We start from the raw sequence: 70,765 nt of genomic DNA on the forward strand, positions 1-70,765 counted from the left end.
GTTTATCCGGCTTCCCTTTAAATCCATCGATTCTATTCCCCTCGACCACTCCATGTGGGAGCGAGTTCCACATTCTCACCACTCTCTGGGTAAAGAAGTTTCTCCTGAATTCCCGATTGGATTTATTAGTGACTCTCTTACATTGATGGCCCCCTCGTTCTGGTCTCCCCCCACAAGTAGGAACATCTTCTCTACATCTACCCTATCGAACCCGTTCCCAATCTTAAAGACCTCTATCAGGTCACCTCTCAGCCTTCTCTCTCTTCTAGAGAAAAGAGCCCCAGGCTGTTCAGTCTTTCCTGATAGTTATAACCTCTCAGTTCAGTGCCTTCATGAGAGGAAGGAGAAAGGCAAATAAACAAGTCCCCTGGGGCCACCACTCTGTCACCGGACTTAAAGCCTGCATTGTTATTACACAAATTGCTACCACTTACACCAACGGGAAATAGTGGATTAATAGTGCAGGGGGAGGGGGAGAAGGTTGGGATATGGTTACCTCGTTATGGTATTACTCACACCAAGTCCCATTCACCCCCCACCCCACCTGTGCTCGCTGATCTACATTGGCTCCCGGTCCGGCAACGCCTCGATTTTAAAATTTTCATCCTCATGTTCAAATCCCTCCGTGGCCCTCGCCCTCCCTCCCTATCTCTGTAACCTCCTCCAGCCCTACAACCCCCTCCCAGATCTCTGCCTTCCTCCAACTCTGGCCTCTTGTGCATCCCTCACTGCCTTCGCCCCACCACTGGCAGCCGTTCCTTCAGCCGCCTGGGCCCTAAGCTCTGGAATTCCCTCCCTAAACCTCTCCACCTCTCTCTCTCTCTCTCTCTCTCTCTCTGTCTCTCTCTCTCTCTCTCTCTCCTCCTTTTTAAGACTCCTTAAAACCTACCTCTTTGACCAAGCGTTTGGTCATCTGTCCTAATATCTCCTCCTCAGGCTTGGTGTCTGATTATGCTGCCGTGAAGCGCCTTGGGACGTTTTCCTACGTCAAAGGTGCGGTATAAATGCAAGCAGTTGTTGTTGGACTAGCAGCTCAGAGGTGGTGAGTTCAAATCCCACCACAGCAAGTAGTGAAATTGAATTCAATAAATCTGGTAACTTGTGGGCTGGCACCAAGGGGGAGAAAAATGAACCGTGCAAAGCTGCTTGTTGTAAGAGCTCGACTGGTTGATTGATGTCGTTCAGGGGAAGGGAATCAGCTGGGCCTACACGTACGTGACTCAAATCCCACACTTAGATTGTTTACTCTCAAGCCCTCTGAAGTGGCCTTATCAAGCCGCTCGCTTCAAAGAAAGAAAGCAGTTGCATTTCTTCCACGACCTCGGCACGACCCAAAGCGTTTCACAGACACTGAAGTACCTTTTTGAAGCATAGTCACTGTTTGTAATGTCGGAAACTTGGTAGTAAGCGGGGCAGCAAGGTCCCACAAACAGCAATGTGTTAATGACCAGATCATCTGTTTTTCAGTGATGGTTGATGGATAAACATTGGCCCCAGGACACTGGGGAGAACTCCCCCCCCCTTCTTCCATTAGTGGCCGTGGGATCTTTTACGTCCCATCTGAGAGGGCAGATGGGCGCCTCGGTTTGACATCTCCGAAAGACGGCCCCTCCGACAGTGCGTCGCTCCCTCAGTACCGGCACCGGGGGGGGGGAGTGTCGGGGCCTGGATTAGGGGGCTCGAGTCTCTGGAGTGGGGGGGCTCGAACCCACAACCTTCTGACCCAGAGGGGAGAGTGAGACCCACTGAGCCAGGGCTGACACCCAGAGGCCCACCGCATCCTCTTTGGGGGGGGGGGGTGCGGGGTGGTGGGATGGGAGAAGAGACGGGCAACAAACGCGGCCTCGGCCGGCGTCCCGAGAGTGCATTTAAAACCAGAAGAAAAGTGTCACGCTGGCTTTTTTTTTTTGCCTCGAACCCGCAGATCCGCAAAGCGGTGAAAAGGCTCAGCACCTCGTCCTGCGAGGAGGTGCAGGAGAAGGAGGAGGACCAGTGTCAGACTCCGAAGAAGAAGGCCAAGGTGACACGAACCCCGACCCCAGCCGAGGTCAAAGAGGAGAAGGTCAGCGAGGGGGAGGGGTTGGCCTCCGCGCCCTTGGACACGCTGATCGCGTGAGTAAACGCGGGAGAGCCGGCCGGCCGGGTTCACCGTGATGCTGAGAGCTTGTTCCTGTCAACGCAGCGAAGAGAGCGAGTCTGTGGGGTCGAAGGTTAAGGGTTGGATCATCAATGTCAAGGATCTAACGTTTAAGTTTATGACGAATTGTAATTGGGGATTAGATTTTTTTTTGTCTAAATTGTTAGCCGTGGGTATTGATGACAGTGTCAGAGGAGTTGGGGGGAGGGGTTATTGAGCTACTGAGCTTGATTAGCCATTAACTGCTGAGGTGCTTTGGTGACCTCGTCATTTCAACTATTATGTTGTGCTGATCTCTCTCTGCTCTGTGTACGTGTCTGTGCTTCCCCCTCCCTCACTCTAGCTGTGTATGTTTTCTGCTCTGTCTCTCGGGGGGTGTGTGTGCGTGTGTGTCCCTCTCTCTCGTTCTTTCTCGCTCGCTCTCTCTCTCTCCGCCCTCGGTTTTTATCTCTGTCCGTCTCTTGTCTTCTCTCTCTGTTTTGTTCTCAAGCCCCTCCCCCCCCCCCCCCCCCTTCTCTCCCCGAGTCTCGGTCAGAAACTGTTCACAGCTGGTTCCCCTTCAATGACGCCAGTAGCGTTCACTGTTTAAACAAAAATAGTCAAAAGCTTTCATCCCACTCGAAAAACAACGGGAGCTTTGACTTGGAGCTTTTCCGCCTGGTGACCTTGTTTTTAACGCTCTGTACAGATACATTAGGCGCTCTGATTGCTTGCAGCGGTCTTTCTGAACACATTGATTTTTTTTTCCCCAAATCTGATGCTGGCGTTCAGATCCCAACATAAATAGTGCGACCGGCTTCGAAAACAACCGATCTTTTCTTTCCCCAATTGCCCTTCAAGGAGGGCCCGCTCATCTTGCCCCCCTGCCTCCCCTCCATAGTTTTCTCCATTACAGTGCTGAATCACCCACCCCTCCCGTCGCCGGCAGCCAGCAATATGCCTCCTAACCGGCTGCCAGGAAGCAGGCAAGAGCAACCTGCCTCCTAGACCACCTCCGACCTGCATCCAACCTACCCTGGCCTCTGGGAACAGAGATCCTAAAGCCGCCTTCCGCCCCACCACCCCCCCTGCCCCAACTCTTTGTTCCTGCACCAAAGTGGCTGCACAGCAACCCTGTTGCCTGTACCAAGATGGCGCCCCGTCCGTCCACCCGTAAGCTCGGCATGCTGCTCCTCCTGGGTACTAAAGCAATCCCTTCCACCTCACCAAAGCTCTTGACCCAAGATCTATCTGACCGACGATGTCAGAAAGGCTGACGGTCAGCTCGGTGAGTTTATCCAGCGCCCGGCCGATCCACAGAGACCGGGAGAGGCTCAGGCTTCACACCCCGGGCCAATCTCTGCCAAGCTACCTGACGTCGGCTAGGGGCGCGGCGGCACGGCTGAATTGACCCCGGATTAGGGAGGAGCAAAAGTGACCTGATGTTCCGGCTCCCCTCGGTGGTCCAGCAGACGCCAGCGGTCAGTGGGCATGCACGCATGTCGGGTGAAAAGAGTTATTGAATCCTTTTTTTCATTTTGAACACCTCAATAACACACAGACACACGTAGAGACACAGGGCGGGCGGAGATGGGGAGAGAGAGAGAGACACGCATGGACGGGGGAGGGGGGCGCGCGCGGACGGGGGAGGGAGAGGCGCGCAGACGGGGGAGGGAGAGGCGCGCGGATGGGGGAGGGGGAGGAGCGCGCGCGGACGGGGAGGAGGAGCGGAGGGGAGGATGGGGGAGGGACGAGCGCGCGGACGGGGGGGTCGCGTGCATGGACGGGGGAGGGAGAGAGAGAGGCGCGCAGATACAGACTGCCTATAGGGGAAGCTGAAACTTCATCACAATACAATAGCCCAAACTTGTGATTCAGTCTCAATGTGTGAGACACAGAAAAGGAAATGAGTTGTCACTCCCTCCAGACCGAGCTTTAACGCAGCACACTCTGTGTCGCACCTCCGTAGTCATAACTGAGCCATTCGGAAGCAAGTCATTTTGTTTTTGCCTTTTTCTGACCTTATAACCCTGACCTCTTCCTTTCCACCCCTTCCAGGCTAACCATTCACTTGCCACTGCTAATCTACAGAGTTCCCTCAGCAACTGCAATTAGCCTCTGAGTGACCTGTGAAGGCGCCTGTCTCATCGAGCACTTCCCCGCAGGGAGTGTCCGTGAACGCAGGAGATTCATGGGGTCGATTAAACTGGAGGTCAGACCCCCATCTGGAGATACTGCGTTCAGTCTGGGCACCGCACCTCAGGAAGGATATATTGGCCTTGGAGGGGGTGCAGCGCAGATTCACCAGAATGAGACTGGGGCTAAAAGGGTTAAATTACGAGGACAGGTCGCAGAGACTAGGCTTGTATTCCCTCGAGTGTAGAAGATTAAGGGGTGATCTAATCGAGGGGTTTAAGATGATTAAAGGATTTGATAGGGTCGAGAGAGAAAAATTACTTCCTCTGGTGGGGGGAGTCCAGAACAAGGGGGGCAGAACCTTAAAATCAGAGCTTGGCCGTTCAGGGGTGAAATAGGAAGCATTTCTTCGCACAAAGGGGAGTGGGGCAGAGGGATTCACGGGAGCAAGGAAGAGGAGCTGAGTCCATTCTTCAGCAGTGGGCTGAGCTCAGTCGTGATATGGAACCTCTTGCCTCTTTTTAAATTATTTCTCTTTTGCACATTCTCCTAATGGACGAGTTACATAGAATTCATAGTATTTACAGCACAGGAACAGGCCATTCAGCCCATCTGGTCCGTGCCGGTGTTTATGCGCCACATGAGTCTCCTCCCACCCTACTTCATCTCACCCTATCACCATATCCTTCTATTCCTTTCTCCCTCATGTGTTTATCCAGCTTCCCCTTAAATCCATTGATTCTATTCACCTCAACCACTCCATGTGGGAGCGAGTTCCACATTCTCACCACTCTCTGGGTAAAGAGGTTTCTCCTGAATTCCCTATTGGATTTACTAGCGACTGTCTTATATTGACGACCTCTAGTTTTGGACTCCCCACAAGTGGAAACGTTTTCTCTACGTCCACCCCGATCAAACCCTTTCATAATCTTAAAAACCTCTATCAGGCCACCCCACAGCCTTCTCTTTTGTAGAGAAAAGAAGAATCCAACAAGAGAGAGTCTAACCACCTCCCCGTGACATTCAACGGCATTACCATCACCGAATCCCCCACCATCAACATCATGGGGGTCACCATTGACCAGAAACTTAACTGGACTCGCCACATAAATACTGTGGCTACAAGAGCAGGTCAGAGGCTGGGTATTCTGCGGTGAGTGACTCACCTCCTGACTCCCCAAAGCCTTTCCACCATCTACAAGGCACAAGTCAGGAGTGTGATGGAATACTCTCCACTTGCCTGGATGAGTGCAGCTCCAACAACACTCAAGGAGCTCGACATCATCCAGGACCAAGCAGCCCGCTTGATTGGCACCCCATCCACCACCCTAAACATTCACTCCCTTCTCCACTGGCTGCAGTGTGTACCATCCACAGGATGCACTGCAGCAACTCGCCAAGGCTTCTTCGACAACACCTCCAAAACCCGCGAACTCCACCACTTAGAAGGACAAGAGCAGCAGGCACATGGGAACAACACCACCTGCACGTTCCCCTCCAAGTCACGCGCCATCCCAACTTGGAAATATATCTCTGTTCCTTCAACGTCGCTGGGTCAAAATCCTGGAACTCCCTCCCTAACAGCACTGTGGGAGAACCTTCGCCACACAGACTGCAGTGGTTCAAGAAGGTGGCTCACCACCACCTTCTCGAGGGCAGTTTGAGATGGGTAATAAATGCCGGCCTTGCCAGCGAAGCCCACATCCCACGAATGAATAATAAAAAAAGAGCAGAGCTCCAGCCTGTTCACTCGTTCCAGGCTATTTTAGATCTTGTCTTGTGTAATGAGACAGGGTTAATTAGTAATCTAATAGTAAGGGATCCTCTGGGGAAGAGTGATCATAATATGGTAGAATTTCACATTGAGTTCTTAAGTCTGAAACTTGAGTCTTAAAGTTAAACAAAGCCAATTATTAGGTATGAGGGGCGAGTTGGCTAAGGTTGATTGAGAAATTAGATTAAAAGATATGATGGTAGATAAGCAGTGGCAAACATTTAAAGAAATATTTCATAATTCTCAACAAATATACATTCCATTGAGAAATAAAAACTTTATGTGAAAAGTGATCCATCCATGCCTAACTAAAGAAGTTAAGGATGGTATTAGATTAAAAGAAGAGGCCTATAATGTTGCCAAGAAGAGTAATAAGCCTGAGGATTGGGAGAGTTTTGGAAACCAGCAAAGGATGACCAAAAAATTGATAGAGGGAGAAAATAGAATATGAGAATAAACTAGTAAGAAATATAAAAACAGATTGTAAGAGCTTCTACAAGTGTGTAAAAAGGAAGAGAGTAGCGAAAGTAAATATAACCCCGCTATTCAAGAAAGGAGGGAGAGAGAAAACAGGGAACTACAGGCCAGTTAGCCTGACATCAATAGTCGGGAAAATGCTGGAATCCATTATTAAGGAAGTGGTAATGGCACTTTTTAACCTATTTAGTTTTTTGAGGACGTAACTAGCAGGGTAGATAAAGGGGAACTAGTGGATGTCATATATTTTGGATTTTCAAAAGGCATTCGATAAGGTGCCACACGAAAGGTTGTTACATAAGATATGGGGTTGAGGGTAATATATTAGCATGGATAGAGGATTGGTTAGCGGACAGAGAAGTGGGGATAAACAGGTCATTATCAGGTTGGCAGGCTGTAACTAGTGGGGTGCCGCAAGGATCGGCTGCTTGGGCCTCAGCTATTTACAATCTATATTAATGACTTGGATGAAGGGACCGAGTGTAATGTATCCAAGTTTGCTGACGATACAAAGCTAGGTGGGAAAGTAAGCTGTGAGGAGGACACAGAGTCTGCAAAGGGATATAGACAGGTTAAGTGAGTGGGCAAGAAGGTGGCAGATGGAGTATAATGTGGGGAAATGTGAGGTTATTCACTTTGTTAGCAAGAATAAAAAAACAGAATATTTTTTAAATGGTGAGAAACTATTAAATGTTGGTGTTCAGAGAGATTTGGGTGTCCTTGTACACAAAACACAGAAAGTTAACATGCAGGTACAGCAAGCAATTAGGAAGGTAAATGGTATGTTGGCCTTTATTGCAAGGAGGTTGGAGTACAAGAGTAAGGAAGTCTTGCTGCAATTGTACAGGGTTTTGGTGAGACCTCACCTGGAGCACTGTGTACAGTTTTGGTCTCATTATCTAAGGAAGGATATACTTGCCTTAGAGGGGGTGCAACGAAGGTTCTCTAGATTGATTCTTGGGATGAGAGGGTTGTCTTACGAGGAAAGATTGAGTAGAATGGGCCTATACTCTCTGGAGTTTAGAAGAATGAGAGGTGATCTCATTGAATCATACAAAATTCTGAGGGAGCCTTGACAGGGTAGATGCTGAGAGGTTGTTTCCGCTGGCTGGAGAGTCTAGAACTAGGGGGCATAGTCTCAGGATAAGGGGTCGGCCATTTAGGACTGAGATGGGGAGGAATTTCTTCACTGAGGAATCTTGGAATTCTCTACCCCAGAGGGCTGTGGATGCTCAGTCGTTGAGTATATTCAAGGCTGAGATCAATAGATTTTTGGACTCTCGGGGAATCAAGGGATATGGGGATCGGGTGGGAAAGTGGAGTTGAGGTCAAAGATCAGCCATGATCTGATTGAATGGTGGAGCGGGCTCGAGGGGCTGAACGGCCTACTCCTGCTCCTATTTCTTATGTTCTGATAGTAATAACCTCTCAGTTCTGGTATCATCCTTGCGATTTTGTTTTTTTGCGCCTTCTCCGGTGCCTCGAGATCCTTTGTAACTGCAGTTACTGCACGGGACTGTGGCCCAGTAATGTTCTGCTTGGGGGTGGAGGAGGAGGAGTGACATTGGGAGGGAGGAGGGAACCTGTCACTGCGGCCGTTGCTACCTGCAGCTCACGCCGTGCTGTCCCGTGTGTCCCGCAGGTGCTGTGAAGGCTGCCAGCAGTGGGTGCCGGGGGTGCTGTTCGGGGCTCGCAAGAGGAGGTTGAAGTTCTACTGTGCTGAGTGCAGAGGCAAGTATTGCAAACCCACCGCCCCTTCCCCCTTGTAAGACGGGCTTCGTCACGCTCCATTTATCGCCCTTCAGTTCCTCCTCCACCCTGCTTGGTCACATCTGGCCTCCCCCACGCCTCCTCCCAGGCAGCCCGCACCGGCCCCTTCCCCTCCCGGGTGGGCAATGTGCGAGGAGTCCTCTTTCTCCACACGCACACACCCCTACCCCAAGTAATATCATGATGTGGAGATGCCGGTGATGGACTGGGGTGGACAAATGTAAGGAATCTTACAACACCAGATTATAGTCCAACAATTTTATTTTAAATAAAAATTGTAAGATTCCTTACATTTGTCCAAGTAATATCAGGGGAACAGTCTCCACCCTTCCCCCAACTGCTCTGCCTTCAGTTTTGCTCCACGTAACTGACCACTTGTAATATTTCTTTTGCCACCTTAGTCTCCCCTCCCTCTTGATCCTCTCCTCTCCCTCATCCCTCCCCCTCCACCTCCCCCTCCCCCTTGTTCCCTTCCCTCCCATTGATCTCACTAAGGGTGATTGGGGTGGGCAGATGCTTCACCACGGAGGTCCAAGCGGTTACCTGGGGGCCTCATTTTCCCCCTCCTCCCCCCTCACTAAACACTCAAATCTGCATCAGACCGAGGCCTGGAGATGGACGGGGTGAGGGGGCCGGGGGGAGAAACGGATGTTTTGAAACAAATAGTCGTTTTCATTAACCCCACCTCGGCTATACGGAGCAGGGTTCATCCCCAGCCTGTGCCGAGTGATGGTGCTGCAATTGGCCCCCACACCCCTGGGTTGTGGACAGCAAAAGCTCCAGGGGGATCCTGCACCTGATCCCTGTGCAGCAGTGGCCAAACCCCCCCCCGCCTCACCGTCACCGCTCGAACCCGCTTATGTGGGGACGTTGGGATCGAGCTGAGCTGTGATTCCCTGTCCCTCGAAAAGACGGAAAGAAACTTGCATTTCTGCAGCGCCCCTCACCACCTCGGGACGTCCCAAAGCGCTTTAGACACTCAAGTACTTTTTTGAAGTATGGTCATTGTTGTAATGTGGGAAACGCGGCCGCCAACTTGCACACAGCAAGATCCCACAAATAGTAATGTGATAAATGACCAGATCATTTTTTTAGTGATGTTGGTTGAGGGATAAATATTGGCCCCAGGACACCAGGGAGAACTCCCTCCCCCCGCTCTTCTTCCAGTAGTAGCCATGGGATTTTTTAACCTCCACCCGAGAGGGCAGACGGGGGCCTCGGTTTAACGTCTCATCCCGAAAGACGGCCCCTCCGACAGTGCGGCGCTCCCTCAGTACTGGCACCGGGGGGGGGGAATGTCGGGGTCTGGATTACGGGGCTCGAGCCTCTGGAGTGGCGACTCGAAGCCACGACCTTCTGACTCAGATGGGGAGAGTGAGACCCACTGAGCCAGGGCTGGGCCATCACGGTCGACTAGCTTCCTGCGTGAAGTTTGGCCACTTGGTCAAGGTGGGGGGGGGGGGGGGGCACCAGGACCCTGTACGTCGAGGAGTTAACAGCGGATGATTAGCAATTAAAAAAAAACAAGAGTGGGGCCTTTTACCGCGGGAATCGTGGCGATGGCCTGAGTCCTGCTGAGGCCTGGCACGGCTGGGAGCCTTTGATCTCGTGTCTTGACATCTCCGGGGAGCCGGAGGACCAGCTGCCTGGTGCCTGTGTAATTGGATTCGTGAGCTCTCGAGTCAGAAGGTGTGTTTGGCATTAGAACTGAATCAATAATCTGGGGCCTTGCAGTGCTGACGTGCTCTGTGTTTGTGTCTTTTTTATTGTATTTCTCTTCCTCTTCTCCCTCACCCCTAGCAAATCGTCGGGAGCTCGGGAGGAAGCTGAACTATTACAAGGTAAGAATGCGGTCAGTGCTGTTTTGGTGTGTGTTCACCTCAGGCTCTTAAAGGGGGAAGGGTCTGCTGTCTGGACACTTTTACGGAACGTGTGTCTTCCCCCCCGCCCCCACAGCAGTGTACTTACTCGTGGCTGACCTGGATCTGGAGGGGCTGTGGGATCGCCTCAGTGCAGCGGATCCAGGAAAAGCAGGCGGGGAAGGACGCCCGCCTGATTTCCCACGGACAGGCTCCTTTAAGGGCGGGCGCTCCTCCCTGCCCTAATTTCCCGCCGTGCTCGGGCGACCCGATAGCCCCCGTGGGGGAACAGGAAGACTCCACCTTGAAGTGTCAGTCGGCTATTCGAACGCAGGGGGCATCGCGGCCGAGCCCGATCTTCTCCTCGCTGGATAGCGGTGGGAGCGGGAGACTTGAAGCCAATGTACGATGGCTGGGCTGAGATAGAGAACTCTCGGCGTCCCTTGCTGCGCTGTCTCGCTGCTAACGTGAGCCAGAGCCCACCCTCCACCCTTGCAGGGGTCGGAGAGAGTTACTGGCAGTCGAACGGTCTAGCGAGACCCACCATGGGACGTGACGTGAACCGGAGAGCGTTATGCCGGGAGGAAGTGGAGGTGGGAGAATATGAAACCAGCCCCTCTCGCGTGGTGCGGAGACGGAAGGGATTGGCCACCCGCCACTCTCCTTCCATCAACTAAGGGGGGGGTCAGACGCAGCCTCGAGTATTCACAGGACGGAATCTTAACTTCGCTCTTATTGCTGTTCTTTGTTTTTGTCCCCCCCCCCCCCCACCTCAGCGTTTCGGCTGCGGAGAGTGTGTCGGATGCACGGTCGTCGAGGACTGTGGGGTGTGCCGGGGCTGCGTGGTCAGAAACTCCGAGCCAAAGAAGAACTGGAAATGTGTCAAGAGGCGATGTCAGAAGCTGGTAAGAAAAACGCTTTGGTGCCGAGCCATGAAATCGTGACGCGATCGCTCGATCTGAACTCTGCCTCCTACCCCTCTCCCCAAAACACCCTTACTCCCCTCAACGTCCACATGAACTTCTCCAAACCCCTTACCTCCCTCGCCTTTGGCGTTGTCCCTCGAACCCGAGCTTCTCCCTCTTCCCCCCGCCCCCCCGAACTCCTTACTCCCTCACCTCATGAACCCTTTCCTCCTTTCCCCCCGAACCGCTTAACCCCCTCACCTTCCACATGAACTCCTCCAAGCCTTCGGCATCATCCTTCGAACCCCTTAAACCCCTCACTTCATGACTCCCCCGAGCCCCTTCTCCCCATCCCACCGCCCGCGCCCCTTCTCCCCATCCCACCGCCAGCGCCCCTTCTCCCCATCCCCCCCCCCCCGAACCCCCATCATTGCGATGAGGTCTCTAATGCCAACTGGGCGCGCTCGGATCTCTTGCTCACTGTCCACTCCCCCGATTCTTGCGGTCTTCCCGTGGGGTGGGGGCGAGAGGGCAAACCACCCCTAACTCTTTCCCAGGCTCGCTCCTGAACTCCGACCTCCCTCGCCCTCCACTGTCTCTCAATCCACTCCTTGGTTAGCTACTTCAGTCTCGCGCAGTGCCCTAAGGAGCTTGGTGGGTGCGGTGGTGGGGGGCGGTGCAGGGGCAGGGGGGGAGAGAAAGGGGAACTGAGAGAAATGCCAGACTTGCCGCCCATGCCCACGTCCCGAGAATGAATCATATCTTTTAAAGCAGACTTACGTGGGCAGGGTGGCTGTGTTGTAGCCCGGCCAGATCCTGCCCGCTCTTCACTTCCACTCCCATCGACCTTCCAACAAGATTCGCTGGGCAGGATGCAGGAGCACCAGTCGATTTTGTCCCCCTCCATCCCATTGCCCCAGCTGGTTCAGGAAACCCCCCGTAGCACCCTAACCATTAACTCGACAGGGGCCAGATATTGAAGCCAGCCCCACCCCTGTCTGTCAGCTGTGCCTCCGTGGGTCTTGCTATCCCCTCTGGGCCAGAAGGTCGTGGGTTCAAGCCCCTATAATCCAGACCCGACACTCCCCCGGCGCCAGTACTGAGGGAGCGCTGCGCTGTCGGAGGGGCCGTCTTTCAGATGAGACATTAAACCGAGGCCCCGGTCAAGATGTAAAAGATCCTACAGCCACCATTGGAAGAAGAGCTGGGTGGGGGTTGGGGATAGTTCTCCCTGGCGTCCTGGGGCCAATATTTATCCCTTAACCAACATCACTAATAAACAGATGGTCTGGTCATTTATCACATTGCTGTTTGTGGGATCTTGCTGTGCGCAAATTGGCTGCCGCGTTTCCTACATTACAACAGTGACTGCACTTCAAAAATAAAAGTACTCCATTGGCTGTGACGTGCTTTGGGACGTCCTGAGGTGGTGAAAGGGGCCGTAGAAACACAAGTTCGTGCTTTTCACACGGTTCGGTTCATAAAACCAATTCTCCGTGGGTTTCCACGGTTTGCTGAATGATTGATTGTTCGTTTCCTGCTGTCCTCTCTGCAGAAGGAGATAAAGGCAGAGGCACTGTGCAGGAACACGGCAGGGAAAGCAAAGGTAAGCGTGTGTTGCCTTCGAAGAGCTGTGTGTTTGGCTGTGGGGGAGGGGAGAGCAGGGGACCAGAGGCCCTTCTCCTTAGTAGTTACTCCCCCCTCCCAGCTGGCAAACCCGCCCAAACCCTGCGTGATGTGCGTTCGAGGGATGCAGGTGGGACCCCCCCCCCCCACCCCGCCTTTGGTGTGACTGCTCTATTCAGACGTACCCAGCCCCAAAACCCAGTTGGGGTGACACTCTCCGGTGTTTACAGTTTTCCCCGTGCAATGCGTTGTGCTTTTGAATCCAACCAGCTGGGAGCCCCCACCCCGCCCGTACGTTTCCGCATTTTCTCGTATATTTCCCTCGTGGTCTCAGCCGTGCCTCAGTGGGCCTCACTCTCCCCTCGGAGTCAGAAGGCCGTGGGTTCGAGCCCCGTAATCCAGGCCCGACACTCCCCCGGTGCTGGTGCTGAGGGAGCGCCGCACTATCGGAGGGGCCGTCTTTCGGATGAGACGTTAAACCCAGGCCCCCGATCGGTACTGAGGGAGCGCTGCACTGTCAGAGGTGCCGTCTTTCGGATGAGACTTTAAGCCGAGGCCCCCGTCTGCCCTCTCGGGTGGACGTAAAAGATCCCACGGTCACTAATGGAAGAAGAGCGGGGTGGGGGAGATCCCCCCGGTGTCCAGGGGCCAATATTTATCCCTCAACCAGCACCACTAAATAAACAGATGATCTGATCATTTATCACATCGCTGTTTGTGGGATCTTACTGTGCGCAAATTGGCTGCCGCGTTTCCTACATTACAACAGTGACTGCACTTCAAAAATAAAATTACTCCATTGGCTGTGATGTGCTTTGGGACGTCCTGAGGTGGTGAAAGGGGCCGTAGAAACACAAGTTTGTACTTTTCACACGGTTCGGTTCATAAAACCAATTCTCCGTGGGTTTCCATGGTTTGCTGAATGATTGATTGTTCGTTTCCTGCTGTCCTCTCTGCAGAAGGAGATAAAGGCAGAGGCACTGTGCAGGAACACGGCAGGGAAAGCAAAGGTAAGCGTGTGTTGCCTTCGAAGAGCTGTGTGTTTGGCTGTGGGGGAGGGGAGAGCAGGGGACCAGAGGCCCTTCTCCTTAGTAGTTACTCCCCCCTCCCAGCTGGCAAACCCGCCCAAACCCCGCGTGACGTGTACGGTCGGTGCCAGTACTGAGGGAACGCTGCATTGTCGGAGGTGCCGTCTTTCGGAAGAGACGTTAAACCAAGTCTGCCCCCTCAGGTGGATGTCAAGATCCCACGGCCACTATTGGAAGATCAATTTCCCTACATTACAACCATGACCTCACTTCAAAAGTACTTCATTGGCTGCGAAGCACTTTAGGACGTCCTGAGGTTGTGAAAGGCCCTGTAGAAATACAGTTCTCTTCTGTGCGGTCTCTCTCTCTCTCTACTCTCTCTCTCTCTCTCTCTCTCTCTGTGCCAAAGACTGCTCCAGTAACCGAGTCCTGGCTTTCCACAGACTAGAGCCTTACTTTTAATATTTCTTAATACCTAGTAATGTAGTGAGCCCAGGGGTCAACCAGAAACCTTTGCATTCTATTTAGTTCACTGGATATGTCACAACCCTTCCCGTGATCTCTTGAGTTCGATGACTAGTAGTTGTGATTTAGGTTATAAAACAGGTTGATTAAACGTAGTAGATAAGCAGTAACAATAGACAATATTGCAGAAGTTTACCCAGCTTTATCTACATCTCCTTCATAAAAAAAAATAACAAGGTGCGATACTTGGCTGATTTTCTCAGTAATGCTAGTTGTAGGAACATTCAGCCCCTTGCGCCTGTTCCACCATTCAATTAGATCATGGCTGATCTGTATCTTAACTCCATTTACCCGCCTTGGTTCCGTAACCCTTAGTACCCTTACCCAATAAAAGTCTATCAACCTCAGTCTTGAAAGCTCCAATTGACCCCCAGCCCCAACAGCTTTTTGTGGGGAGAGAGTTCCAGATTTCCACACCCCTTTGTGTGAGGAAGTGCTTCCTGACATCACCCCTGAACAGCATAGCTCTAATTTTAAGGTTAAGCCCCCTTGTTCTGGACTCCCCCCACCAGAGGAAATAGTTTCTCTCTATCTACCCCATCAAATCCCTTTCTCCTGAGCCCCTCTCTGCCCCCGCTGCCCTGCACTGCGAGGCTGGCATGACACGAGGGTGACACACCGCCCTCTGACATCTCACGTGCTACCTCCCCACCTGTTTGCAACTTCCAGTGGCTCAGTCAGTCTCACTCTCGCCTCTGAGTCAGGAGGTTGTGGGTTCAAGTCCCATTCTGGAAACTCGAGCCCCGTAATCCAGGCCTGACACTCCCCCCGGTGTCGGTACTGAGGGAGCGCTGCACTGTCAGAGGTGCCGTCTTTCGGATGAGACTTTAAGCCGAGCCCCCGTCTGCCCTCTCAGGTGGACGTAAAAGATCCCACGACCACCACTGGAAGAAGAGGAGGCGGGTGGGGAGTTCTCCCCGGTGTCCTGAGGCCAATATTTATCCCTCAACCAACATCACTTTTAAAAAAAAACAGATGATCTGGTCATTATCACATTGCAGTTTGTGGAATCTTACTGTGAGTGAATTGGCTGCCCCGTTTCCCACATTACAACAGTGACCACACTTCAAAAGTACTCCATTGGCTGTGAAGCGCTTTGGGAGACCCTGAGGTGGTGAAAGGAGCTGCAGAAACACGAGTCGATTCCTTCTTTCTACCATGGGGACAGTGGTACCTCCCCACTTGCATGCTACCTTCTCTTTTATCGTAGCAAGTCGCACGTTAAAGATGATCTCAGGCTGCAAAAGTTAAGTTTTTAATTTTTCTTTCCGTGTAGAAAAAGGCGAAGACGCAGTTTCCAGGGATGAAGAAAGCAATGGTGAGCAGAGGGGAGCAGGCGGGTGTCAAACCTCTATACCACGGTGCTAGACAAGTGTGGTGTCCAGTGCAAACATAGGAACAGGAGTAGGCCATTCAGCCCCTCGTGCCTGCTCCGCCATTTGATAAGATCATGGCTGATCTGTGATCTAACTCCATATACCTGCCTTTGGTCCATATCCCTTAATACCTTTGGTTGCCAAAAAGCTATCTATCTCAGATTTAAATTTAACAATTGAGCTAGTATCAATTGCCGTTTGCGGAAGAGAGTTCCAAACTTCTACCACCCTTTGTGTGTAGAAATGTTTTCTAATCTTGCTCCTGAAAGGTCTGGCTTTAATTTTTAGACTGTGTCCCCTACTCCTAGAATCCCCAACCAGCGGAAATAGTTTCTCTCTATCCACCCTATCCATTCCCCTTAATATCTTATAAACTTCGATCAGATCACCCCTTAACCTTCGACACTCCAGAGAATACAACCCCAATTTGTGTGATCTCTCCTCGTAACTTAACCCTTGAAGTCCGGGTATCATTCTAGTAAACCTACGCTGCACTCCCTCCAAGGCCAATATGTCCTTCCGAAGGTGCGGTGCCCAGAACTGCTCACAGCAAAGCTTCAATACCTAATGCCAGCCTTGCCGCAATTCGGTCTTCACTCTCCCCTTCAGGATTGTTCTCCTTAAGTGTCAGCCGTGGCTCAGTGGGTCTCACTCTTGCCTGAGTCAGCAGGTCATGGGTTCGAGCCCCCACTCCAGAGACTCGAGCCCCATAATCCAGGCCCGACACTCCCCGGGTGCTGCACTGTCGGAGGTGCTGTCTTTCGGGTGAGACGTTAAGCCTGCCTGCTTGGGTGGGATGTTTAAGATTCCACGGCCACTATTGGAAGAGGAGTGGGGTGGGGTGGGGGCGGGGAGAGTCTTCCCCGGTGCCCTGGGGCCAATATTCATCCCTCAACCAATCAGAAATGATCGTTCATCTCACTGTGCTGTTTGACGTTGGGATCTTGCCATGCGCAAATTCGCTGCCGTGTTACGTAACAGCAGCTGCACTTCAGGAATCGTTTGTTGGCTGTGAGACGGCACCAGATAAACTTTGAACTCTTCTTTTCTGTAAGAAAACACCATTCAGGCCCCAGTAAAGCCCCGTTAAGGGCGGCTCCTGGGCGTAGTTCATCGGCAAACCGACGAGCTTCACCGCGGCGTGCTGAGGCTCATTCTGGCGGACGCTGCTTCCCCCGAGTGGCTATGCACCTCCTCCCGCGCCCCCCCCGCCCCCCGCCGACGCTATTGACATCGAACAGAAGCTTCCTAGAGGTAGAGTCGTACAGCACAGAAGGAGGCCATTCAGCCCATCGTGCCTGTGCAGGCTCTTTGAAAGAGCTATCCAATTAGTCCCACTCCCCCTGCTCTTTCCCCGTAGCCCTGTACATTTTCCCCTTCAAATATTTATCCGATTCCCTTTTGAAAGTTTTTATTGAATCTGCTTCCACCGCCCTTTCAGGCAGTGAATTCCAGATCAGAACAACTCACTGCGTTAAAAAAAAAATTCTCCTCATCTCCTCCTCTGGCTCTTTTATCTTAAATCTGTGTCCTCTGGTTACCGACCCTCCTGCCACTGGAAACAGTTTCTCCTTCTTTACTCTATCAAAACCATTCGTCGTCTAAGGAGAACAATCCCAGCTTCTCCAATCTCTTTGCACAACTGAAGTTCCTCATCCCTTATCAGAAAGAGAAAACGGGAGGGTGAATGGTGGAGGAAGAGCTGTCAGAGCAATCTGGCTGCATGGTATGAGGCAGGAAGGGACACGGGATCATGGTGGGGAGGAGTACGTTTGAACTGGTGAAGGACCCTTTTGTCTTGATCCACGTGAATTGAGACGATCGAGCAAGCTGAGTCCATTTCTATTGGGTCAAGTCCGCAACACAACCCATAATTAGTATTATATTGCTGGTCTCCCTTGGAGAGTCCATGGGAAATGTCGGCTTTGTGCTGCACTGAGTTCGAGGGTAAGATGCATTGTTGGGACAAAGTAAATGGGACATTGTAGAGGGAGCTTTACTCTGTATCTAACCCATGCTGTACCTGCCCTGGGAGTGTTTGATGGGACATTGTAGAGGGAGCTTTACTCTGTATCTAACCCATGCTGTACCTGCCCTGGGAGTGTTTGATGGGACATTGTAGAGGGAGCTTTACTCTGTATCTAACCCTGTACCTGCCCTGGGAGTGTTTGATGGGACAGTGTAGAGGGAGCTTTACTCTGTATCTAACCCTGTACCTGCCCTGGGAGTGTTTGATGGGACAGTGTAGAGGGAACTTTACTCTGTATCTAACCCTGTACCTGCCCTGGGAGTGTTTGATGGGACAGTGTAGAGGGAGCTTTACTCTGTATCTAACCCTGTACCTGCCCTGGGAGTGTTTGATGGGACAGTGTGGAGGGAGCTTTACTCTGTATCTAACCCTGTACCTGCCCTGGGAGTGTTTGATGGGACAGTGTAGAGGGAGCTTTACTCTGTATCTAACCCTGTACCTGCCCTGGGAGTGTTTGATGGGATAGTGTAGAGGGAGCTTTACTCTGTATCTAACCCTGTACCTGCCCTGGGAGTGTTTGATGGGATAGTGTGGGGGGAACTTTACTCTGTATCTAACCCTGTACCTGCCCTGGGAGTGTTTGATGGGATAGTGTAGAGGGAGCTTTACTCTGTATCTAACCCTGTACCTGCCCTGGGAGTGTTTGATGGGATAGTGTGGGGGGAACTTTACTCTGTATCTAACCGTGAGTGCATGAGGCACTCCCTGCGATGTAAAGTCCCTTCCCCATCTCGATACATGTGGGTCTTAGAAGTCGAAGGGGCCATGTTTGGCCTGACTACTTTATCCAGTCAATCGGTTTGGACATTGTTGTTATAAAGTCAGATAGCCCGGTGGTGAAGGATAGAATACTGGAGCCTGGTCTTCAGTTGCTTCCAAGCCTTTATTCACAGAGATCCACATTATACCCACCCAACGATAAATGGATGCAAGAGAGTCCCCAATTGATACCCGCCACCTGAATAAAATTAACACTAATTGATATAAATCACAGATACAATTAGCAATTGCGACATATTGGCCGGAGAAGCTGAATTCTGTTCTCTCTCCCTTTAATTCCCCAGAAGAAGATGAAGGCTGAGAGTCAAGTTGTGGAGAAGAAGCTTCCGGTGAGGAAAGCCGTTCACGGCGAATTTCAAACGTCGTCTCATCTTGGTCCTTCTCGCGGACCCGGCCTGAGGTTCATCCTCTTGCTGCCTGGGCTGCCGACCAGCTCTCTTCCTGCTGCCCTGCGGCTCGCTGGCAGTGGGCCCAGGGCAGCAACCCAAAGCCTTGGCCTTGGCACCTCAGCTTCGCCGCCCCCTCCCACCCCACACTCTGGTTGGGGCCGGTGGTCCATGCAGATCAGGGAGGTCCCCCCGGTTCAACGCATAAGTCAAGCTAGATGCCTTCAGCCTGGAGTCGGCAGTAGGTCCTCTGCGAGTGGACACTGCACCCAACCTCGGCCAGGTTTTTGGGAGGGGGATGTCAGCCAAGGTTCCTATCCATCGACTCCCCCCCCCCCCCCCCCCCTCCGGAAAGCGGACGTGTGGATATTGGGCAACGGATGGGAGCTGGCCTCAGATGTGATGCCTTTCACGGTTGAATTGCCTGTCACTCCCAGTTTAAGGAGCCTCGGGGTGGGGTGGGGGGCGGGACATACCTGGTGCGGGGGAGGGCGTATCTCGGCGAGGGAGCCCATGGAACCACTCCCCAATTGGGAGTCTACAAAATCCCAATTCCTAATGGGGGAGCTCATAATACCATACCCTGGTGACGGGGCCTGTGCAGCCGTTACCCCAACGAGGACCCGGAGGTTGTTTATCTCATTGTCGTTTGTGGGATCTTGCTGCCTGCAAAATGGTTGCCACGTATCCCTACATAACAACACTGACTGCCATTCATTCTTTGGCAGTGAGACATTGATGTAAGCCGTGATCAGGTGCTGTATCGATGCAGGGCTGTAGGTGCCTGCGGTACAGGTCTGCGTGTGTGCGTGTATCTGAATGTTTCTTCTAAAAGTTTCTTTTTGTGTTCAACTTCCAGAAGAAAATAAAAACAGAGCTGACCATTAAGACAGAAGAAGTTGAAGAGGAGATGGCTGTGGTAAATATGTCATGACATTCCTCATAATCTACCCTGTACCCCCAGAACAGGCAGTGTACCCCAGTCAGTGTAGACCCTGTACCCCCGGAACAGGCCGTGTACCCCAGTCAGTGTAGACCCTGTACCCCCAGAACAGGCCACGTACCCCAGTCAGTGTAGACCCTGTACCCCCAGAACAGGCTGTGTACCCCAGTCAGTGTAGACCCTGTACCCCCAGAACAGGCCGTGTACCCCAGTCAGTGTAGACCCTGTACCCCCAGAACAGGCCGTGTACCCCAGTCAGTGTAGACCCTGTACCCCCAGAACAGGCCACGTACCCCAGTCAGTGTAGACCCTGTACCCCCGGAACAGGTCATGTACCCCAGTCAGTGTAGACACTGTACCCCCAGAACAGGCCACGTACCCCAGTCAGTGTAGACCCTGTACCCCCAGAACAGGCCGTGTACCCCAGTCAGTGTAGACCCTGTACCCCCGGAACAGGTCATGTACCCCAGTCAGTGTAGACCCTGTACCCCCAGAACAGGCCACGTACCCCAGTCAGTGTAGACCCTGTACCCCCAGAACAGGCCACGTACCCCAGTCAGTGTAGACCCTGTACCCCCAGAACAGGCCGTGTACCCCAGTCAGTGTAGACCCTGTACCCCCAGAACAGGCCACGTACCCCAGTCAGTGTAGACCCTGTACCCCCAGAACAGGCCACGTACCCCAGTCAGTGTAGACCCTGTACCCCCAGAACAGGCTGTGTACCCCAGTCAGTGTAGACCCTGTACCCCCAGAACAGGCCGTGTACCCCAGTCAGTGTAGACCCTGTACCCCCAGAACAGGCCACGTACCCCAGTCAGTGTAGACCCTGTACCCCCAGAACAGGCTGTGTACCCCAGTCAGTGTAGACCCTGTACCCCCAGAACAGGCTGTGTACCCCAGTCAGTGTAGACCCTGTACCCCCAGAACAGGCCGTGTACCCCAGTCAGTGTAGACCCTGTACCCCCAGAACAGGCCGTGTACCCCAGTCAGTGTAGACCCTGTACCCCCGGAACAGGCCACGTACCCCAGTCAGTGTAGACCCTGTACCCCCGGAACAGGTCATGTACCCCAGTCAGTGTAGACACTGTACCCCCAGAACAGGCCGTGTACCCCAGTCAGTGTAGACCCTGTACCCCCAGAACAGGCCACGTACCCCAGTCAGTGTAGACCCTGTACCCCCAGAACAGGCAGTGTACCCCAGTCAGTGTAGACCCTGTACCCCCAGAACAGGCCGTGTACCCCAGTCAGTGTAGACACTGTACCCCCAGAACAGGCTGTGTACCCCAGTCAGTGTGGACCCTGTACCCCCGGAACAGGTCATGTACCCCAGTCAGTGTAGAACCTGTACCCCCAGAACAGGCCACGTACCCCAGTCAGTGTAGACCCAGTATCCCCAGAACAGGCTGTGTACCCCAGTCAGTGTAGACCCTGTACCCCCAGAACAGGCTGTCGACCCTGTACCCCCAGAACAGGCTGTGTACCCCAGTCAGTGTAGACCCTGTACCCCCAGAACAGGCTGTCGACCCTGTACCCCCAGAACAGGCTGTGTACCCCAGTCAGTGTAGACCCTGTACCCCCAGAACAAGATATGCACCAACACCATAAAACACAGATTATCTGGTCATGTACCTGTCTCTGCCTCTGTCCCTGTCTGCCCTCCCTCCCTTTCTAAAAAGCACAGTACAAAATACCTTTATACATCGCAACAGTATGTGTGCGCGTTCCTAAACTATTTTTTAAACTATTTCTACAACGTATGTATTTTTGGCGGAAATAAATGATGTTTTTTTTTGTCCACCCGCAGCAGAAGCCTTGCCCTCCGATTAAGGAAGAGAAAGTTCAGCAGCCTCCAATTCAGCTGGTACGTGGAGCCAGTGAAGGCTTCTCCCCGTTCCCCTCCCTCTTTCACGCTTCGCTGGGGCCGCTCATCAAAATGGCGGGCCGCCGTGGCCTGGGAAACGTAGCTACCTCGCCCCCACCCCGAAATGCGTACGTGGGAGTGCAGCAGCCGAGCGTGGGAATGCTGCCGGTCGCACAGTCTGGGGGGGGTGGGGGGTGCGTTTGAGAGCAGGAGCCATTGGCTGTGTTTACCTCTCCCTACCCTGCCGACAAATGTGGTCAAACGATGCCCCCCGACAATCACCCCACCTGCCTTTTGAGGGGTGCTTGATGTGGGAGCTTTGCCATTTCCCTCTTCCGAATAGCTATTCCTGTGCCACTTGAAAATAACACATGCAGTGGGGGCAGCAAGCAGGCGAGAGGGGGGATTTGTTTCCTGCATGTTGGGGTTGCTCTGTGCCAATTAGCTTGCGTCTGTCGCTGCCTACGTCAAGTCTAGCACGGGTAGGCCACAGTGCAGCAATCCCTCTGCATTCACTCCGTGGTGCACCTCAGCCTCTGCAAAGATCACCCTTCCCCTGACCCCCCCCCCCCCCCCTAATGCAGTTGCCTAGAGGTAACCTATCCTTCAATCAGCACTAATCACCCGCTCAGACTCGTGTAGCATAAGGATAAAGCCATCCTTTTCTGGTGGGCCAACCCCACCTTCTCATCATACCCTTCAATTCTCCCACGATCTCTCCGGGTCTCTCTCAAAATCACACAATTGTCACTCATACCTTCAATATTACAACCCCACCTCATCATACCCTTCAAACCTTTCTTTCTCTTTCCCTCTTTTTATTGATATCTATTTCTCTCTCTCTCTCTCTCTCTTCCCAGAATCTCTCATACTTGACTTTCTAACCTATCTATACCGTTCACTTCATTGATACATAGAATTTTACAGCACAGAAACAGGCCATTCGGCCCAACTGGGTTTCATTCCACACGGGCCTCCTCCCTCCCTGCTTCATCTCGCCCTATCACCATATCCTTCTATTCCTTTCTCCCTCATGTGTTTATCGAGCTTCCCCTTAAATCCATCGATTCTATTCGCCTCGACCACTCCATGTGGGAGCGAGTTCCACATTCTCACCGCTCTCTGGGTAAAGAAGTTTCTCCTGAATTCCCGTTTGGATTTATTAGTGACTCTCTTATATTGGTCTCCCCCACAAGTGGAAACATCTTCTCTCCGTCTACCCTATCGAACCCCTTCATAATTTTAAAGACCTCTATCAGGCCACCCCTCAGTCTTATTTCTAGTGAAATGCCTCCTTCCCTGCCTCATTCCACAACTTGATTCTCCTTTGGGTGAATAAGTTTCCTACTCAGACTTCCTTTCCTATTCCTTGCTCCCCTCCTTGTCTCTCCTCTCCCCCCCACCATTGGGATTTGATTTTCCAGGTTCATTCTTTTCAAGTCCCCCTTTTACGTCACCACGTCCTGCTTTCCAAAGTAAACAATCCCCAACTTCCCTGAGCTTTTCCTCCTTACTTGGATTCCCGATCCTCGGACTTGCCTTCGTTGCTCAACTCTGCAGCCGGTGAATTTAGTCCGATTTGCACTCTGCCCCTCTACCTCGTATTCCTTTTTACTGCAACTAATCACTATGCTGTCCGTCTCGGATCCACAATAACCCTTTCGTCGCTTTCCCTGAGCACCCCCAACATAACCACCTTTCCATTCGGCCTTTTCGGCCCTCACTCTCCCCCTCGTTATCTTGCGCTCTCCTCGGCTGGACTGCCATCTCTTGTCCCAGTTGTGTGGAAGACCCAAATCGGCGGCATTCGTCCTCCTGTCAGCTACAAAAGACTTTGCTCACGGTATCTGTGCACACGTCAGTAATGCGATCTGTTTTTTAAAAAAAAATAGCGACCGTCCTAAGACCCTAAGATCTGGGGGGCTCAACACTTACTGAGAAGCTCCCTGTCCTGCCGATTATCTAACCAGCACCAAGCGTCACCTTCTATCCCGTGACGCTATCAAAAGCTGTTATTGGGGCTTCGATTAATCCCTATCCGCAAATGACAAACAGCCTTCGTACACTTCTCCTGTCGAGCCCGCCAATAGCCAGCACTGTCCACGGAGACGTTAATGGGTTGGCTTAGCTGGCCAAGTAAACTCGAACGGTCTCGTGAGTATCTCTAAGATGGTTCACCAATTCTAACCCCCCCCACCCAAATACCATCTCGAGACCCTGAGAGAACGAGCTGGGGGAGGATTCCACCAGTGCTTACCAGCCCTGCAGAATCTTGCCCAAGCAGTCAAGTCAGTCTGATGCATTGAGGTGTTGGCGGGCCAAGCGGGCCCCAGCTCTGTTCTTGTGCAAAGTCTGGTCACACGCAGTACAAACTTACAAAGAAGGACTCCAGTAGGAGTCGCTGGACAGCGATTGGGAGTCGGATCCGTTGGCCATGTTTCCCCTCCCTAGCTTGGGGACAGTGAGGCCAATTGCAACATCCCTACTGCTACCGTGGCTGGAATTAGCTATCCTGGCACAGACCTGGACGATCCTTTTGGGTTTTATGGCCCGTGCCATTACCCTACCAGGCCCATGAGGGAGCTCGTCCCACTGTTCCTACAGTTTTCTATTTTTAAAAAAAAACCTCTTCTACTCAAAGTTTACAAAGGCCAACCCTTTGCCTCCCGGCTTGGTGTCACGTTCAGCGATTGGATGTTATGAGCCTGTAGCTTTCGGCTGGTTAGTTGGGTAACCAGGTGTTCTGAGCTTTGGTCATTTGTTTCCTGTGGTACAGTTGTGGTCACATGCCCATGGTTCTGTCAGCTGACCATCTTTATCTAGCGCTCTGATTGGCTGGGTCTACATGTTGCCCATTGCTGCTGTGTTGTAACCCACGTGACTTTCTCTTTGTCTTTCAGTTCACTCCGGTGCCAGTATTTGTGTCCGAAGATTTTGTTTATTATTATAATGTTAATTCTGAGTTTCTAGTGAGTTGAAATTTCTCCCCTCTTTTTTTCCCACCTCCCACCTTTTTCCTTTTCCTTCCCTTTCCCGTGCTTGCATGGAAAGCTGCTCAGGCTGGTGGCTGTGTTAGCTTATTGCTTCTGTACTGTTTCTAGGACTCTGTCAACTCCAGATAAATGCATGGCATATCCAAGCATAGACAACCCCTTCCCATTCACTCCCATTGTACTGAATCCCAATGGACCCAACCCTTTCCCATTCACTCCCACTGTACGGAATCCCAATGGACCCAACCCCTTCCCATTCACTCCCATTGTATAGAATCCCAATGGACCCACCCCCTTCCTATTCACTCCCATTGTACAGAATCCCAATGGACCCTATCCCTTCCCATTCACTCCCATTGTATAGAATCCCAATGGACCCAACCCCTTCCTATTCACTCCCACTGTACAGAATCCCAATGGACCCGACCCCTTCCCACTCACTCCCATTGTACAGAATCCTAATGGACCCGACCTCTTCCCATTTGCTCCCACTGTACAGAATCCCAATGGACCAAACCCCTTCCCATTCACTCCCATTGTGCAGAATTCCTGAGCCAAGTGCAACATTTTCTCCAGTTACTTTATCTCTTAGCTCACGAATAGATCCATAGCTAAATTACAACTGCACATGGCCGCACACTCAGTTACCAAACCCACTACCCTGTAGGGATGAGTGGCTCTGTGTGTTCATCCAGATTGAGCTGTGTATTTTGTGCCTTCATTTACATCACATCTCTCCCTTCGCATTGCTGCTGCCTGTCTTGTCTGTCAGAGAGTGTGTATGAGCGAGACTGACAAGGGTCTAACCTTCACCTCGGTGGGTTGTATCATGAGGCATCACAAGGGTTAAGGGTTAATGGAAGCCGGCCGAGTGGGCAGCACCGCGAGTTGGACGCTGCGCCTGAATCCAGCCCACGGCGATGCAGCGAAAGTTTGTCCGTCGGCTGTGAAGGCCCTAGGTGGAATGGGTTTGGGGTTGGGGGGGATTGCCAGCCCTGGTTGGACATATCCCTGGAGGTTTCGTCACATGACCTCCAACTGTCCCGCCCCCACACTCCCACCATTGGTCATTCGACATGTCCACCTTTGCAGTGCCCCACCTTCCCACGGCCAATCGGAAAGCGAATATGGTATTGAGATAGAGGATTGGCCATGGTCATGGCGGAGCAGGCTCGAAGGGCCGAATGGCCTACTCCTGCTCCTGTTTTCTATGTTTCTACTAACAGTCTCTTGGTTACCCGACAGCCATTTCCCCCCCGCCCCAATGCCAGTATTTTTATAATTAGTAAACAAAAGCGTTCAAAAAAATTTCTTTTTTTAAAAAAGAGCACAATTTTCCATTGGCCCTGCGATTTTTCTCTCAGAGTTTTAGTTTCTGGGGACTAGTCTTTAATCCCTGGGGACTCCAGGGTAATCCAGGAGGGTTGGCATCCCGAATTTGGGGTGGTGGTAACTCCGTTCTCGGTGGGCACAAGTCCACAGCAGTCAGCTTCCGGCTGCGGTAGTTCCATGGCATTGGTCTGGGCTTCATTCTGTGGGAGCCACTAAGCAGGACAAGGGTGACTGCTTTGCAGGGACGGCACACACTCTTTCTCTCTCTCTCTACGGACTGGCTTAGCACGAAAGGGCCCGATCCCAGTCCCCCTGGGAGCTGCCCCCGGCCCCTGAGACTCTGCTGCTCAGGCAGCTCCCCCTCGACTGAGCCGTATCCCCAGCATACTCGCTCGCCAGGAGATTCTGCCCCCGTTTCCAGTCAGTAGAACAGTGAACTCCTGCAGCTTGCTGTTCTGACTTGCGCCCCACCCCGTGCCCCAACCAGCTCCTCCTCATTCAGCCGGCTGCGTGATTGAGATGTTGGCAAGCTTGTGGGAGGGGGAGGGAAGCAGTGGGGTTTCAGAGTGTCGACAGAACAGTCGGCTGGCACGGACTGCTGCAAGTGGGAACAAGTCTGCTTGCCTCAATTTGCTGCTTTTCACGGTCCACAGCCTTCCAGTCGTCCCCAGGCCAAGCCTGTCGACAGTAGTTCAGGCATCGAGCTTCATTGTGGCTCTTCCTCCACAGCTGCGTCTGGGGGAGTTAATGGCAATTAACATCCCTCTGTTTGCCATCACCTGAGGAGAGCGCGGCGGACGTGCAGCTCCCACTCTTGCTGGATGCTGATGAGTGGAATCGGGGGCGGTGGGCGCCGGCCGCGACCCACCCCGCCGGCCGCGACTGCCTCCCTTGCCTTCCTTCGTGAAAGATGGCGAATGAGCAGCCGCTTTAACCCTCGCTGATTTTCTTCTGAATTTCAACCTTGCCCCCATCCTGCCCTCTCTGTTACTCGGGCCTCTGACGTTCCTCTTCCGATGAGAAAAGGGACAATGCCCGTTTTTTCCATGATTAACGAAACCATGGGGAGCCGCGGCTTTGAAGTGCACATTTCTTGAGAAAGCAGCTGTGTCAGCACCAGATCAAAGCAGGCATACTCCTGTTCACTTGAGAACACAACCCCCGGCCCATGTCACTCACTCACACACCACTCTCACATCCCCTCTCTCTTTATCCTTTCTCTTTTTCTCTCACGCTCTCTTCTCGGGCTATTAGTCCATCTCTTTCGCTTTCTTTCTCTCACTCCCTTTCTCACTCACTCTTGGTCTTTTGCCCTCATTCTCTCGCTCGACCCCGCCCTTTCTGTCTGTCTCTCCCTCCCCCCGCGCCCTCCCTCCCTGGATCTCCCGCGCCCACCCTCCCTCCCTCGCCCGCCCTCCCTGGCCCGCGCCCTCCCTCCCTCCCTGGCCCTCCCTCCCTCCCTGGCCCGCGCCCCCTTCTCTCTCTCTCCCCTGCGCCAGCCCTTTCTGTCTGTCTGTCTGTTTCTCTCTCCCCTGCGCCAGCCCTTTCTGTCTGTCTGTCTCTCTCTCCCCTGCGCCAGCCCTTTCTGTCTGTCTGTTTCTCTCTCCCCTGCGCCAGCCCTTTCTGTCTGTCTGTTTCTCTCTCCCCTGCGCCAGCCCTTTCTGTCTGTCTGTTTCTCTCTCCCCTGCGCCAGCCCTTTCTGTCTGTCTCTCTCTCCCCTGCGCCAGCCCTTTCTGTCTGTCTGTCTGTCTCTCTCTCCCCTGCGCCAGCCCTTTCTGTCTGTCTGTCTGTCTCTCTCTCCCCTGCGCCAGCCCTTTCTGTCTGTCTGTCTGTTTCTCTCTCCCCTGCGCCAGCCCTTTCTGTCTGTCTGTCTGTCTCTCTCTCCCCTGCGCCAGCCCTTTCTGTCTGTCTTTCTCCTGTGCCGGCCCTTGCTCTTGTGAGTAGCCTCCTGATCCTCTAACCCACACGCTTGTCTGTCTGAGCTGCCTGCATGCGCTTGTGTTGCCTGCCTGTTATTCCCCCCATCCCCAAGCTTGTACGGCACGTTATTCTGCGCTCCGTGGCCAGCCCCCTGACTCACATCTTCCCTCTCCTCCTCCCGTGCAGCTGAAGAACAGCAGGAGCAGACGCAACAACCGCAGCTGCGGAGAGTGTGAAGCCTGCCTCCGGCCGATGGACTGTGGGACGTGCGACTTCTGCAAGGACAAGGCCAAGTTCGGCGGCTCCAACACGTTGCGACAGAAGTGTCGCTGGAAGCAGTGCTTGCGGTTCGCATCTGTAAGCATTTCCCTGATTTAGACCTCTGTTCGTGGTCAAACTCGCTAGGGTAGATTTCCCCAGTGTCCTGGGGCCAATATTTAACCCTCAACCAACACCTTTTTTAAAAAAAAACACAAATGATCTGATCATTATCACATTGCTGTTAGTGGGATCTTGCTGTGCGCAAATTGGCTGCTGTGTTTCCTACATTACAACAGAGACCACACTTCAAAAGTACTTAATTGGCTGTAAAGTGCTTTGGGAAGTCTTGAGGTCGTGAAAGGCGCTGGAGAAATACAAATCTTTCTTTCCTCTGGTCACCGACCCTCCTGCCAGCGGAAACAGTTTCTCCTTATTTACTCGATCAAAACCCTTCCTGATTTTGAACACCTCGATCAAATCTCCCCTTAACCTTCTCTGCTCTGAGGAGAAAAATCCAACTTCTCCAATCCCTCATCCTTGGGCAGTGGGGGATCGTTGGTCGTTTACCTGGCGGGGGATCAGTGGTCGTTTCCCTGGCGGGGGATCGGTGGTCGTTTCCCTGGCGGGGGATCGGTGGTCGTTTACCTGGCGGGGGATCGGTGGTCGTTTACCTGGCGGGGGATCGGTGGTCGTTTCCCTGGCGGGGGATCGGTGGTCGTTTACCTGGCGGGGGATCGGTGGTCGTTTACCTGGCGGGGGATCGGTGGTCGTTTCCCTGGCGGGGGATCGGTGGTCGTTTACCTGGCGGGGGATCGGTGGTCGTTTACCTGGCGGGGGATCGTTGGTCGTTTACCTGGCGGGGGATCGTTGGTCGTTTACCTGGCGGGGGATCAGTGGTCGTTTACCTGGCGGGGGATCGGTGGTCGTTTACCTGGCGGAGGATCGTTGGTCGTTTACCTGGCGGGGGATCGTTGGTCGTTTACCTGGCGGGGGATCGTTGGTCGTTTACCTGGCGGGGGATCGTTGGTCGTTTACCTGGCGGAGGATCGTTGGTCGTTTACCTGGCGGGGGATCGGTGGTCGTTTACCTGGCGGGGGATCGGTGGTCGTTTACCTGGCGGGGGATCGGTGGTCGTTTACCTGGCGGAGGATCGTTGGTCGTTTACCTGGCGGGGGATCGGTGGTCGTTTACCTGGCGGGGGATCGGTGGTCGTTTACCTGGCGGGGGAATCGGTGGTCGTTTACCTGGCGGGGGAATCGGTGGTCGTTTACCTGGCGGGGGATCGTTGGTCGTTTACCTGGCGGGGGATCGGTGGTCGTTTACCTGGCGGGGGATCGTTGGTCGTTTACCTGGCGGGGGAATCGGTGGTCGTTTACCTGGCGGGGGATCGGTGGTCGTTTACCTGGCGGGGGATCGTTGGTCGTTTACCTGGCGGAGGATCGGTGGTCGTTTACCTGGCGGGGGATCGGTGGTCGTTTACCTGGCGGAGGATCGTTGGTCGTTTACCTGGCGGGGGATCGTTGGTCGTTTACCTGGCGGGGGAATCGTTGGTCGTTTACCTGGCGGGGGATCGTTGGTCGTTTACCTGGCGGGGGATCGGTGGTCGTTTACCTGGCGGGGGATCGTTGGTCGTTTACCTGGCGGGGGTTCGGTGGTCGTTTACCTGGCGGGGGATCGTTGGTCGTTTACCTGGCGGGGGATCGGTGGTCGTTTACCTGGCGGGGGATCGGTGGTCGTTTACCTGGCGGGGGTTCGGTGGTCGTTTACCTGGCGGGGGAATCGGTGGTCGTTTACCTGGCGGGGGATCGTTGGTCGTTTACCTGGCGGGGGAATCGGTGGTCGTTTACCTGGCGGGGGAATCGGTGGTCGTTTACCTGGCGGGGGATCGGTGGTCGTTTACCTGGTGGGGGATCGTTGGTCGTTTACCTGGCGGGGGAATCGGTGGTCGTTTACCTGGCGGGGGAATCGGTGGTCGTTTACCTGGCGGGGGATCGGTGGTCGTTTACCTGGTGGGGGATCGTTGGTCGTTTACCTGGCGGGGGAATCGGTGGTCGTTTACCTGGCGGGGGATCGTTGGTCGTTTACCTGGCGGGGGAATCGGTGGTCGTTTACCTGGCGGGGGAATCGGTGGTCGTTTACCTGGCGGGGGATCGGTGGTCGTTTACCTGGCGGGGGAATCGGTGGTCGTTTACCTGGCGGGGGAATCGGTGGTCGTTTACCTGGCGGGGGAATCGGTGGTCGTTTACCTGGCGGGGGATCGTTGGTCGTTTACCTGGCGGGGGATCGTTGGTCGTTTACCTGGCGGGGGATCGTTGGTCGTTTACCTGGCGGGGGATCGTTGGTCGTTTACCTGGCGGGGGATCGGTGGTCGTTTACCTGGCGGGGGATCGGTGGTTGTTATTTATCTGTCTCCGTGTTGGTTTGTTTTATATATATATATATGTATATACAGAAACGGCTGCTCCCTCGGGAACTGTTGGGACAGAGCCAGTGGCTGGACTGGAAGGAACCGGGCTACAGGAACGGGCGCCGGCGCTGGAAGGAGAACGCCTTTGCCAGCAGGAAGGTGGCGCGAGTCATACAGGCGGCGAGGAAGAGGAAGATCTGGCAGTCGTCTGCTCAGGCGGCGGAGGCCGGGGCCGACGGGCGTTCGGAGCCTGGAGAGAAGGCAGAGGAAAACGGGGTACATGTTACACATTCGATAAAGGATATCGAGACACTGGAGAAGGTGCAAAAAAAAAAGATTTACAGGGATGATACCAGAACTGAGAGGAAAGACTGAACAGGCTGGGGCTCTTTTCTCTAGAAAAAAGACTGAGGGGTGACCTGATAGAGGTTTGTAAAATTATGAAGGGGTTCGATAGGGTAGACGTGGAGAAAATGTTTTCACTTGTGGGGGAAAGAGTCCAAATCTAGGGGGCCATCAATATAAGACAGTCACTAATAAATTCAGTAGGGAATTCAGGAGAAACTTCTTTACCCAGAGAGCGGTGAGAATGTGGAACTCGCTCCCACATGGAGTGGTCGAGGGGAATAGAATCGATGGATTTAAGGGGAAGCTCGATAAACACATGAGGGAGAAAAGAATAGAAGGAGAGGGTGATAGGGTGAGATGGAGTAGGGAGGGAGGAGGCTCGTGTGGAGCATAAACACTGGGATAGACCAGTTGGGCCGAATGGCCTGTTTCTGTGCTGTAAAATACTATGTAAGGAGCGACTCAGTGCCAGGGGGAGCTTCCGGGTGTCTGCTTGGAGGGAGCCCTGTCACCGAGGCTGTTCAAATAAAGATAAATGGCATTGTGTTTAAATAATGAGGCCCACCTCCCCACCCCCACTGTCTTCTCACCAAAGCCTCCAGTGGTCTTTCGTTCGCCAACGGCCCTGATCGGGTGGGGCAGCCGCGCGCTGCTTCATCCACGGGGCCAAGACGGCAAGCGCCTGGCGGCTATTTGGCCATGGGAGGAAATCATGGCTGAGCCCAAGCCTGCCCTCACCCTAAGTCCATGTGTGCACATTGCTTCCTCAGTTTGTTTTTCGCGTTCTTGACGCAGACGGCGTGCCCCCCCCCCCCCACCCCTACCCCTTTGGCCTTAAGGGGCCCCACAGACCAGGAACGTCTTGGTTTTAATCCCTTGATCTGTGTCGTTGGTTGATCGCAGGCGTTGGGAGGAGGATGGGGGAGGGCTGCGATTGGCCCCTGGACGAGGGAGCGGGCGAAGCATCGGCCAGGGGTTCCTGCTGCTGCTTCGTTAACCAGTGACTCCTACCGGAGCCCAGGAGTGGATCGGGCTTGGCCGCGACGCCCCCGTGGTCGAATAGTCAACTCACATTGGCTAGCTGGGCTCGCGTGCGAAGAGCGGGCGAGGTAGTAGCGGGGCAGGCCAGCTCCCACGGGACGGTATCCCAGCAGGAATCGTGCCCTCGGGCAGCGGGGTGGGGGTGGTGCCATAGGACGCACCTTCTCGAAGTAAGCGGTTCCAGCACTTGAATGCCCGAGTATCGTTTATGAACCGCTGGCAGGGCGTGCACGTGGTGATGCTGGAGGGCGGAGGGTCTGGCGTTGTTCCCCCACCCCCCAGTCCTCCCTACTCATCGGCTCTTCTACTGTCCCAACAGGTGCCACCTGCCGAAGCTGCTGAAGCCTCGAGGGCTCTCACCGAGTCTCCAGAGAGCAGGCAGGAGACTGCAGAAGAGAAGGTCGGCTCCAGTCCCACCGAGGTGAGCGGACCAATGGTGCTGTGGACGCTGCTCCTTGGATGTCTCATCTCTGGCTGTTCCTAAGCGTCTGTTTTCTCTCTCTCTCTCTCTCGCACTCGCTCTCCCTCCCTCGCTTTCTCTCAACCCCCGCACGCTGCCTGCTTGATGCTTTGCATTCCTCCAGGGCTGTGTCACTCGGCCCGTGCCGTTGCCTGGTGCTGTGTGGCTCTCTAACACTGCCTTGCCTGTCTGTTTCTTGGCCCTTTTGATGTCACTGATGGGCTGCGCAGTCCCGGCTCTCAAAGGTCTCCTTTGTTTCCCTGGTGCAGGGCAGTGCCGCAGAGGAGAGCAGTCCCCCCAGGTCCCCAGAGATCAAATCAGCAGCTCCAGAGCAAGCTTTCAACCTCAAGAAGTTCCTGTCTGTAATGGTAAGCACAGTTGTTTAAACACGCAGGCGTTTGTCTGCCGGGGCACGATTCAGTGCACATGTCCTCGCACCGCCCAAGCATCCTCTCACCTTCAGTAGAAGCTGGATCTGCAGTGCCCTTTGAGGCAGAGAAATTCAATACTCTTGGACAGAAAAGGCAAAGCCAGCCCTGGAACATTGGCAAGAGGAGGAGCCCATTCAGCCCCTCAGGCCTGTTCCACCATTCAATCAGATTATGGCTGATTTGTACCTCAACTCCATTTACCTGCCTTGGCTCCATAATCCCTCGATAGCCAACAAAAATCTATCAATCTCTGCCTTGACAGCTCAAGTTCACCCCCGGCGTCCACGGACTTTTGGGGGAGGGAGTTCCCAGATTTCCACTATCCTTTGTGTGAAGAAGTGCTTCCTGATTTCGCTCCCAAATGGCCTAGCTCTAAATTGCAGGGCTTTGGGGAAAGAGCAGGGAGGAGTGGCACTAATTGGAGAGCCCTTTCAAAGAGCCAGCACAGGAGTGATGGGCCGAATGGCTTCCTGTACTGTGTGATTCTATGTCCCCTTGTTCTTGATTTCCTCCACCAGGGGAAATAGTTTCTCCATATCTATCCTATCAAATCCTTCAATCGTCTTAAACACCTTGATCAAATCACCCCTTCAACCTCCTAAACTCGAGGAAATACAGGCCTGGTCTGTGCAACCTGTCCTTATTTAACCCTTTTAGCCCCAGTATCATTCTGGTGAATCTGTGCTGCACCCCCTCCAAGGGCCAATATATCCTTCCTGAGGCTGCGTGATGCCCAGAACTGAACGCAGTATCTCCAGGGGCATGGGGAGGGAGTAGGAACACGGAGGTGAGATACACTGAGTAGGGAAAAGCCCATCGGTGGGAGTAATGAGCCCTCCGAGGCCCGTTCTTTGTGTGCTATTCAACCATGTGGTACATCACAGCTGAACCTGATGCTGACATCCGCATGCGCGACCCCCCCCCCCAATGCAAAGAAAGAACTCCCATTTCTACAGCGCTTTTCACCACCTCAGAACGTCCCACAGCGTTTTACAGCCAATGAAGTACTTTTGAAGTGCGGTCACTGTTGTAATGTAGGAAACGCGGCAGCCAATTTATGCACAGCAAGATCCCACAAACAGCAATGTGATAAATGACCACATTATCTGTTTTTTTTAGTGGTTGAGGGATTAATAATGGCCCCAGGACACCGGGGAGAACTCCCGCCTTAGAGGGCAGACGGGGACCTCGATTTAACGTTTCATCCAAAAGACAGTGTTACAGGGCTTTGGTGAGACCTCACCGGAGTACTGTGTACAGTTTTGGTCGTCTTATCTAAGGAAGGATATACCTGCCTTAGAGGCGGTGCAACGAAGGTTCTCTAGATTGATTCCTGGGATGAGAGGGTTGTCCTATGAGGAGAGATTGAGTAGAATGGGCCGATACTCTCTGGGGTTTAGAAGAATGAGAGGTGATCTCATTGAAACATCTAAGATTCTGAGAGGGCCTTGACAGGGTAGATGCTGAGAGGCTGTTTCCCCTGGCTGGAGAGTCTAGAACCAGGGGGCATAGTCTCAGGATAAGGGGTTGGCCATTCAAGACTGAGATGAGGAGGAATTTCTTCACTCAGGGTGGTGAATCTTTGGAATTCTCTACCCCAGAGGGCTGTGGATGCTCAGTCGTTGAGTATATTCAAGGCTGAGATCGATAGATTTTTGGAATCGAGGGATATGGGGAACGGACAGGAAAGTGGAGTTGAGGTCGAAGATCAGCCACGATCTGATTGAATGGCGGAGCAGGCTCGAGGGGCCGAATGGCCTACTCCTGCTCCTATTTCTTATGTTCTTAATACAGTAGCGTAGTGGTTACATTGCTGGGCTAGTAACCTGGAGGCCTGGACTAATAATCCAGAGAACATGAGATCAAATCCCACCAGGGCAGTTTTAGGATTTGAATTCAGTTTTTCTTTAAAAGAAAAAGAACCTGGAAATAAAAAGCAGGGATCAGTTAAAGTGACTGTGAGGGAGATTTGAGCAGCTCAGCTGAACTCCAGGGGACGGGAATGGGTGGTGCTGAGGCGATTCTCGAAGGGGAACAATGGACTCTCTCACAGAGTTAAGTTGTCAAGGTCACAACTTAAGAGATAGCGTGTTGGGAGATTTAAATAACAAAAAAATGCCCCCTTCTCGCCTGGCTTGTTCCGCGGAGCTCCCTTTTGACCTTGAACCCTGAGCTGTCTGGTAGTAAACCCCATCCTCCTCATACGTCTGGGATTTTTAACTTTGCTTCGCAGTTATATGTCGGGTCGTCACAATTCCCCGACACGCCTGTTGAACGTGATTTGACATAAAAGAGGCGCATTCCTGCAGCACATTCGTCAACCGGTGTCGGTAAAAGTGGCCGTGAAGCTGTCACATTGTCATTAAAAACCCCAACTGGGTTCACCAACGTCCCTTTCAGGGAAGGAAACCTGCCGTCCTTGTCCGGTCTGGGCCTACATGTGACCCCATGGTTGATCCTTAACTGCCCCTCTGAAGTGGCCACTCGGACGTATCAAAAAACGCCACCAGCGGTCCAAGGAGAAGGCCAACCACCACCTCACCAGGGCAACTAGGGGACGGGCAATAAATGCCAGCGGCGCCCACATCCCCAGAATTAACACTCAAAACTCAGATTAAATCAGAAGGCTTTTATTGCAGAATTGAAGGTGTTTTTGATGAGGACAAAAAGCCAAGCAAGGAGTGCGTAAAGTGGGGGAATAAACAGGCAGATAAGTCAGGCCGAGAGGGTGAGAGTAGGCTGAGGGGGGCGGAATGGGGTGTTACAGAAATGTAGAGATTTACAGGCCTTATGAGCTAAATCTAAACCCTAAGCTACCTTCTGTCTGTCTGTAAAGTCAGCTCTCAGACACCTCCTTCCCACTCTGGAAAAACTCCTCCAGTCTTTCCTCGTAACTCGGACCCCTGACTCTGGGGATCAGCCTCGCTGCTCCTCTCTGCACTGCCTCCAGTGGTTGAATATCTCAGGAAGTGACTTGTTTTCCTTCCCTCTCCCCCAAACTCGGGGCACTCAGGCCTGTTGCAGCCTTCTTTCCCTTTCCCCCCGACCTCTCATCACTAACACCCGTCTTGAGACCAGTTAGCGTAGCACAGACCTGGGGATTGAAGCCGGGACCTTGTGTGTGCAACTCGGCTGCACGCTGGCCCTATAAACACGACAGTCCATCAAATGTGGGATTGACGGCCAGCATTGTGCGTAGGGTGGGGGCGATGAGGGGGTTTGGTGATATGTTGCAGTGGGGTGCTGGTCTTCAAGGCTCAGTATTGACCCGGATATTGGGGGGGGGGGAGGAATTCGTCGATCGCCCCCTGACCACAGAATCTCCTCCCGTGTCGCGTTCCTGGCCGTGCCCACTCCCTCCCATGGTCACTATTGGGTTTATGGGATTCATTTATCCTTTCCGTAAATATAAGTTCGAGGACATCTGATTGCTATTCTTCATTGTTCAAAACGTTTACATTACAAGCATTGTCCATGGGATTGGTACCGGGGTATAGTCACGAACAACGGACTCATCGGGTCCCGTAAGCATGCCAACTTGACCGCTTGCGTTAGCCTAAGCAAAACTAGGTAGAAGTCCCTAAGGGGCTCTGGTGCGCTGTGTCTTTTTCGGCTTAATTGTGCCTCCCTAACGTCCCTACGTAAGCTTGTTCTGCCGACGCGTGTTTAGTACGTGAGTACCTTTGCCTGATCACATCACTGCACCAAGTGACGTTACTGCATCCTTGCCCCGAGCGCGTGTGCAGAGTATTACTGTCACTGTTCTCTCTACGTGAGTGACTTACATGCCACTTCGTGAGGCGCTGAGCCCAATTGTAGTCATCTTTTCTTACCCCCGCCATCTCCCTCCATCACCACCACTTGTTGGCTATATAGGATAGTCATTTACCCTTTCCCTTAATACAAGATTGCGGACCGGAAATACTGAGATGTCTGATTAATAATGTTTATTGATGAAAAATTAATGCAACCCATTACATGCAGCACCATTCCCGCTCATTAAAATTCCTTTCTTATATCTTCCCTCAGCTGATTCCTGCTTGTCTCAGCATTCAGAGACTGATCTCACACTTACTAACCCCGCCTACTACCGAGTGCATATAGTTATTGGTATATGGCTATTCCACCTAGTGTGTGTTGGGTTTATGTACGATATTGCCCATATATCCCTTTGCTCTTATGTGAAGGTATTATAGGATATATCCTTTACCTCTAATACAAGTTTGTAGAGTAGGAAAACACTGAAAAAATGTCCGTTTAATAATTTATGGCCTCTCCCCCTCCCTATCTCTGTAACCTCCTCCAGCCTCGACAACACTCAGATCTCTGCATTCCTCCGATTCTGGCCTCTTGCTCGTCCCCGATTCCCATCGCTCCACCATCGGCGGCCGTGCCTTCAGCCGCCCGGGCCCTAAGCTCTGGAATTCCCTCCCTAAACCTCTCCGCCTCTCTCTCTTTAAGACGCTCCTTAAAACTTCCCTCTTTGACCGCCTGACCTACTATCTCCTTACGTGGCTCAGTGTGAAATTTTTGTTTGATAATCACTCCTGTGAAGCGCCCTGGGGCGTTTTACTGCGTTAAAGGCGCTTTATAAATGCAATTTGTTGATATTAAATCAAGTCAATGAGATGATAAAATTTAACTCCTTGCATACAATTCTATATGACCTCAAGTACCAATAATACTCATACTTCAGGAGATATCGCTTCTGCTCCTCAGAGTCGATTGGAAAGTTCCCCTTTTCCTTACTCTGAGCTTCAGAATCTTGTATTCTTGTATGTATCAATAAGTAGGACAAGTGTAAGGATATCATGTCGTCACTACCTCCCTGTGTGTATCCTGTCGACGCAGTTGCTGATGCCCTTTCTTGTGCCCTCCTTTGATGCCTTATCTCCCAATCTTTATTGGAAAGGAAACAGACTCTCTCATCTACACTGGCAATCAAAATTCCCTCTTCACACTCCCTCCTGCTGTGATAAAAGCCTGTCTCTATCAGCTGTGTGTGTGTGTCTTTCGAGAGTGTTTTAACCGAGCTCAATATTATCTAATTCTATATGATGCCAATTAGCTTATTCTATTCAATAATCTGTACGTGCCTATCCTTACGTAGTACAGTGCCTTCGGCCCTGAAATTCTGTTCATTCTTCTCTAGCTGTGGCTCAGTCGGCCTCACTCTCGTTTCCAAGTCAGAAGGTCGTGGGGTTCGAGCCCCCACTCCAGCAACTTGAGCCCCCATAATCCAGGCCTGACATTCTCCCAGTGCCAGTACTGAGGGAGCGCTGCACTGTCGGAGGTGCCGTCTTTCGAATGAGACATTAAACTGAGGCCTCCGTCTGCCCCCTCAGGTGGATATGAAAGGTCCCACTACTGGAAGAAGAGCGGGGGCGGGGGGGAGTTCTCCTCGGTGTCCTGGGGCCGATATTTATCCCTCAACCAACATCACTTTTTTAAAAAAAAACAGACGATCTGGTCATTATCTCATTGCTGTTCGTGGGATCTTGCTGTGCGCAAATTGGCTGCTGTGTTTCCCACATTACAACAGTGACCGCACTTCAAAAAAAAAAGTACTTTGTTGGCTGTGAAGCGCTTTGGGGCGTCCTGAGGTCATGAAAGGCGCTGTAGAAATACACCCTTTTAATCCCCTCACACTCCTCTTCTACACCCAGACTAGCTGGCATGGTTCCCGCTCGACAACATTCCTTTCTCACACCTTCCTACATCGTGTCTGAGCACTCAGAGGACAATGTCAGTCTTGTGCGTCACCCTAAGCTTTGGAATTCCCTCCCTAAACCTCTCCGCCTCTCTCTCACCTCCTTTAAGACGCTCCTTAAAACCTACCTCTTTGACCAAGCTTTTGGTCACCTGTCCGAATATCTCCTTATGTGGCTCGGTGTCAAATTTTTGTCTGATTTACGCTCCTGTGAAGGGCCTTGTGACGTTTTACTGCGTTAAAGACGCTGGATAAACTCAAGTTGTTGTTCTCACTACTACAACTATATATGGCTATTGCACCAAGTGCGTCTGCTCTTAGTCACTTCTTCTCCTCCTCCTCCTTCCACAGAAGCCCTTCCTCAAGGGACCCTCATCATCTGAAGCCCACGACCGTCCCTCGGTGATCAGGGAGACCTCAGAGTGGCAGCTCAGCAGCAGCAGCGAGCAGGCGCGGGTAAGGGGCAGTCCGGAAGGGCTTGGTGTTGTTTGGGTAGGGTGGGGGGGGTGGCAGGCGTGGTTCCCTCATTAGAGCCGTTCAGTAAAAAAGAAAAGCACTCGCATTTCTACGGCCCCTTTCACCATTTCAGGACGTCCCAAAGCGTTTCACAGCCGATGATGTACTTTTTTTTTCCAAGTGTAGCCACTGTTGTAATGTAGGAAACGTGGCAGCCAAATTTGCGCACAGCAAGATCCCACAAACAGCAATGAGATAAATGACCAGATCATTTTTTTTTAATTGATGTTGGTTGAGGGATAAATATTGGGCCCAGGACACCGGGGAGAACTCCCCACCCCACCTCCCCCGCTCTTCTTCCAATAGCGGCCGTGGGATCTTTTACGTCCACCTGAGGGGGCAGACGGGGCCTCGGTTTAACATCTCATCCGAAAGAGGGCCCCTCCCCTCTGACAGTGCGGCGCTCCCTCAGTACCGGCACCGGGGGGAGTGTTGGGCCTGGATTACGGGGCTCGAGTCTCTGGAGTGGGGGGCTCGAACCCGTGACCTTCTGACTCTGAGGGGGGAGAGTGAGATCGACAGAAACAAGGCTCAGTGTTCACGCTCCAACAGGACGTCAGCGGTCCCAGGAGACGGGCTGCCACCCTCTCATTGGGCACCCGGGATGGGAGGCTAGTGGGCAATGCAGTGGCTATGCCATCCTCGCCCGCATCCCAAGAACATATGGGATGCCCATCGCCCCCACCACCCCTTGACGGTAAGAGCAGCGGGGAAGGGGCTTCCTCACTTATTCCAGTCACGGCAGGTGCTGACCTGCCTTCTGATTTTCACTCAGAGGCAGCCGGTCGAAGCCACGGCCCTTCCGAGCCAGGTGGCAACAAAGCAGGACGTCCCGGAACAGGAGCCTGATCGGATCCCCAGTACAGCGGTAATTATCAGTCACTGGAAATTGATTCACTGAGTGAAAATGGACCATAGGTAGACCTTGTTTTGTGTGGGGGTGGGGGGGGGAGAGGAGTTTTCTTCATGCCACCATCTTAAATGTTTTCCGCTTTGGTCTCCACACAGCGTTCCTCCAGGCGTGTGCAAAGATTGATACAGGACTATGGGCAGAGAGCGGGGCAGTGGGATTAGTTTGGGGATTGATACAGGGCTATGGGGAGAGAGCGGGGCAGTGGGATTAGTTTGGGGATTGATACAGGGCTATGGGGAGAGAGAGTGGGACAGTGGGATTAGTTTGGGGATTGATACAGGGCTATGGGGAGAGAGTGGGACAGTGGGATTAGTTTGGGGATTGATACAGGGCTATGGGGAGAGAGAGGGGCAGTGGGATTAGTTTGGGATTGATACAGGGCTATGGGGAGAGAGAGTGGGACAGTGGGATTAGTTTGGGGATTGATACAGGGCTATGGGGAGAGAGTGGGGCAGTGGGATTAGTTTGGGGATCGATACAGGGCTATGGGGAGAGAGCGGGGCAGTGGGATTAGTTTGGGGATTGATACAGGGCTATGGGGAGAGAGTGGGGCAGTGGGATTAGTTTGGGATTGATACAGGGCTATGGGGAGAGAGTGGGGCAGTGGGAGTAGTTTGGGATTGATACAGGGCTATGGGGAGAGAGCGGGGCAGTGGGATTAGTTTGGGGATTGATACAGGACTATGGGGAGAGAGTGGGGCAGTGGGATTAGTTTGGGGATTGATACAGGGCTATGGGGAGAGGGCGGGGCAGTGGGATTAGTTTGGGGATTGATACAGGGCTATGGGGAGAGAGTGGGGCAGTGGGATTAGTTTGGGGATTGATACAGGGCTATGGGGAGAGAGTGGGGCAGTGGGATTAGTTTGGGGATTGATACAGGGCTATGGGGAGAGAGTGGGGCAGTGGGATTAGTTTGGGGATTGATACAGGGCTATGGGGAGAGAGTGGGGCAGTGGGATTAGTTTGGGGATTGATACAGGGCTATGGGGAGAGAGTGGGGCAGTGGGATTAGTTTGGGGATTGATACAGGGCTATGGGGAGAGAGCAGGGCAGTGGGATTAGTTTGGGATTGATACAGGGCTATGGGGAGAGAGTGGGGCAGTGGGATTAGTTTGGGGATTGATACAGGGCTATGGGGAGAGAGTGGGGCAGTGGGATTAGTTTGGGATTGATACAGGGCTATGGGGAGAGAGCGGGGCAGTGGGATTAGTTTGGGGATTGATACAGGGCTATGGGGAGAGAGCGGGGCAGTGGGATTAGTTTGGGGATTGATACAGGGCTATGGGGAGAGAGCGGGGCAGTGGGATTGACTTCTACTGTTCCGTTGTATTTCAGGGAACGATAAGTGAACCGGACCAAGCCTCCCATCGATCAGTTTCTCCAGCGATCAAACAGGACAGCAGGAAAAACCACACCAGCAGAAAGGCGGTGCCCCTCACCACAGAGGTACCAACTTAGTGTATTCGGTCGGGAGGAAAGGGTGGAGGGGGAAGAGTGGAATGGAACTCTTTCAGGCATCCGTTTTTGGCATCAAGCGCTCCCAGGAGTACAGTGAAACCTGTAAATTACGGACACCTCTCTTTTGTTGTTTTGAAAGGTGTCCTTATTTTTCAAAAAAGTCATTGCCTGTCCTGTGAAAATTTTCAAGTAGCGTGGGAGGTTCTTTACCCAGCCTCCATAGCGGCGGAGAAACCCCTCCATCCCCGGGACACGGCCACGCGAGCGTTCCATCCCAGAGATAGAGCACTTTCTCTGCCTCTGTGGATTCTGGGTAAAGAGCTCGCCATTCCACTGACCTGTGTGCTGTGTTTTCAGTTTGTAAAAGGTGCACTGAAGGCTGTGTCCGTAGATCGTAATCTGCAAGCGTCCATGCTTTCAGATTTGCCCCTTGTATATTTTGCCGTGTGAGTTACTTGGGTCTCTCGATAAGTGCCTGTATTTTTGCAGGTGTCTGGTTTTTTTTTTGGGAGTGTCCCTTTTTTCAGGTTTCACTGTACTTGGGGGAGGTGGTTCGGGGAGCAGCTGCTCTGATACTGTGAGGAGAGGGGGGTGGGGGTTTAATGTTTGGGATGGAGGAGGAGTGGTTGATGTTACAGCTCTTTATGTGCTCCCCACTGGCAGGAGAGCGTATCTGGTCCGAGCTTTATGCTTCATCAGGAAGTCAGTGAGTGGAATCCACTCGGCCAGAGCAGGGGGTGGGGGGTGAAGGGAAGCTAGGTGTTGTTTGGATGAGACGTTAAACCGAGGCCCCGTCTGCCTGTTTGAGTAGGTGTTGAAGATCCCACAGCCACTATTGGAAGAAGAGCAAAGTGGGGAGGGGGGGCGGGAGGGAGTTCTCCCCGGTGTCCTGGGGCCAAAGTTTATCCCTCAAACCAACATCACTAAAAAGCAGACTAACTGGCCGTTAATCGCCAATTGCTGCCCGTGGGATCTTGCTGTGCACCAATTGGCTGCCAGGTTTGCTTACGAAACAGTGCCTGCACTTCAAAAAGATGCTGGTTGGCTCTGAAGCGCTTTCGGACAGCCTGAGGACGTGCTACGTAAATTCGAGTTGTCTGTTCTTCCGAAGTGCAGACCCCGTTGCTTCTTCCTGTCGTACTCCTCGCTCCAGCCCCCCCCCCCCCCCCCCCCCGCCAAATACTAGCCAAAAGAGGGATCTGCACTACCCAACTCTGCAGATGGAGGTGATGGGTTGCCCAGGGAAAGGGCTCAGGCTGTTGGAGCCCCTCGTGCTGGCCAAAGTCATCAGGGTGGATTTGCAGTTTGCCCCCCAGGTCTATGAAAGAAAGAACTCCCATTTCTCCAGCGCCTTTCACCACCTCAGGACGTCCCAAAGCGTTTCGCAGCCGATGAAGTACTTTTTTTTTTGAAGAGTAGTCACTGTTGTAATGTAGGAAAACGCGGCAGCCAATTTGCGCACAGCAAGATCCCACAAACAGCAATGTGATAAATGACCAGATCATCTGTTTATTTAGTGGTGTTGGTTGAGGGATAAATATTGGCCCCAGGACACCGGGGAGAACTCCCCCACCCACACCCCCTGCTCTCCTTCTCTGCGGCTGTGGGATCTTTTATATCCACCTGAGGGGGGCAGACGGGGGCCTCTGTTTAACGTCTCATCCGAAAGACGGCCCCTCCGACAGTGCAGCGCTCCCTCAGTACTTGCACCGGGGGAATGTCAGGCCTGGATTACGGGGCTCGAGTCTCTGAAGTGGGGGGGCTTGAACCCACGACCTTCTGACTCCGAGGCGAGAGTGAGGCCCAGTGTTGCAGATAGTACGTCCGTCATAGAAACCGCACAATTTTCGTTCCCGTGACCGATGAGCAGCAACGGTTTTACGCCCGGGCAGCAAGTTGAAAATCTACCCCTCGATCTCCACCGCCAACTGAATGAGCAGACAAGCTGGGTATTGGTACAGGGCTGAGACGTTGGACAAAATGCCTGCGCTCTGCCTGATTGGGGGGGGGGTGGGGAATACTCTGCCTGATTTTGGGGGGGGGAATGGGGGGGATAATCTGCCTGATTTGATTGGGGGGGGGATACTCTGCCTGATATGGGGGGGATACTCTGCCCGATTTGGTGGGGGGGGGATACTCTGCCTGATTTGGTGGGGGGGATACTCTGCCCGATTTGGTGGGGGGGGATACTCTACCCGATTTGGTGGGGGGGAATACTCTGCCCGATTTGGTTGGGGGGATACTCTGCCCGATATGGGGGGGGATACTCTGCCCGATATGGGGGGGATACTCTGCCCGATTTGGTGGGGGGGGGGATACTCTACCCGATTTGGTAGGGTGGGGGGGGATATGCTGCCCGATTTGGTGGGGTGGGGGGGATATTCTGCCTGATTGGGGGGGTGGGGAATACTCTGCCTGATGGCGGAGGGGAGGTGAGGAATACTCTGCCCGATTTGGTGGGGTGGGGGGATATTCTGCCCGATTTGGGGGGGTTAGGGGGGATACCATGCCCCCCGGTGCCTGATGGATTCAATAACCTGCCGAGTTTCACCGTCCAGGCACACCAATGAAGAATGGCCCCGTGGGCCATTGGATTAATTTCCACCGTAACTCTCCGTTTAAGAGCCGTTGCCTTCAGGAGGTGAGAAAGTTGCCGACCAGAAAAAAAGGAGTGTACGTTCTTTGTTTTAATTTTAGGAAGCCGATTTGAACGAAGTTTCCCCCCGGATTGTCTCCCCCGTGATCAAGGAGGAGTGCACGGAGCCAGCAAGTGCCTACAGGCAGCCCATCTCACCCAAGGTAAGGGGTTCAGGGCAACAGACCCCGCTCCAGGGAGCACACCTTGCAAAGGCGGTGAGGGTGCAATAGCTAATCCCAGTAAATCGTTGCCCGCACAGTCAGTTGATGAACTCATAGGAACAGGAGTAGGCCGTTCAGCCCCTTGAGCCCACTGCCATTTGATAAGATCATGGCTGATCTGTGATCTAACTCCATCTAACCTGCCTTTGGCTCATATCCCTTAAGGGGGTTTTCATTATATAAGGTGGTGATGGAGCTGGGAGAGAAACTTGCTCCAAACAGCACCACCCACTGGCGATAGCCCGCAACTGCAGCGTGACGGTGCAACTGTTTACATACAGGATTTCCATTCTAAATGGGTTCATTTCAATGTCAAATGTTGACATAAAACCCGCAACCAAAAGTGGTGTCTGTGTCGCGCTTTGATTATACCCTCCAAGTGTTCTTTTTCATATATACCGTCTTCATCCCCCCCCCCCCCCCCCCCCCCCAAATCGCCTGATGCCACGGAATCCCCCACATCCGCCTGACCCCCCTTCCCCGCTCTGAGGACAGGCAAATGGCGCCATGGCTTAACGTCTCATCCCAAAGGCACCTCCGACAGTGCAGCGCTGCCTCTGCACTGCACTGGAGAGTGTTGTGCCTGGATTATGGGGCTTGGGTCTCTGGTGTGAGGGCTCGAACCCACGACCTTCGGACTCAGAGGGGAGAGCGAGACCGGCTGGGCCAAACTAACATGTTTAGCTGACCGTATCCATGGTAACTGGAGGGGTACAAACCTTCAAAGAAGAAAGAACTTGTATTTATGACCCCAGGACATCCCAAAGCAATTTACAGCCAAGAAACTACTTTTGAAGTGTAGTCACTGTTGTAATGTAGGGAACACGGCAGCCACTTTGCGCACAGCAAGATCCCACAAACAGCAATGTGATAATGACCAGATCATTTTTTTGTGATGTTGGTCGAGGGATAAATATCGGCCCCAGGAAACCGGGGAGAGCTCCCCTTCCCCCCACTCTTCTTCCAGTAGTGGATGTGGGATCTTTTACATCCACCTGAGAGGGCAGACGGGGGGGCCTCAGTTTAACGTCTCATCCCGAAAGGTGGCACCTCCGACAGTGCTCAGTACTGGCACCGGGGGAGTGTCGGCAGGATTATAGGGCTCACGTCTCTGGAGTGGGGGAGTGAGACCCACTGAGCCACTTTCCCATCGGTGTCTGCGGTGCGACTCCCCCCTTTTTTTTTTAAATGTGTCCTCTTCTGCGCAGTCACTGTAAATGAGCCGCCCCCGTTTCTCCTTCCAGAGACCCGCGGAGCCAGAGGTCCGCTCTTCTGGAATTCCTTCCAATTCTCGGATCACCAGACGGGAGACACCGGAGCAGAACCCGGGATATGGACGTTCTGCTCCTGCAGCGGTAAGAGAGGCGCATCACGTCGGTCTGTCCTTCGCCAGTCAGCCCGGGAGGTTCCCGGAGGACTCTTGGGGTGGGGGGGGGGGGTGCAGACTCCTGGAATGTGTAGGCCCTTAGACCACAGGCAGGAGCTTCAACACCAACAACTTGCATTTATACAGCACCTTTAACGTAGAAAAAGGTGTCAATGGAGCTTCACAGGAGTGTAAATCAGACAAAATTTGACACCGAGCCACATAAGAACAGGTGACCAAAAGCTTGGTCAAAGAGGTAGGTTTTAAGGAGCGTCTTAAAGGAGGAGAGAGAGAGGCGGAGAGGTTTATGGAGGGAATTCCAGAGTTTAGGGCCTAGGCAGCTGAAGGCATGGCTGCCAATGGTGGAGCGATGAAAATTGGGGATGGGCAAGATGTCAGAATTGGAGGAACGCAGAGATCTCGGAGGATTGTAGGATGTTACAGAGATAGGCAGGGGGTGGGGGGCGAGGACCATGGAGGGATTTGAACGCGAGGATGAGAATTTCACAATTGAGGGGTTGCCGGACTGGGAGCCATTGTATGTCAGCACAGGGGTGATGGGTGAATGAGACTTAGTGCGAGTTAATACGGGGCAGCAGGAGTTTTGGATGAGCTTGAGTTCATTGAGGGTGGGAGGCCAGCCAGAAGAGCTACTTCACTTGTAACCTGGGGAATCGACAGCCAACTAGGGCAATGCAGGGTCCTTCCGAAGACTTACGGGGTACATTGTAAATCTACAGCGTTCCTGTTTTTGGCCTGCTTTCTGTTTCCCCCTCCACAATTCAGGCAGGAACTCTCCAGGGTGGGGGTGGGACGTCCTGCTGTTGGTTCTCTTCTAAAGCAGGAGCCTTACCATTTGGGGACCCCCCCACCCCTCCCCTTGTTTTAATAAAATCTTATGCTGTTCATTTTATTTTGAGAAGTTAATATTTCTGTTTGTGAGCCAGTCGACCTTGAGGTGTTTAAGACGATTAAAGGATTTGATAGGGGTTTGGGTTGGATTGGATTTGGACTGAACTGAACTGGTGGATTGAATTGGAACTGAACTGGACTGGACCGATGGATTGGAATTGTACTGAACTAGATTGGATTGGATTTGAACTGTACTGGTGGATTAGGTTGGATTGGAATGGATTGGATTTGAACTGCACTGGTGGATTGGAATTGTACTGAACTGGATTGGATTGGATTTGAACTGGACTGGTGGATTAGGTTGGATTGGAATGGATTGGATTTGAACTGCACTGGTGGATTGGAATTGTACTGAACTGGATTGGATTGGATTTGAACTGTACTGGTGGATTAGGTTGGATTGGAATGGATTGGATTTGAACTGCACTGGTGGATTGGAATTGTACTGAACTGGATTGGATTGGATTTGAACTGGACTGGTGGATTAGGTTGGATTGGAATGGATTGGATTTGAACTGGACTGAACTGAATAATTGGACTGGACTGGTGGGTTGGGTTGGATTGGAATAGGATTTGGACTGAACTGGACTGGTGGATTGGATTTGGACCGAACTGGACTGGTGGATTGGATTTGGACCGAACTGGACTATTGGATTGGATTTGGACCGAACTGGACTGGTGGATTGGATTTGGACCGAACTGGACTGGTGGATTGGATTTGGACCGAACTGGACTGGTGGATTGGATTTGGACCGAACTGGACTGGTGGATTGGATTTGGACCGAACTGGACTGGTGGATTGGATTTGGACCGAACTGGACTGGTGGACTGGATTTGGACCGAACTGGACTGGTGGATTGGATTTGGACCGAACTGGACTGGTGGATTGGATTTGGACCGAACTGGACTGGTGGATTGGATTTGGACCGAACTGGACTATTGGATTGGATTTGGACCGAACTGGACTGGTGGATTGGATTTGGACCGAACTGGACTGGTGGATTGGATTTGGACCGAACTGGACTGGTGGATTGGATTTGGACCGAACTGGACTGGTGGATTGGATTTGGACCGAACTGGACTGGTGGATTGGATTTGGACCGAACTGGACTGGTGGATTGGATTTGGACCGAACTGGACTGGTGGATTGGATTTGGACCGAACTGGACTGGTGGATTGGATTTGGACCGAACTGGACTGGTGGATTGGATTTGGACCGAACTGGACTGGTGGATTGGATTTGGACCGAACTGGACTGGTGGATTGGATTTGGACCGAACTGGACTGGTGGATTGGATTTGGACCGAACTGGACTATTGGATTGGATTTGGACCGAACTGGACTGGTGGATTGGATTTGGACCGAACTGGACTGGTGGATTGGATTTGGACCGAACTGGACTGGTGGATTGGATTTGGACCGAACTGGACTGGTGGATTGGATTTGGACCGAACTGGACTGGTGGATTGGATTTGGACCGAACTGGACTGGTGGATTGGATTTGGACCGAACTGGACTGGTGGATTGGATTTGGACCGAACTGGACTATTGGATTGGATTTGGACCGAACTGGACTGGTGGATTGGATTTGGACCGAACTGGACTGGTGGATTGGATTTGGACCGAACTGGACTGGTGGATTGGATTTGGACCGAACTGGACTGGTGGATTGGATTTGGACCGAACTGGACTGGTGGATTGGATTTGGACCGAACTGGACTGGTGGATTGGATTTGGACCGAACTGGACTGGTGGATTGGATTTGGACCGAACTGGACTGGTGGATTGGATTTGGACCGAACTGGACTGGTGGATTGGATTTGGACCGAACTGGACTGGTGGATTGGATTTGGACCGAACTGGACTGGTGGATTGGATTTGGACCGAACTGGACTGGTGGATTGGATTTGGACCGAACTGGACTGGTGGATTGGATTTGGACCGAACTGGACTGGTGGATTGGATTTGGACCGAACTGAACTGGTGGATTGGATTTGGACTGAACTGGACTGGTGGATTGGATTTGGACTGAACTGGACTGGTGGACTGGATTTGGACTGAACTGGACTATTGGATTGGATTTGGACTGGACTATTGGATTGGATTTGGACCGAACTGGACTGGTGGATTGGATTTGGACTGAACTGGACTGGTGGATTGGATTTGGACCGAACTGGACTATTGGATTGGATTTGGACTGAACTGGACTGGTGGATTGGATTTGGACTGAACTGGACTGGTGGATTGGATTTGGACCGAACTGGACTATTGGATTGGATTTGGACTGAACTGGACTATTGGATTGGATTTGGACTGGACTATTGGATTGGATTTGGACCGAACTGGACTGGTGGATTGGATTTGGACTGAACTGGACTGGTGGATTGGATTTGGACTGAACTGGACTGGTGGATTGGATTTGGACTGAACTGGACTGGTGGATTGGATTTGGACTGGACTGGACTATTGGATTGGATTTGGACTGGACTATTGGATTGGATTTGGACCGAACTGGACTTTTGGATTGGATTTGGACTGAACTGGACTGGTGGATTGGATTTGGACTGAACTATTGGATTGGATTTGGACCGAACTGGACTGGTGGATTGGATTTGGACTGAACTGGACTGGTGGATTGGATTTGGACTGGACTGGACTATTGGATTGGATTTGGACTGGACTACTGGATTGGATTTGGTCCGAACTGGACTGGTGGATTGGATTTGGACTGAACTGGACTGGTGGATTGGATTTGGACCGAACTGGACTATTGGATTGGATTTGGACTGAACTGGACTATTGGATTGGATTTGGACTGGACTATTGGATTGGATTTGGACCGAACTGGACTGGTGGATTGGATTTGGACTGAACTGGACTGGTGGATTGGATTTGGACCGAACTGGACTATTGGATTGGATTTGGACTGAACTGGACTGGTGGATTGGATTTGGACTGAACTGGACTGGTGGATTGGATTTGGACCGAACTGGACTATTGGATTGGATTTGGACTGAACTGGACTGGTGGATTGGATTTGGACTGAACTATTGGATTGGATTTGGACCGAACTGGACTGGTGGATTGGATTTGGACTGAACTGGACTGGTGGATTGGATTTGGACTGGACTGGACTATTGGATTGGATTTGGACTGGACTATTGGATTGGATTTGGACTGAACTGGACTGGTGGATTGGATTTGGACCGAACTGGACTATTTGATTAGATTTGGACTGGTGGATTCGGTTGGGTTGGATTTGAACTGAACGATTGGATTGGATTGGATTGGATTGGAACTGAACTGGATTGATGGATAAAGTAGATAGAGAGAAACTATTTCCTCTGGTGGGGGGAGTCCAGAACAAGGGGGCATAACCTTAAAATTAGAGCTCAGCTCAGGGGTGATGTCAGGAAGCACTTCTTGACACAAAGGGTAGTGGAAATCTGGAAAACTCTTCCCCCAAAAAGCTGTCAAGGCTGGGGGTCAATTGGAAAATTTCAAAGTTGAGATTGATAGATTTTATGTTGGGTAAGGGTATTAAGGGTTATGGAACCAAGGCGGGTAAATGGAGTTGAGGTACAGATCAGCCATGATCTAATTGAAGGGCCGGACAGGTTCAAGGGGCTGAATAGCCTCCTCCTGTTCTTATGACCTACCATGGCGTTGCACACAAGCGGTCGAGGTGTTTCTAGTATTCTAAAGGGACTAGATAATGCCGACCATGATCAGCTCTTTCAATTTGTCCAGAAATGTAGAACCAGAGGACACGGCCTGCGTTTGAAGGGGGGTAAATTCAAAACTCATCTGCGGAAACAATATCTCATTGAGCAAGTGGTTAATCTGGGGAACAAGCTTCCCAGGGAGACGCTGGAAGCAGGTAGTAGTGTTTGTTCCAGATGTAAATTAGATAGATCTCATTCAGAAAATACCATTTTGGGGACTGCAGTATAGGAGAAATTTGAGACGTGACATGTGGTAAGTGTAGGAAGGAACAGGTGACTTTGGACCTGTGGCTCCCAAAGCTCTCCACAACTGGGGGATTTCCCTCCCCTCGTGTCTGGGTCTGTTGGAGACTAATCGACGGAGATTGATTGCTACGATTAGTCAACAACTCCATTATCGTCGTATCGTGGGACCATCCACCAGGATGGTAGAAGGAGAACTAGATGGACCTCGGTCTTTTCTCGTCCAGCAATTCCTATGTTCCTAGGAGACTAAGTGTAGTCTTCGAATGAAGTGGGTCCAGAAGCTGGGTTGGGGGTCAGAGGCCGGGGTGTCTGGACCAAGGCGCACAGATGTGATTCAGTCCCCCATTTTATAGTTATACGTTCTGTCCTTATATTATTTCCAATGTAAACCCCTGTGTCCCCATTTCTAATCGGGACTGCCTATGTAAACATGTCACGTGGTGATTCCACCCTCCCACCAGCGGTGGCGCTGCAGGGGGAGGAGATGCTTACGACTTGTCATATTTTAATCTTTTTCACTCTTCAAAACCAAAGGGTGAAGCAGGTCAGTCAGTCCCGTCGCAAAGCCTGGAAGGGAGTAAAGGTGATGCCGATGACGACAGCGGTTTACCAGTGGTGAGTCCCGCTGGGAGCGGCGGCGCCAGGGGTCGTTTCGCGCAGCACCCGTGCGAGCCTCGGCGTGCCAGCGTCGAAAGGGTTAGGGGGGGTTGCTGGCTCCATCTCGTCCTGGTCCCTGATGAAGGTGGAGGGGTGGGGGGGAGGCGGGGTGGAAGAAATACCGGGTCCCTATAACACAGCGGCTCAGACACTGACCATGGAAGCCCCAGGTTATGTTCCCCGCACCTTTAGCTGATCTTGGCCAGGTTGTAGTTGGGGGCTTGATGCCTCTAGTCCTGGGGAGGTGGGGGAGCGGGCGGACGGAGGGAGAGGGTCCATTCCCGACTGCCAACTAATTGCCCCATTTTGGTAGGTGCAGGTGTAGGTGTTTTGACATTCCCAGGTGGGCCGAGGATAGGATCGGGCTTGGCTGTGGTGCCCTCCATGGTTTAATAGCCCTCGTTGTGTGTGTGTGTGTCTGTCTGTCTTGCTGTCTGTCTGTGTCACTGTCTTTGTTACTATGTCTCTCTACACTCTTGCTACCTCTCCATATGCTTCTCTATCTCCATCATTCTCTCTATGAATCACTGTCTGTCTCTTTTCCTTTATTCTTTTTTCTCTGTCTCTGTCTGTCCGTCTATCTCTATATCTGTCCGTCTATCTCTCTCCCCCGTTTGTGCGTCTCTCTTGCCCTCCCGCCCCCTCGCTCGCGCCCTCCCGCCGAACGTGATTGGCCCTTTGGGCAGGGTACTGGAAGCCATGTGTGGAGAAAGGAGGGGGCTTTCAGGAAGTTCTGCTGCACTTGGTTAAAAAGCAACCTGTAGCTACAACCCAGGACCAGGTTACCTGCGTGCGCTCTCAGCCAGTGGCCGCCTGTCTTCACTGCAACCCCCTCCCCGGAAGCACCAAACTGAAGCGGCTCTGACATTACAGGCGGTGCGAAGGATTTCCTGCCCCTGTGACCACTGCGTTGTATCAGTGGGGCGATTCCGTGATCCCAGCCAGGGACCGAGCTTAACAGAGAGCTTGGCTTTGCAGCCGGGAGCACAAAATCACCCCTCCCGGTGGGTTCGCTCTGCTCCTGTGGCGGCAGCGCAATCCAAGTGTTTAACACTTCGAAACCACGTTGATTTTAAGATCATTTATTGTGCTTCACACCTGAAAGGCAAGTTATGAGCCAACGTTTGCCTTCAGGGAGTCTTCGAACGAGTGTTCTCGTCTTCAAAGATCAGTGTTATGAAGGATTAACCGCATTTTCCCTTGAGCACTTTTTTTTTGGTTTGGCATAAATTATTCCGTGTGCATTTCATCACAAGTCATATGCTGGGAGGGTTTACTGAGTGACAGTGTGAGAGAGAGGGATTAACATCAGTAGAGATACAGTCAGTAACACAGGGCGCTGGGAGGAGAGGGGTTACTGAGTGACAGTGTGAGGGAGAGGGATTAACATCAGTAGAGATACAGTCAGTAACACAGGGTGCTGGGGGGAGAGGGGTTACTGAGTGACAGTGTGAGGGAGAGGGATTAACATCAGTAGAGATACAGTCAGTAACACAGGGCGCTGGGGGGAGAGGGGTTACTGTGTGACAGTGTGAGGGAGAGGGATTAACATCAGTAGAGATACAGTCAGTAACACAGGGCGCTGGGGGGAGAGGGGTTACTGAGTGACAGTGTGAGGGAGAGGGATTAACATCAGTAGAGATACAGTCAGTAACACAGGGCGCTGGGGGAGAGGGGTTACTGAATGACAGTGTGAGGGAGAGGGATTAACATCAGTAGAGATACAGTCAGTAACACAGGGCGCTGGAGGGAGAGGGGTTACTGAATGACGGTGTGAGAGAGAGGGATTAACATCAGTAGAGATACAGTCAGTAACACCGTGGTTGTGCAGAGCTTGACAATCCTGACGTGTTGGTTCGATATGTCTGCAGTCGTTCGCTGCCCCGAGCAGCTTCCTCTGATACGATCAGGGGATCGGGCTGGTCCAGGATGCTACGAGTGTGATGGAGGTTTGGAGTTGTAACCCAATACACGACCCAGGCTGGGACGCAACGCTCCAGGGGCCTGTTAATGATTGACTAGACCAGCCAGCCTGGCCCAGTGCAGGGAGAGAGAGAGTGTGATATCCGATACGATTGGGTATGAGAAAAGAGTGAAGATATACTCCCATTTACATTCTCTCTCTCTCTCTCACACACTCCAACGCTTGCACAGTCTAATTCACGACCATGCTCTCTGTCTCGCGCTCTTCAGGAATAATTCTGACCTAATTTGCCCATTTTACTTCCCACCGAAGTTTACTTTCCACTGTAAAACGGGCGAGCGATTGATTCCTGTCAGTTTCCCGCAGGGCGGAGTATTTTAAAATCACCCCCGTTTGATTCTCACGCTGGCAGAGGTTGCAGAGATAGGGAGGGAGGGGGCGAGGGCCATGGAGGGATTTGAAAACAAGGATGAGAATTTTAAAATCGAGGCATTGCTGGAACCAGGAGCCAGTGTAGATCAGCGAGCACAAGGGTGACGGGTCTTGGTGGGAGTTAGGTTACGGGCAGCAGTTTTGGATGAGCTCAAGTTTATGGAGGATGGGAGGCCAGCCAGGAGGTAACATCAGCACCGATGAGGGTTTCAGCAACAGATGAGCTGAGGCAGGGGCAGGGACGGGCAATCTTACGGAAGTGGAAGTAGGCGGTCTTGGTGATGGAGCGGATGTGTGGTCGAAAGCTCATCTCAGGGTCAGATAAGACTCTGAGGTTGGGAACGGTCTGGTTCAGCCTCAGACAGTGGTCAGGGAGAGGGATGGAGTCGGTGGCGAGGGAACGGAGTTTGGGGCGGGGAACGGCGACAATGGCCTCGGTCTTCCCAATATTTAGTTGGAGGAAATTTTTGCTCGTCCAGTACTGGACGTCGGACAAGCAGTGTGAGAAATGAGAGAGAGTGGAGGGGTCGAGGGAGGCGGTGGTGAGGTAGAGCTGGGTGTCGTCAGCGTACATGTGGAATCGGACGTGTTTTCGGACGATGTCACCCAGGGGCAGCATGTAGATGAGAAATAGGAGGGGGCCAAGGATAGATCCTCGGGGGACTCCAGAGGTAACGGTGCGGGAGGGGGAAGAGAAGCCATTGCAGGAGATTCTCTGGCTCCGACTGGAGGGATAAGAATGGAACGAGGCGAGGGCAGTCCCACCCAGCTGGAGGACGGAGGAGAGGGGTTGGAGGAGGATGGTGTGGTCGACCATGTCAAAGGCTGCAGACAGGTCGCGAAGGATGAGGTGGGAGAGTTCACCATGGTCACCGTCACTTAGGATGTCATTGGTGACTTTGATAAGGGCCATTTCAGCACTGTGGCAGGGGCGGAAACCTGATTGGAGAGATTCAAACATGGAGTTGGGGTAAAGATAGGCGTGGATTTGGGAGGTGACGACACGTTCAAGGACTTCGGAGAGGAAAGGGAGGGTGGAGATGGGGCGGTAGTTTGCAAGGACAGAGGGGTCAAAGGTGGGTGTTTTGAGGAGGGGGGTGATGATGGCAGATTTGAAAGGGAAGGGACAGTACCTGAGGAGAGGGAACCATTAACAATATCAGCTCACATGGGGGTCAGGAAGGGAAGTTGGGTGGTCAGCAGTTTAGTGGGAATAGGGTCGCGGGAGCAGGAGGTGGGTCTCATGGTCAAGATGAGCTCGGAGAGGGCATGAGGGGAGGTAGGAGAGAAACTAGAGAAAGATGCGAGTTCAGGGCTAGAGCAGGAGGGAACCTTGGGGGAGGTTTGGCTTGGTGGGCATGGGGAAGGGAGGGAATCAGCAGAGGCAGCTGAACGGATGGTCTCAATCTTAGTGGCAAACACACTCTCGCACACACATATAGTTGCACACATATAGTCTCTCACATGCTCTGTCTCGCACACACGTAGTCACACTCACACATAGTCACTCGCACTCACATATTCACACGCACTCAGTCACTCACACTTGCACATACATACAGTCACACGCTTTGACTCTCACTCATACAGTCACACACACACACTCTGTCTCTCGCACACATACGGCCTCATTTAGTCTCACGCACTCTTGCTCACAGATTAAAGGGTGATCTAATCGAGGGGTTTAAGATGATTAAAGGATTTGATAGGGTCGATGGAGAGAAACTATTTCCTCTGGTGGGGGGAGTCCAGAACAAGGGGGCAGAACCTTAAAATTAGAGCCAGGCCGTTTCGGGGTGATGTCAGGAAGCACTTCCTCACACAAAGGGGAGTGGAAATCTGGAACTCTCTCCCCCACAAAAAGGCCGTTGAGGCTGGGGGTCAGTTGAAAATTTCAAGATTGAGATTGGTAGATTTTTGTTGGGTAAGGGGATTAAGGGTTACGGAATCAAGGCGGGTAAGATGGAGTTAAGATACAGATCAGCCATGATCTGATTGAATGGCGGAATAGGCTTGAGGGGACTGAACGGCCTCCTCCTGTCCCTGTGTAACAGACTCGAGGGGACTGAACAGACTCCTCCTGTCCCTGTGTAACAGGCTCGAGGGGACTGAACAGACTCCTCCTGTCCCTGTGTAACAGGCTCGAGGGGACTGAACGGCCTCCTCCTGTCCCTGTGGAACAGGCTCGAGGGGACTGAACGGCCTCCTCCTGTCCCTGTGTAACAGGCTCGAGGGGACTGAACAGACTCCTCCTGTCCCTGTGTAACAGGCTCGAGGGGACTGAACGGCCTCCTCCTGTCCCTGTGTAACAGGCTCGAGGGGACTGAACGGCCTCCTCCTGTCCCTGTGGAACAGACTCGAGGGGACTGAACAGACTCCTCCTGTCCCTGTGCAACAGGCTCGAGGGGACTGAACAGACTCCTCCTGTCCCTGTGTAACAGGCTCGAGGGGACTGAACAGACTCCTCCTGTCCCTGTGTAACAGACTCGAGGGGACTGAACAGACTCCTCCTGTCCCTGTGTAACAGGCTCGAGGGGACTGAACAGACTCCTCCTGTCCCTGTGGAACAGGCTTGAGGGGACTGAACGGCCTCCTCCTGTCCCTGTGGAACAGACTCGAGGGGACTGAACGGCCTCCTCCTGTCCCTGTGGAACAGACTCGAGGGGACTGAACAGACTCCTCCTGTCCCTGTGCAACAGGCTCGAGGGGACTGAACAGACTCCTCCTGTCCCTGTGCAACAGGCTCGAGGGGACTGAACAGACTCCTCCTGTCCCTGTGTAACAGGCTCGAGGGGACTGAATGGCCTCCTCCTGTCCCTGTGTAACAGGCTCGAGGGGACTGAACAGACTCCTCCTGTCCCTGTGCAACAGGCTCGAGGGGACTGAACAGACTCCTCCTGTCCCTGTGGAACAGACTCGAGGGGACTGAACAGACTCCTCCTGTCCCTGTGTAACAGGCTCGAGGGGACTGAACAGACTCCTCCTGTCCCTGTGGAACAGACTCGAGGGGACTGAACAGACTCCTCCTGTCCCTGTGGAACAGACTCGAGGGGACTGAACAGACTCCTCCTGTCCCTGTGGAACAGACTCGAGGAGACTGAACAGACTCCTCCTGTCCCTGTGTAACAGACTCGAGGGGACTGAACAGACTCCTCCTGTCCCTGTGGAACAGACTCGAGGAGACTGAACAGACTCCTCCTGTCCCTGTGTAACAGACTCGAGGGGACTGAACAGACTCCTCCTGTCCCTGTGTAACAGGCTCGAGGGGACTGAACAGACTCCTCCTGTCCCTGTGGAACAGACTCGAGGGGACTGAACAGACTCCTCCTGTCCCTGTGTAACAGGCTCGAGGGGACTGAACAGACTCCTCCTGTCCCTGTGCAACAGGCTCGAGGGGACTGAACAGACTCCTCCTGTCCCTGTGGAACAGACTCGAGGGGACTGAACAGACTCCTCCTGTCCCTGTGGAACAGACTCGAGGGGACTGAACAGACTCCTCCTGTCCCTGTGGAACAGACTCGAGGGGACTGAACAGACTCCTCCTGTCCCTGTGTAACAGACTCGAGGGGACTGAACGGCCTCCTCCTGTCCCTGTGGAACAGACTCGAGGGGACTGAACAGACTCCTCCTGTCCCTGTGGAACAGACTCGAGGGGACTGAACGACCTCCTCCTGTCCCTATGACAGGTCTGACTCATTGTACCGGACTCGGAGAGTCACTGCAGGTAATCTTCCAGCCGACTGACCTGGGTTTTTTCCTTCCTCCTCTCCACCTCCCCCCCCCCATAGATCACGCAGATCTTCAGCCTGGGATCGCCCTACATGATGATGACGCTGGAGCCTCACCTCCGTAACTTCATGCAGGACCTGATGGTGATGCCTCTGCCAGCCTCCTGGGTGGTGTGCTCGTCCCTGGGGCCCGACGTCCAGCTGATCCAGCTCTCCCGCAAGTCTCCGGTGTCCGACGCCGTGGTCCAGATCCGCCCCGGCTTCTTCTTCCACGTGCTGGTGAGGGGCCTGCCCGTTCCCCTGGGCCACCGGCTCTACCGCAGCCACCCGGCCCAGCTGACCACCGTGGACGATGTGGTGGACCTGATCGGCGACCTGGAGACCTACCGAGTCTGCGCCGGCTACCCCCAGCTCCGCAACTGCAAGCCCCCGCCGGCGGTGGTGGCAGCCCTGCTCCCCCGCGAGCGCTCCTCCTACTGCGAGGTCCTGGTGGTGCGGGACCGCTGCTTTCAGTGCGCCGTGACCCTGTGAGCCGCCCGCCGACCTTCGGACTCCGACCTTCCAACGGACTCGCACACGACACTAAATAATGGTTGGTTCTCGCTCGTCAGTTGGGGTGGGGGGGATGTAAACGATTAAAACACTGGATTACTGGATCACACAGCGCCTGAAGTCCGCCAGCCTCTCTTTCTCCTCCCCCCCGCCTCCCCTTCTCCTGCCCCCTCTCTCTTTTTCCTTCCCACCCCCCAGGATCGACACTGGACCGGATCCAAGAGGAGGACCATTGGCTTCTAAAACTAGATCACTGGATCTGGCCTTGCTCGCAAAAACGGTAAAGGTCCTTGGGGGTGGTGAGGGAGGGGGGGTTAGAAACGGGGCGAATGTGACATAGGGTAACTGCTGCCCCCTCCCCCCGCCGTCTCGTCACTCCCCGTTCCCCCTCCCCGCCGTCTCGTCACTCCCCGTTCCCCCTCCCCGCCGCCTCGTCACTCCCCGTTCCCCCTCCCCGCCGCCTCGTCACTCCCCGTTCCCCCTCCCCGCCGCCTCGTCACTCCCCGTTCCCCCTCCCCGCCGCCTCGTCACTCCCCGTTCCCCCTCCCCGCCGCCTCGTCACTCCCCGTTCCCCCTCCCCGCCGCCTCGTCACTCCCCGTTCCCCCTCCCCGCCGCCTCGTCACTCCCCGTTCCCCCTCCCCGCCGCCTCATCACTCCCCGTTCCCCCTCCCCGCCGCCTCGTCACTCCCCGTTCCCCCTCCCCCCGCCGCCTCGTCACTCCCCGTTCCCCCTCCCCCCGCCGCCTCGTCACTCCCCGTTCCCCCTCCCCCCGCCGCCTCGTCACTCCCCGTTCCCCCTCCCCCCGCCGCCTCGTCACTCCCCGTTCCCCTCCCCCCGCCGCCTCGTCACTCCCCGTTCCCCCTCCCCCCGCCGCCTCGTCACTCCCCGTTCCCCCTCCCCCCGCCGCCTCGTCACTCCCCGTTCCCCCTCCCCCCGCCGCCTCGTCACTCCCCGTTCCCCCTCCCCCCGCCGCCTCGTCACTCCCCGATCCACCCTCCCCCCGCCGCCTCGTCACTCCCCGATCCACCCTCCCCCCGCCGCCTCGTCACTCCCCGATCCACCCTCCCCCCGCCGCCTCGTCACTCCCCGTTCCCCCCCCCCCCCCCCCCCCCACTGCTGCCTCGTCACTCCCCGTTCCTGCTCCCCGCCGCCTCGTCACTCCCCGTTCCCCCCTCCCCCCGCTGCCTCATGCTTTCTTGTGGTTGAGGGAGGGATTGTGAGGATAAAGTAAGAGTGTTCTGTTCTGGGTTTTTTTATCCCTCTGTGCTGTTTATTAAAGTCTATGTGACGCTAACTTGTTACCTTCCCGAGCACCTTTTTTTTCGTGTGTGGGGGGCCTGGCAAATCAGCGACAAGAATTACTTTATTTTTGTTTAAAGAGAAAAAGACCTTTTTTAAAAAAAAACAAAAGATCGAATATGTCATCTCTTGCGTTTGACATTTGCTTGTCGGCTGCAGTTTAAGGGTTAATAAAGGACCGTTCCAACATCAGGTTCTCCCCCGCCCCCGCCCAAAACACTCTTACTGATCCCCTACCTCACACTCCCCAGGGCCAGTGAATAGTGACGTTCTACCACGTGTTTCGGGGTGGGGAGGTGGGAACCGGCTGATCTGGCGCGGGGAGAGGCCGTGAGCACGCTAGGGCCCCTGCGGTCCGGGTGCGTACGATCGTGGGCTGCTCCTGGCGCTCCCCGTAGCAGCGGTGGGGTTTTTTAAATCTCACCGCGACTCGCATCATTAGCTTTGTGTGGTTTTTTTTAAACCCCCCCCCCCCCCCCCTGCCAGGAACGGTCAGATGGCCGAGAGTGGCTGAACAGGGCTCCCGTTCCCGGCTTCCCTGACCTGAGGTCGACCCGTGGACTAGCAAGGAAGGGGGTATCAGTTCCCCAGCGCGTCCCTCCCCTCCCCGCCGAGAGTCGGGGGAAGATATTGTAGCTGTCGCCCAATCAACCTTCTCAAGAAGAGTAAACGGACTGGTACTTTATTAACACTTGGATCGTTGCAGCCCCCGTCTCTCTGCGTTGGGTTAAGTCATCGAGGGTTGTTGCATTGAGCAGCCTTGCAGTGGGGTAAAAGAAATTGCTACAGAGCCTTTCACCCCCTCAGGACGGCCCAAAGCGCTTCACGGCCAGTGAAGTACTTTTTTTGAAGTGTAGTCACTGTTGTAATGTAGGAAACACGGCAGACAATTTGCGCACAGCAAGATCCCACAAACAGCAAAGTGATAAATGACCAGATCATCTGTTTTTTCAGTGATGATGCTTGAGGGATAAATATCGGCACCGGGGAGAACCCCCCCCCCACCCCCGACCCTTGCTCTTCTTCCAATAGCGGCCGAGGGATCTCTTACATCCACCTGAGAGGGCCAGACGTGGAGGCGTCCCTTGTCTCATCCCGAAAGACGGCCCCTCCGACAGTGCGGCGCTCCCTCAGTTACCGGCACCGGGGTGGGGGAGTGTCGGGGCCTGGATTACGGGGCTCGAGTCTCTGGAGTGGGGGCTCGAACCCTCAACCTTCCGACTCGGAGAGGGGAGAGAGTGAGACCCACCAAGCCAGGATGGAGGGCGCAGGATTGTACCCGCGAGATCTCCACCCACCCCCGCCTCGGAATTCCAGAGCTTAGGGGCCTAGATATGGGGGGAGGAGGGGGGGGCGCCAGTGGTGGGGCGAAGGGAGTGGGGGCGATGCGCAAGAGGCCGGAGAGGCGACACTAGATTAAGTAGGGTAGAATTTAGTACCGTCGTCTCATAAAATGCAAAGGGGTGTCGAACCGAACCTGGGCACAGAGCTCCCACCCTGCCCCCACCACCCAAACCCCCCCCCCCCCCTCTCTCTCTTCCGATCAGCCTTCCCTTTGTGCTTTGGTCATTTCCGCCCATTTTGGGATTTATTTTTTATTTCCTCCCCTCTCACTCTGGCCCGGCAGCCGGGACAGCGCCTGCCAACTCTGCGCCCGTGTCGGGGGGGAGCTTGAGGGTATCAAGTATGTGGTGATCTGCTCGCTCTCCGCCAGCCCCCTCCACCCCCCCCCCCCCCCCCCCCAAAAAAAAAGTCTGGTCAAGGTGATTCTGAAATGGGGGTGGTGGGGAATTTGCCCCCTGCAATGTGTCCCGGGGGAGGGGGGGGGGGGAGATCTTCTGGGTGAGGGAGGGGCGAGTCAGTGGAGGCGCACACACAACGGGAGGGGTAATAATTGTTAATTGTGGGGGGTGGGGGTGGTGGAGAGAGGGGCATGAGGAGAAAATGGAGCTTTTTATAGAGAAATAAGATTATATATATACACTTAAATAGAATGTACACTTGGAAGTAGGCTGTACAATGTAAATAGGTTGTGTTTTTTTTCCCCCTCCCTTCGTACTTTAATGTAATGTACCTTGCCCCCTGAAAGTTTCACTTTGTATTCCAAGGAGCCTAATCAGAAAACGTGGTAGGATTCACATTGTGTAGTTTTCATGCCCATCTTCTCACTTTGTTGTGCTTTTATTTTGCCGATGTTTTATTTTAATAAAAACTTTTGTGTCTCGATGTCTATTGAGGTGGTCTTTTTTTTTTTCTCCCCATTCATTCCCGGGATGCGGGCGTCGCTGGCGAGGCCGGCATTTATCGCCCGACCCCTAATTGCCCCTTGAGAAGGTGGCGGTGAGCCGCCGCCTTGAACCGCTGCGATCCCGTGTGGTGAAGGTTCTCCCACAGTGCGGTTAGTTCCAGGATTTTGACCCAGCGACGATGAAGGAACGGCCGATATATTTCCAAGTCGGGATGGTGTGTGGCTCGGAGGGGAACATGCAGGTGGTGTTGTTCCCACGTGCCTGCTGCCCTCGTCCTTTTTAGATGGTGGAGTTCGCGGGTTTTTGGGAGGTGTTGTCGAGTTGCTGCAGTGCATCAATGTGGATAGTACACACTGCAGCCACGGTGGCGGAGGGGGATGAATGTTTTAAGGCGGCGGAGGAGCTGCCGTTCAAGTGGACTGCTTTGTCCTGGATGACGTCGAGCTTCTTGAGTGTTATCTGAGGAGTTGCGAGTGGAGCACTGCAATCAGCGAACAGCCCCACTTCTGACCTATGATGGAGGGAAGGTCAGTGATGAAGGTCTTATTATTTCAGGAACGTTGACATGTGAAGTGCAGCTGCTAACCCGTCCTGCCCACCCCACCCCCTCCTCAAAACCACTGCTCAGCTCCTCCTACACGGGGGAGCTGGTCCAAATAGTCCTTAAGATCAACATGAAGGGGCAACCATGGCTCAGTGAGTAGCGCGCTGGCCTCCCAGGATACGGACAGCAGAGTTTCGGAGGAGATGAAGTTTACGGATGTTTGGGGATGGGAGGCCGGCCGGGAGACGGTTGGAATCGTCGGATCCGGAGGTGAGAAGAGCCTGGCTGAGGGTTTCAGCAGCAGATGAGCGTGAGGCAGTGGCGGAGACGGCCGATGTGACGGGGGTGGAAGTAGGCGGTCTTGGCGACGGAGAGGATTATGGAGGGCCGGAATCTCAACTCGGAGTCGAATAGGACGGCGAGGTCGCAAACTGCCTGGCTCAAACTGCGACAGGCAGAGGGATGGAGGAATCAGTGGCGGGGGCTGAAGGTGGCTTCTCCTGACCAAACAATGCTCCGACTCGGGTAAGGCTCAGGCTACGAGTCGAGTTTATTGAGAGACAAAGCAGGAACAAGCACACACAATCAAAATGGCTAATGGAATACAAAGGGGAGGAAGTTATGTTTCAGTTGTACAGAGCCTTGGTCAGACCTCTATCTGCGTTCAGTTCCGGGCACCGCACCTCAGGAAGGATATATTGGCCTTGGAGGGGGTGCAGCGCAGATTCACCAGAATGATATCAGAGGGCTTAGAGAGTTAGTTTACAAGGACAGGTTGCGTAGACCGGGCTTGTATTCCCTCGAGTGTAGAAGATTAAGGGGTGATCTGATCGAGGTGTTTAAAATGATAATGGGATTTGATCGGGTGGAGAGAGAGAAACTATTTCCTCTGGTGGAGGGAGTCCAGGGGGTATAACCTTAAAATTAGAGCTAGGCCGTTCAGGGGTGAAATCAGGAAGTACGTCCTCACAGAAAGGGGAGTGGGAATCTGAAAAACACTGCCCCAGAAGGTTGAGGGAGTTAAAACTTTCAAAACTGAGATGGACAGATTTTTGTACGGTCAGGGTATCGAGTATATGGAGCAAAGGCGGGTAAATAGAGTTGAGGTACAGATCAGCCATGATCTGGATGAATGGCGGAACAGGCCTGAGGGGCTGAATGGCCTCCTGTTCCTACGATTTTAGTTAACTCTCAGACTCTTAACCTGCGGTGATGCAGGGAGAAAGGGCGGGTGTGGAGGGCTCCAAGAGAGCAAGAGATTTTTTTTTTTGTTTTTAAAAAAAAAAGTTTGATTGCCAACCTCGCTCGTTGTTTGTGGCCTAATTTCCGGACAACTACTGCACCCCCTGCCCGAATAGCCCCGGACGCAAATGCCTGATGTAAAGAGTGTGAATTGACGCCAAAATGCAGCTCTCAGCCTCGGCGAGCAGGGAGAGACGGAGGAGGAGAACGGAATGCAGGACATGCTGTTCTGGCTGTACTCTCCCATTGACCAAACACCTGCGATGTGACGTTCACATGTGAAATCAGATATTCAGACGGAGGAGCAGAGAGTCACTGCAGGGAACCTTGAGTGTGGAACGTCCAAGGACGATAGCAGAACTGAGAGGTTATAACTAGCGGGGAAAGACTGAACAGGCTGGGACTCTTTTCTCTAGAAAAGAGAAGGCTGAGGGGTGACCTGATAGAGGTCTTTAAAATTACAAAGGGGTTTCGATAGGGTAAACATAGAGAAGATGATTCCACTTGTGGGGGGAGACCAGAACTTAGGGGGCTATCAATTAAGACAGTCACTAATAAATCCAATCGGGAATTCAGGAGAAACTCCTTTACCCAGAGAGCGGTGAGAATGTGGAACTCGCTCCCACAGGGAGCGGTCGAGGGGAATAGAATCGATGGATTTAAGGGGAAGCTCAATAAACACATGAGGGAGAAAGGAATAGAAGGATATGGTGATAGGGTGAGATGGAGTAGGGAGGGAGGAGGCTCGCGTGGAGACTAAACACCGGGATAGACCAGTTGGGCCGAATGGCCTGTTTCTGTGCTGTACATTCTATGTATGCGGTGACAGTTACATCACCTCTGCTCTGAAGTCTAAACTGAGACAAAGGAAGATCAAAGGTATAATTTCACACCCAAATAAAGCTATTACAAAGGCAAAGGCATGCAGAAACCGGCTGACTGGATTTCCAAATACAGTATTTATACCTGCGACTCATATATAGAGAGTAATAGTGAGCTGTCGAATCTTTCAAATGACTTTTGGAAGGGAGTAGAAATCTGACCTGGTTAGTCTTGAAATCCTGTTGGTCGTCTCACTTACAAAGCAATCACAGCCGCTCCCAGCCTTGGCTCAGTGGGTCTCACTCTCGCCTCCGAATCAGAAGGTCGTGGACTCGAGCCCCGTAATCCAGGCCCGACACTCTTTTCCCCCCGCCCCCGGTGCCAGTGCTGAGGGAGCGCTGCACCTGTCGGAGGGGCCGCCTTATGGATGAGACGTTAAACCGAGGCCCCCGTCCGCCCTCAGGTGGGATGTAAAAGATCCCACGGCCGCTATTGGAAGAGCAGCGGTGGGGAGGGGGCGAGTTCTCCCCGGTGTCCTGGGGCCGATATTTATCCCTCAACTAACATCACTTCTTAAAAAAAAAACCATGATTTTGTCATTTATCACATTGCTGTTTGTGGGATCTTGCTGTGCGCAAGTTGGCTGCCGCGTTTCCCACATTACAACAGTGACCACACTTCAAAAAGTGCTTCGTTGGCTGGGAAGGGCTTCGGGACGTCCTGAGGTCGTGAAATGCCTGATAGAAATGCAAGGTCTTTTATTCTTTCAATACCTTGCTTCAGTCAAGTGTCTGATCTTTATTCTTCTAAGGCTCTGAAAGATACTCTCCCCTTTGAGATGTCGGTCTTGGGTGTGACAAATGAGATGCAAGCTGGAAAAAGAAATACATAATCGGAACGATACCGGGGCTGAAAGGGTTAAATCCCGAGGACAGGTCGCACAGACTGGGCTCGTATTCCCTCGAGTGTAGAAGATTAAGGGGTGATCTAATCGAGGGGTTTAAGACGATTAAAGGATTCGATAGGGTCGAGAGAGAGAGAAACTATTTCCTCTGGTGGGGAGAGTCCAGAACAAGAGGGGACATAACCTTAAAATTAGAGCGAGGGGTGATTTTGGGAAGCACTTCTTCGCACAAAGGGGATTGGAAATCTGGAACTCTCTTCCCCCGAAAAAGCTTATCGAGGTTGGGGGGTCAATTGAAAAATTCAAAACTGAGATGGATAGATTTTTGTTGGGTAAGGGGATTAAGGGTTACAGAACCAAGGTGGGTAAATGGAGTTAAGATACAGATCAGCCGTGATCTAATTGAATGGCGGAACAGGCTCGAGGGGCTGAATGGCCTCCTCCTGTTCCTGTAACAGTGGACGGCCACTTGTGCCTGACTATTGCTGCCCGTGCTCTGAGATTGTCCTGTTTAGGTGATGTTGTTTAATAAGCCTGGCGATACAAGGTTTCCAACACTTGATTTCCCAGACACCTACATCTGTTAGCACTCAAAAGTAGCAGGGTTGAGTGAATTCTTTCAGTATAATCAGAAAGAACGTCGACCGAGCTCCAGCCGCAGAGCTGGAGTTTGGGGATAGTGTCGTTCGTAAGCTAAGAAATGCAAGTGCGAGGGGGAAATGCTCTCCTGTCCGGCCTTCCACCCTCCGTAAACTTGAGCTCGTCCAAAACTCTGCTGCCCCGTATCCTAACTCGCACCAAGTCCCGTTCACCCATCACCCCCGCTGTGCTCGCTGACCGACACTGGCTCCCTGTCCGGCAACGCCTGTTTTAAAATTCTCATCCTCCTGTTCAAATCCCTCGCCCCCCCTCCCTATCTCTGTGACCTCCTCCAGCCCCTACAACCCTCCGAGATCTCCGCGCTCCTCCAACTCTGGCCTCTCGCGCATCCCCGATTTCCATCGCTCCGCCATTGGCGGCCGTGCCTTCAGCCGCCTCGGCCCTAAGCTCTGGAATTCCCTCCCTAAACCTCTCCGCCTCTCTCTCTCTCCTCCTTTAAGACGCTCCTTAAAACCGACCTCTTTGACCGAGCTTTTGGTCACCTGTCCGAATATCTCCTTACGTGGCTCGGTGTCAGATTCTGAATGATGACACTCCCGTGATGCGAGCGGGGGACGTTAAAGGCGCTATATAATGTTGTTGGGGAAAAACCATATCCCCCAGTCATTCGTGTCGCGCTCTCGTTGATTGGCCCACCCAGGCAGAGGTGACTCATGGCCCTTTGAAGCGATACAGTAATGTGCAGTTCACGTCAACAGAAGACAGGCTGCTTCCAGCAAGTCGTAATCAAAGTGGTCACGAGCTGGCCGGCGACCAAAATCCCACAGAAAGAGGCCTTTTTAACGACGGCTCTTTGATCCGAGGCAGCATGTGCCTCAAAGTGCGTAAGTAACTGTGCAACGCCCAGAGTGGAAGCTGAGTCTCACAGCCCTGGGGTCGGTAGCAAGAGTCTAAATTTAAGTACCGCCCATTAACGCCTCTACAAAGCAAGGGATCAACTTTGAAGTGCAGAGACCGTTGCCATGTAGGCAGACTCGGCAGCCAATTCGCGCACAGCAAGATCCCACGGACAGCAATGAGGTGATTCAGTGGTTCAACCCGGTGTTTTTTTATTTAGGTGGGTGTTGGTTGAGGGAAAAATAGACGCTGGGAGCTCCCCTTGATCTTCCAGTAGTGCAGTGGGATCTTTACCATCCAACTGAACTGAACAGAGCAGAACAGACGGCCTGAGCCCTTGGTTTAACACTTTATGTCAAGGAGGGCAGCGCGGCGCCCTCCATCAGTGCTGCACCGGGGAGTGTGGGGGCCGAGATGATGGGGCTCAAATCTCTCGAGGGGGGGCTCAGAGGTGCGAGTGCTACCAACTGAGCCAAGCTGACACCTGTCCTATTTTGCTGAGCCAGCAGATTACAATTTGCCTTAGTCTCACTGGGGTTTTTTTTCGGTGGGGGGGGCAGTGGTGGGGGGAATGGGGAGGGGAGCCCCACTCTGGATAGCTAGCCGATGGGAAAATGCACGCAGGCGGGTCGCAGATGAGAACAGTGTCAGACTCTGCTGCGATGCCCCATGTGGGCGAATAGCTGGTGCAAGACGAACGGGCAGGTGCTGACAGCAAGGAGGACAATGAGAGTCAAAAGAAAGGGGAATCTGATTGCCACCCTCGCTCGGCATTTCCGACCTCTGCCCCCCCCCCCCCAACCCACCCCACCTCCCGCCCTTGCCTACGATTTCAACGCCCTGGCCGACTAGCCAGAGGTGCAGATGCCCGATTTAAAGTACCAGGCTCTCAGAGTGCGAACTGAAGCCAAAATAATGGATCATGCAGCCCCGCCAAGCGGGGAGAGGCGGAGGGGGGGGGCGAAAGGAATGCAGGACGCGCAGCATCTCATGGAGGAAAAGCTGGTTTTGAGGGAGGGAGGGAGGGAGGGAGGTTCGAGCAGGGCTTTTGAGTTCCAATCCACTCCATGGCAGCTAAGTCTCCGCCCCCGCCTCAGCTCATCTGCCGCTGAAACCCTCATCCGTGCCTTTGCTACCTCCGGACTCGACTATTCCCATGCTCCCCTGTCCGGCCTCCCGTCTTCCACCCTCCGTAAACTCCAGCGCGTCCGAAACCCGTATCCTTAACTCGCACCGAGTCCCGTTCACCCATCACCCCACTGCGCTCGCTGACCGACACTGGCTCCCTGTCCGGCAACACCTCCGTTTTAAAATTCTCATCCTCCTGTTCAAATCCCTCCACGGCCCTCGCCCCCCCCCTCCCCCTCCCTATCTCTGTAACCTCCTCCAACCCTCCCAGATCTCAGCCCTCCTCCAATTCCGGCCTCTTGTCCATCCCCCGATTCCCATCGCTCCGCCATTGGCGGCCGTGCCTTCAGCCGCCCGGGCCCTAAGCTCTGGAATTCCCTCCCTAAACCTCTCCGCCTCTCTCTCTCTCCTCCTTTAAGACGCTCCTTAAAGCCGACCTCTTTGACCGAGCTTTGGTTTTACTACGTTAAAGGCCGTATGGAAATGCAGGTCGTTGACCCGAGAGCCGCCCCCTGTCTGGTACAGCGGGTACGACTGCTCAACAGCACCCTCTGTGCTAGATCCTGGCACTGCAGCTGTACCTGCGCCCATCTTACAATCCTCCCAAGTAAAGCGAGTTGAGACAACGCCAACGACAACCTGCATTTATCCAGCGCCTTTAACGTCCCCAAGGCGCTTCACAGGAGCGATTATCAAACAAAATTTCACACCGAGCCCCATCAGGAGATATTAGGACAGGTGACCAAAAGCTTGCTCAAAGAGGTCGGTTTTAAGGAGCGTCTTAAAGGAGGAGAGAGAGAGAGAGGCGGAGAGGTTTAGGGAGGGGATTCCAGAGCTCAGGGCCGAGGCAGCTGAAGGCACGGCCGCCGATGGCGGAGCGATGGGTGTCGGGGGATGCGCAAGAGGCCTGAATTGGAGGAACGCAGAGGGTTGTAGGGGCTGGAGGAGGTTACAGAGAGAGGGAGGGGGGACGAGGGCTGTGGAGGGATTTGAAAACAAGGATGAGAATTTTAAAATCGAGGATCGGGAGCCTATGTAGGTCAGCGAGCACCGGGGGGGTGATGGGTGAACGGGACTTGGTGCGAGTTAGGATACGGGGGGGGGCAGAGTTTTGACCACATCAGACTGTCCCTTGTTTTTTTCTTGGACTATGGGTCACATTTATTTTATTTTTATTTCAAAATATACTTTATTTCATAAAATTTAAAGCTACGCACAGTTCAATGTAAAAAAACACAATTCCAAGCAATACAGTTCAACAATACAATGCAGATTGGACACACGATCCCATCATTACAATATTGGGGAGCAGGCAGGAAATTGGACATGAAGCTGAGTTCGGATCGGTCAATGCCCTGTGGGTGGCGGAGAGGGCCCAGGGGCTATGTGGCCGGGTCCTGCTCCGACTTCTTGTGTTCTTTAGATTTGTGGTTGGGATCAGATCAGCCATGATCTTATTGAATGGCGGAGCAGGCTCGAGGGGCCGATTGGCCTACTCCTGCTCCAATTTCTTATGTTCTTATGTAAAACATGGTGTATGTCTCCTAGTACAGTCTGTACAATACAGCGTGGGGCGGCCTTACACGGTGACCTTTCCCCATGGAGCCTTTGCGTAGGCCGCGCCTCGCTTCATTGCGTCCCCAGCACGTTCTCTCGGACCTTGGAGTGTGCAACACTCGGTCGTGGGCGGCTCTTTCAGCTGGTTTCGGGCGGGCCAAAGGGTCTCCTTCACCGAGTCGATGGTCTGCCAGCCGCAGGTGATGTCTGTCTCGGTGTGCGTCCCGGGGAACAGCCCGTAGAGCGCGGCGTCCTGTGTCACCGAACTGTCGGGGATGAACCAGGACGGACACCAACGCTGCTCGCTCCGCACCCTCTGCACGAAGGGGCAGCCCGTCAGGAGGTGGACGAGGGTCTCCTCCCTGCCGCAGCCTCGAGGGCAGCTCGCGGTGGTGCGTGTTGGAAGGGCCGCACTGGAAGGACCCGTCTCGCCACCGTCCAGGCTACCTCCTGGTGCCTGTTGGTCAGTTCTGGCGACGAGACGTCCTGCCAAATGGCGTCGACCGTCTAGTCGGGGAACGGCCCGATCGAGTTCGCCCTCTCCTTTCCCTGCAGGACCCCCAGAACGTTCCGTGCCGACCACTGTCTGTCGGCCTTGTGGTCGAAGGGGTTTCTCCTCAGGATCTTCTCCACCTGGGACAGGTGTTGGGGTGGGGTCCAGCTGGACGGGACGTCCTGCATCTGCTCGGCCAGCGTGGCCAGACCCAGCCTTCTCATTGTGTTGGACAGGTAGAAACCCAGCACGTAGTGACACTTGGTGTTTGCGTACTGGGGGTCTACACTCATCCTGAGGCAGCCACACACGAAGGTGGCCCTCAGGATCGGAGCGGCATTGGGGGGGGCTTGTACATAGTGACCCTAAGGACACGGTCTACCTTGGACCTCCAGACAAAGTGGGAGATAGCTCGGGTGACTGTGACAGTGGATCGGCGGGGAATGGGCCAGACCCTGACCACGTAGGGCAACACCGCGAGTATCTCACACCTTATCACCAGGTTCCTGCCGGTTATGGAGAGGGATCACCCCACCAACGTACCGAGCTTCTGTTTGGCCATGGCGATCAGCTCCTCCCGGTTTTTGGTGCAGGCCTGGGGCCCCCCGGACCAGATCCCCAGTACTTTCAGGTACCTGTCGGTGAAGGGGACGAGGGACCGGGTCTCCCACCTGCCAAAGAACATGGCCTCGCTCCTACTGCGGTTCGCTCTGGACCCCCCCCCCCCGAGGCCAACTCGAAACGGTCGCAGACGCCCATCAGTCTGTGGACCGACTGCTGATCGGAGCAGAAGACGGTGACGTCGTCCATGTACGGGGAGACCTTAACCTGAGAGCCTCCGCTGCCCGGGATCATCACCGCCCAGATACCTGCGTCCTTCCTGATGGACGCGGCAAACGGCTCGATACAACACACGAACAAGACCGCGGAGAGAGGGCAGCCCTGCCTGACTCCAGATCTGATCGGAGAGCTCTCCGACTCCCACCCGTTGATTAGGACTGCGTTACGATGTCCACGTAGAGCAGTCGGAGACAATCACGGCTTCCATCCCCAAAACCCACCTTGGAGAGCACGTCCATCATGTACGTGTGGGATAGTCTGTCGGAGGCCTTCTCCTGGTCCAGGATGATGAGGCAGGTGTTCACCCCTTTGTCCTGCACATAGACGATCGTATTCCTGAGCAGCGCAGAGATCTTCCTGCCGGGTACAGTACAGGTCTGATCAGGGTGGATTGCCCGCTCCAGAGC

General features: G+C 53.4%; 1 protein-coding gene across 1 annotated transcript; it reads left to right on the forward strand.

Moving 5' to 3' along the window:
* Positions 1 to 1,127: 1,127 nt before the first annotated feature.
* Positions 1,128 to 58,881, forward strand: mbd1a (methyl-CpG binding domain protein 1a). The gene is made up of 23 exons (XM_067977786.1): positions 1,128 to 1,151; positions 1,925 to 2,112; positions 8,146 to 8,234; positions 10,074 to 10,114; positions 10,909 to 11,037; positions 12,593 to 12,643; positions 13,623 to 13,673; positions 15,493 to 15,534; positions 18,686 to 18,730; positions 19,647 to 19,706; positions 21,535 to 21,591; positions 24,492 to 24,560; positions 28,023 to 28,193; positions 30,550 to 30,780; positions 32,213 to 32,314; positions 32,623 to 32,721; positions 38,846 to 38,950; positions 39,786 to 39,878; positions 41,259 to 41,369; positions 44,079 to 44,180; positions 45,485 to 45,595; positions 51,024 to 51,104; positions 57,291 to 58,881. The coding sequence occupies exons 1-23, from the start codon at positions 1,128 to 1,130 to the stop codon at positions 57,759 to 57,761; spliced, it is 2,523 nt and encodes an 840-aa protein (XP_067833887.1). The 3' UTR covers positions 57,762 to 58,881.
* The last annotated feature ends 11,884 nt before the right edge of the window (positions 58,882 to 70,765 follow it).

Source organism: Heptranchias perlo, unplaced genomic scaffold, assembly GCF_035084215.1.
Source record: "Heptranchias perlo isolate sHepPer1 unplaced genomic scaffold, sHepPer1.hap1 HAP1_SCAFFOLD_178, whole genome shotgun sequence".
NCBI lineage: Eukaryota > Metazoa > Chordata > Chondrichthyes > Hexanchiformes > Hexanchidae > Heptranchias > Heptranchias perlo.

Excerpts from the sequence above, each read along its gene's own strand:
- mbd1a (XM_067977786.1), top strand. The coding sequence starts at position 1,128 with ATGAACCGTGCAAAGCTGCTTGTT. Across the intron at positions 15,535-18,685 it reads CAGGGATGAAGAAAGCAATG|AAGAAGATGAAGGCTGAGAG; the intron begins GTGAGCAGAGGG and ends TTAATTCCCCAG. Across the intron at positions 39,879-41,258 it reads ATCGGATCCCCAGTACAGCG|GGAACGATAAGTGAACCGGA; the intron begins GTAATTATCAGT and ends GTTGTATTTCAG.